This window comes from Thunnus albacares, chromosome 2 (genome assembly GCF_914725855.1).
Source record: "Thunnus albacares chromosome 2, fThuAlb1.1, whole genome shotgun sequence".
Taxonomy (NCBI): Eukaryota; Metazoa; Chordata; class Actinopteri; order Scombriformes; family Scombridae; genus Thunnus; species Thunnus albacares.
The window spans coordinates 16,063,369-16,125,779 of record NC_058107.1 but is presented as its reverse complement, the minus strand read 5'-3'; the positions used below and the strand labels follow the sequence as shown (position 1 = coordinate 16,125,779).

Genomic DNA, 62,411 nt, shown 5'->3' with positions numbered 1-62,411 from the left:
TCCAGAATGTTAAACCCTGACAACTTTCTCACCTCCGCACAGCTGGCCAATCACTGCATGAAGTGGATGTTGGATTGACAGTTTTTGGAAACTTAAAGAAAAGGCCCTACACAGAACCTCCTAATCCGACGTCAGAAAGGTGTAGGGAGAGGGGTTTCCGTAGCTATTCAACCATCCAACAAGCACGTCTGATGGCGTATGCCGGCCCCTTGGAGTGTTAGCATGCTAACATTTTCTAATTAGCAGGTATTTGGACAAATTTAAATTTTGACCTGATGATGGCATCAGATGAAACGTGAGGGGATCTCTAAAGTTATTACAATTCATCTTGAGGGGAACATCAATGTGTGTACCAAATGTCACTCTATAGGTGATGTGACTTTTCACTAAAAACTGGTGGTGTGAGAGGAAAGTCAGGGGGATCGGCATAATCATTGTCTGGGGACCATGAATGTCTGTGTCAAAATTTGTTCCAATGTGAGATATTTCATTGAATAAGTGAACATTGTTGGTGGCACTAAATAAAAAGTCAGGGGATCACCAAATTCACCTTTCATCTTCTGGGCACGAGGAATATCTGTACAATTTCATAATCCATCCGATGGTTGTTGGGATACTTCAGTCTGGACAAAAGACCAAAGACCGACCGAGGGGTTTTTAGACTTCTTCCAACATGCAGAACTTAATGTTCTGGAAGGAAATGAAGCACATACAGTCATAATTAGTGAATCGTGGGACTTCATTGTTTAGAGTTTTTTCATCTTTCAGCTGGACGTACCATGTCCAGCAGACATGCTTGATCAGGAAGTTAAAACCATGAGTCCGGTTGGTTTGGCACATGTTCACAACATCTTTCAATCTTTTCGGTAGACCTGTTTTGGAAAGTTTTCACCCAGTTTACTCCTTACTGTCCACAATCATTAGATTTAGAAGAAAGTAGACAAGAAAGTCTTGCTAAAGGTATTTTCTTGCGTGGCTGGTGTATATGTGTGAGTCAAAAGGAAGTAAATGAGTGCGAGTTTTTATGACTCCTTTTCTGTAGCACTTTGGTCCTGTGGGTTTATGTAACTTTGCAATATAAACCACATCGAACACTCACAGTGAGTGGGACGAAGAACGAAAACAAGAGGGGTCCTTGTAACCTTTCATGTGAGCATTCTTGGCAAATCCATGTTCACTTCCCTGAGACATTTTAAATTTAAGCTGCCCAGTTGGAGAGCTCTTGAAAGGGCTGGAGCAATGATGCATTAATTGGCACTCATATAGCTCAGAAGTAACTTTAGAGTACTCCAACAGTCATAATCATAGATTTGGGAGTGTTATGTGAGTCTGGGCTAGGAATAGACAAGTGTGTCCTTTCTGTGCTCCAACATACCAAGCGGCCAAAAAGGATTTGATGAGTTGGTTTAATCTCATAGTGAAATTGATGATCTTAACTCTGACCAAACTCTGAGTGCGTTGAAAGCCTTGGTTAATTATTAGAGCTCAACAGACTCCACCAGCAATGTTCACAGCCTTCTCTCCTGGTATTTGTTAGTGAGTGTGTTTGCATTCCTGTCTAGGATGACAGATAAACCAGCTTTGCTTGCATGGAAAGCAGAATTGAAGAATGGCTTTGTGCACGGGGGGGAATGCGTAAACCACAGTGTCTGCAAATGTCCTCAGTGGACCCTGGTGAGGTCTTTCGGGTCCCTGCTGTTTCAAGATGTAATGGTTTACATACACAGCTGGCGGCACGGTGGGCCATCATTCATAGTTATATTAGATTTGAAGCAAGTGGATTTTCTTCATGTTATTTATGTATGGCTTTTTATGTGCTTGGTTGGAGGCTTTGGTTATTATGGTATAATGATAATAATCCCCTGACTTTTCTTTCAAACTTTTGAAAAACCACAAATGGTTTATACTGTAGTAACACATCAAATATCATGATGGTTAAACATTCGTACTTTCACCCTGCAGCTGATGTGATGCAGACCAAACAGGCAATTGCAACATTTTGTAATTAACTCAAATTATTTTTAGAAATTAACTTTTTAAAAGATTTTAATTGTAGACTAGCACGCAGAGCTGCAGGTGGAACAGTGGCGCAAAGTTTGACCAGACTCTCATATTTCTACTTCTCTTTAAATATAATTTGTGCTGGTGAAAAGTAAGATTCACTGCTTTTCTCCATTTCATACCACTGTAAACTGAATACCTCTGGGTTTTAAACTGTTAGTCAGACAAAACAGGACTTTTGACATCACTCTGGTGTCAGTGAAATTGAAGTGGGAAGTTTTCCTTTTTTTCTGACATTTTAATGACGAAAATTTATCAGTTGAGAAAATAATTGGTGTTAATGCAAACAGATTTACCACAGAGCAGATGCCACAAATAAGATTCCTTACTCTCAGTATATAATGCTTGAATATGCATATAAAATGCTTGACTATGTAACAAAATCTTCCTTGCATATTTACTGGCAGCATGGATTTGAAAGCAAATGCTATAAATTTAGCTGATGTCTCATAATCTGATGAGAAAACAAAACCCAAGACCGACAGTGTTTGAAGATAATATTCATCCTTGTCTATTTTGTTCCATCTCTTTTGAAATGCTGCATTGTATCACAGTGAAAAATGACCTTGTAGACGCTAATGTGAAAGTATTTAATTCAAATAGCATATAATAAGCTTTTGATTGGTAGCCCAGGCAAATTAGTGGTATAGTTGTTTCAGCTTGGCCTTCTCTTTAGTGGTTGCAACTCTGTTGAGTTCAGGAAAAGTAAAGGAAAAGAGAATTTGAACTTCAGTAAATTACACTGCTGATGTGTAACCACTGGTAAAACTTTTAATAATACTGTTGTTTAAAAAAACACTCCTTATACAAGTCATGAAAAGGCTTGTCTATTTGAGTCAAACCGCATAAAACAGGTATAAAATGAAGTCATGCAACATCAGAAGTTGTGTGATATTTGTTTTTTTTGTGAATTTAAAAAGATCCCTTGGTTATTTTTCTTCTTCACTTCTTCCTTTCACATCTGTACCTCCCCAAGTGCAACGACTGGGGAGGAGACATGATAATTCAAAGGAGGTTTAACTGAAAACTTAACTTAACTGCACAATTTAGAGACAGCGGTTTTATGTGGAAAAGGAGAGGTGTACTCTTAGTAACGCATCCAACAACACTGGCGGTGGCTTTGTTGGGGGCGAATATTTTCCATTAAGAAATTCATGAGCTTGTAAACAACTCAGGTCCTGGGAAGCATAGTTACATCTGGGATGATAACCAGCTTGTTTGGAGAAATACTACTCATTTTGTTTTCATTGACGTACCCTTCTCTGTTTTTCCTGCACAAGAACAGCTCCCGGCTCACTTGCAATAAGCCTGACATGAATCTTGTAGGAAACTCTGTAGAGCCAAACACTTAATCAAACTTTTTTTTTCAAACTTTTACAGTAGATTATAGCTGAAGTGTGTGTTGGTGAGTTTGTGCATACTCATGTCGGCCTTTCTCTTACTGCTTAGCAATCCTTTGCATACGTGTGAGCCGGTATGAGCATGCAGGTGCACACGGAGCCGTGTGCTGGTGAAGATGAGTCAGTACCAAGTCACTTAGCAGCTTTATAGAGGATGTTTGTAAACTTTAAAGGGCCACCTGTGAGCGGGCCATAAAGCTGCCATTGTGCACAACCGTATGTGAGCTGAGTCACATCATTTTGCCATGCTGCGCTCGTGTTTCTCAAGTCTTTGGCTTGAGCTTTTTGAGGTGACACAGCTTACTGTGACTGATGCATCGCAGTGAAAATATCCCCTCTTCTGTGGATGACGTCTTTAGCAGCTCGCACGCAATAGATTTTACATTCGAAACATAAAATAAGACCATCAGAATTTAGAGTCAGGTACAGAATAATTACCAGGGTCACTCAGTGCTAATGTAAAATACAACTAAGGTATAAAATAAAGAGAATTAACAAAAAAATAGTAGTCCATTAAATAGCTTAAATAGGTCTAACCACAGTCGTAATGCTTACAGTCTGTACTGAAGAGAAATAAATTTGTAGGTCCATTAGAATATAGCTGTACAAGGCATGATAACGCAATGTCTTACTCTGGATCCAAAACAAGTCTGCATTGCAGAGTAATTACTTATTCTTGTGGATATTTTTATACTATATTTTATTCCTTTTTTTATACCTTTAATTGGGTGCAAAAGTCTGGCATTCATTTTCTGTTCCCTCATCGCCATGTGTGGTGCCAGAGGTTTTTAAGTTAACCTTCCTGGTTATTTTGCTTAATATGAGGCCTGCTGTTATTCACTTTAGTGCGTCGTCTCATGCACTTAATTCGTGTTCTCTGGAAAGTCTGAGTTTTATGATCGAAAATAAAGATGAGTCTTGCAAAAAAAAGCCAAATAGCAGAAGAAGGGGCAGTCATAGCAAACTTGTAGGTGAGAAAATAAAGAAGTGGCAGCAAAACACTTACGAAACAGTCAACATGTCATCTCAATGACAAAGTATCACATTGTTATGTTTGAGAGCATTACTGACAAATGTGTACAAATACCAAGAAAATCGAGCTGTGAACAACTGCCCTCTCCAGCACTCTGAATCATTAACACCAATTATTCACAACTTGAACAGGAAGCTGGGCAGCTTCCTGTTCACTTGACTTCATTTCCTCCTGTTGCTGTTACTGTATTGTTTATCCTGTGTTTCTTCCTTTACGCACTCTGTTCACACGTAGATTCATACAAGCATCAGAGATGCCTTTCCAGGATAGAGTCTATCCATCATGAACACTTCAAACAACTTTCCCCTCTGTCTGAACTAAATAGTCTTTCCCTTTCACACTTAAGTTGGTTCCCATGTGTTAGGGAAGCAGCTCAATCCTCACTTGCTCATATGAGGACTCATCAGCATCCCAGAGTCTCTCTCTTCGGTCTTCCCAGGATGCACAGCTGCTTTTCTGTGCTCCGCTTGTTGGAAACACTATCTTTGTGCAGATAATATTAGCTACATCCCCTGTTTACTCAATGCTGAAGTGAACCATTGTATGTGGAGCAGTCAGGGTCCCTGGTGGCTCAGAGTCAGGCTACACACAGTGTAAAGGGCGCAGGATTCCCTCAAAGATGAAGGATAACACAGTGTTACATGCACAGTTACTAAAGGGCTGGAGAGTGACTGCAGTGAAGGACTGAGATCCATGAGAAATACATAAGAAGACAATGTGCCTCACTTTTTGTCAAAATCAAGTAGTTTATTGACTGGCTCACCGACTGAGCATACAACTGGTTCCAGCTCAATGAATCAGTTGTGTAAATGAACAAGACTTACAAAATTAATGTAAGGATTGGTATTAGTGACTCAACATACTGGTGGACTTTGAAGAAAGAAAAGTCCTATCATTAAATACCATTAGCACAACCTCTCAGGTCCAATATCCACACAGCAAACTTGTTTTTAAAGTGGTCCACCAGATTCATTAGATTGTATTACATTTAGCTTCAAATAGCACTTTGAAAAGGCTGCATGATTTTAAAGTTGTGGGTTTTTTTTTTGAGATTTAGAGTGAAATTTGTGAACTTTTTATAGCTAGTATCTCATAAAAATCAAAATGTTGTATCTAAATTCCTAAACCTAAATTGAAATGCTACATTCTAAATCTCATTTAATATTAATTTGTTTAGGAACAAGTATGTAGCATGAACTAATGCCACATACCATAGCATTTGCAGCCTAAGCTAGTTTACAATTCCTGTCCCTACGTCATATCTAAATCTTAGCTCCATCCTTGCAACAGTGTGTTTGCATTCTCGAAATTATAGTTTAGGAAAGTATCAAAGCTCTCTGTCAAGATGTTTGTGATGTGCTTGTTCCAGCTATTCCAGTTATTGATGCTGGCAACAGAGAGATTTTTTTGCGATTAGACTCCATCGATGTGAAGCATCTTCATAAAGCGTAGGCCCATATGAAGATAGGAGATAGGACAGGATCCCAGTCTAAATGCTGGTGGTGGTGGTGGTGGTTGATATAAACCTTTGCACAAGTCTCTCTGGATATCATAAACGACTTGGCTTGATGAGCACAGGCAGAAAGACCTTTGGTCAGGTATTGTGACGTCAGAATTGGAAAGGATTTTGACAGCGTGGGAAAGCGGAAGTGAGTGGAAGAAATAGAACAGGAGGAAATGGCATGACATTTACCCGTAGTGGAATAAAGGCGAGGGAAGAGGTCTTCCTTCTTGAACTTTTGCCAAAGCTTCATTACAGGCACCGTCTCAACTTTTCAACAGCAACAAACCTCACTCCTGCAACATTTTATTGATCAGTTAAGTTATGTCTTCATCATAATCATGATTTTGTAGGCTTTCAAGGTGGATTAATGTGTCAGAGGCTAACGTGTCCTTTAACTACAAGAGGGAAATCCTGGCTGCTTTTGTTAAATTGTTTGGCAGGGAAGCAACATGGAGCTGTTAATTTGTGCATTCACCACTTTACAATTTCAGCCTGATATGAAAGTGTAGAAGCAATGCAATTGAGAGCTTACTTTATCTTGGTCAAACATTGCTTCCAAGAAAACCACAATGAGTTATTTGTGGGAAATATCCTTCCCTGTTGCTGCTTTGTGACTCAACATGAATGAGGTGGAAGTAGTACAAGGCAACAGGGAACGGTGCTTTCCTCTGAGTGCAAAAGTTTGGTGTGTGTTCTTGTTGAGTCACAGATCCTTTTCCAAACCAAACTGGACTGGGGCCACATTACATCTTTAAACTGCTGTACAAATGAGATTCAGAGCCCTGCGAAAATCTTTGTATACACTCCGGCCCACCTTGCAGCTCTGTATCACCTCAATGTTGGAATAAACTCTGGAGCAATGCTTCCATTTTAAGGAAGCAGAAACCTTTGACATTACATGGAGAATGTTGCTCTACCACCTTCCGTACGCTCAAGCTCAACAACATCCTTTGTGATAGCCGAGGAACTGAATGCTTTGCTTGGCATCATGTCATACACAGGGAGATATTTTTAGGCTCTCCTGTATGAATTAGGCAGTGTTCAGTGTTCTCTCTGTGGGGCAGTTCAGATCTACCTGATGCTAGGGTTGCTATTAGCCCTTCTAATAAAGGCCAGATTGTGGGAAAACTGGTAGTTAATGTGACCCGGCTGTGGCTTGCTGACAGACGTTCCCACCAGCGGTGTAGGACAGAGGCTGCTCCATTTTCCTATCCACAGGAAAAATGCTATCAGCTCCCTCAGTGCTGCAGACGCTTTTACTTGCATTATTTTCCCTTGAGAGGTTTAATAGCCTTCTATCTTACTCTTGACATCAGCTGCAGGATTCAATGACTTCATTTTCAATATGAGTCCATTCACTGGGTCTGTGGCAGAATGGCAAGAGCAAATGCAACTCTTCAGACATGGACACAAAAAGACATATGTCATATGTTTAGATACCACTGAAAGTTCTTTATCGTGCAGATTATCTACAAGGTCTCAGGTTTTTAGAGACCCTATACACTCTTGGTTAGCATCAAAGTTTGCAGCATTTACTTTAACTGTGACTAAAGAACCCACAGCTCACTTGAATGGGGCTGGGTTGATATTGATGTCGGTATAATCTTATAATTTGATTGTCTGGAGGTGGAGTTCAAAGTGTTCAAAGTGACAAACAGGGTCCATCATCTCCACCCCAGATGTCCTTGTTTGTACATGTTGGTGCTTGCTTGAGCAGTATATACTGTACCTGGACTGGCTCCAGACCGGGTCTGGGTGTTATCTCACACATGATGTTCTCACGGCTCACATTAGGCAGAAAAATACTATGGAGAAAATTATCCTCAATATGAGAAGAAGGTAGGGGATGTCCACTTTTTAGGGCTTTGTGGGCTGCTTGGATTTCTTCTTTAATCATGTTAAATACATACAGATAGAAGGCCACATTTAGGAGCTCAAGCATTGGCAGAGAAACTTTCATATCTGACCCGATTTTAGGTTAGGTTGCAGATTGTACAGGCAACATTTTTATCGGTACTTGACTACGCAGATGTAATTCACATGCATGCTGCTGCCCATAACCTCAAACCCCTTGATGCTGTATATCACAGTTCTCTTACATTTATTACAGGTGACAGTTTTAGAACCCATCATATCCTCTATGAGGAGACGGACATCACTTACCACTCGAAGGGAACAACTTTGTCTTTTTTTCTTTATAAAGCCATGCTAAATAAGCTACCACTTTATTTATCATCGCTCTTAACACTTAGATATATGGGATTACATTTTCATTCACAAGGATGCATTAACTTAGATGTCCCATATATGAATACAGAACTGGGAAAAACTGCATTCACCTGGTGGAATAAGCTTCAGGACTCCCTTCAACTAGATACATTTTTATCCTTGGAACATTTTAAGATTTGATTGAATGATATTTTATATAACAGCCTTTGTTTTTCTTGATGTGACTGTTTTGTTCCCGTGTAATGTATTTTTCCTGTATATTTTTTTTTTGCATTTTGTAAGTCATTTGTCTTGTGTTTGTGTTGTATTTATGTTTTGGACAGGATTGTTGGTTGAACAATTTTACACTTTTGTTATATGGTTGTTTTGGTTGTGTATTTGCAGGGCACCATTGGGAATGAGAGCTTTGCTCTTAATTGGTTTCCCCTGTTTAAATAAAGGCTATCTATCTATCTAATCAATAGTTTTTATATTGACAATGGAACAAATGATGTGTGTAGTGTGAAAGGGGTCACTTATAGTGATGAAAGCATTAATTACAGTCTGACTCTGCAGTTTCCCTCAGGTCTACAGTGTTTTGGGGTTTTTTAACTTTACTATTTTTAATTACTTCCCCGCTCTCATCTGTGGAGACAGCTGTTTTCAGGGAAAAAAGCTCTGATGAAGCCACTGTATGCTACCTGCAGCGACAGTCTCGTAAACAGAGTGGAGCATTTAGCGGCTAAAGAGCTAGATATTTTTCTCAGGATTTCATAGAAAACAAAATAAGGCTAAAAGGAGAGTGAATCAGGTGACCAGAAACACAACTCTAAATGTTGCTAATGTTGCTCCTCAATTAATGAATGTGTAAAATTGACAACAGTTAGCAAGCACATTCGCCACAAAAACTTTATGAGGCGATCATACGTCAGTTTTATCTTTAGTGTTTGTTATACCAGCCCCAAGTGGCCAAAATACTCACATACTGCTCTAAATATTTCAAGAAATGAGATTGTTTGAGCTAAAACAGCTCAACTTAATTTAAAGAGTGAAGTAGCAATATGATTTGAATATGAATATCTTATCAACCTATCAGTCCCTCTTCAATTCAGTAATGCTATCCAAATAATCACCACTTTTGTATTATCAACTTGTTCCTCTGCCCCCTAGAGGCAAAAAACAAACAAAAAAACCCAAAACAAAAGAACTATCACTGCTACTTTTTAAACTCTGCTGCGCACATTATATTATAATATTTTTTTAGAAATGGCCACAACAATCAAAAAGACCAGAGTCAGTGAAATGTATGTGTAGTGCTAACATCCAGTGGGTGAAACATGGGTGGTACAAGCTTGGTTATTTGATGGACTCAATAAACCAGAACACAATGCAGCCACAAGACATACTTGTTAAATGCAACATGTTTACATAAACTCTCTGTGGTAAATAAAGTCAATGTGAAAGTTGTCAAAGAAAGTTGGGCTTATGTGAATACAGTGAAGGAAACATACTGCATATCATCATCACAAAAAAAGCTAAATAGCCTATAAATTACTTTTTTCTTGTGACCAGTTCCATACTTTGCACTACTTTTGACAGATTTTATGCCACTCTATGCAGACTCCCACACTCTCTCTCAAACATCAGATCGTTTCCACTTAAATCACATTACAAAGCCTCTAATTGGCATCCAGCTTTGTACCCTAAAACTTCAGACACGACAGGAACATGGTGGAACATGCCTGTCCTCTGTTAAGTGAACAAGCTTGTCTGCATGAGACCATTTAATTCAAGCTGCTGCGTGATAATTTCTTCTGAGTCTGCTTGGTGCCAGGCCAGCAGGTGAGGACTACACAGCCAGAGCATCCTGCCCCATTATCCAGAGGACCTCGACTCTGGTTCCCACAACTTTAATTTGTCACAATTCACCTCTAATATACAGGTATGGACTTCTTTTCATTTTTCGTCCACTTTTCTATTGAAAAGAAAACATGCAGCCACAAAGTCTATTTGAATCTCAGTGATTTTATGGTGTCCCATGTGCTTCATAGAAATTCAGCATGAAGCCTGGGAATGTTTTCTTATGGGCTTTCTGACCGATGCTGTCTAATCTGAAAGAGAGAAAATGGCAAGAAATTTATAACATAATAGGCAATGCACTGGGGGGCTAATAAACACAAATTAAAATGGATGTTCATGCTTTTGAAATGATTTTCATTTAAACAAAAGGCTGACAGCAGTAACAACTGTGTGTTTAATTTATGTATTGTTTTGTATAACACTCTTAAATCATCTTACTTTTTAAAGGACGGAGAGAGGAATAAAGATGTGGCAAATGCTGTCAGCAGGGAACAAACTCACCACACCACTTGTACATTATGCAGGATGTGCTGAGCTAGGAGGGAGACAAAAAGTCACCGAACCTCATAAACATTACTCAGCGTACTGCCACAGTGCTGATACTCTTTAGTGGAGCTGAGGCACAGGCATCCCTCACAGTGGGACAATGTGCTTGAGGATAATCAGCTCAATAAAAGTACATCTGCCTTTTATACTGCTGTATACTGGGGGTGCACAGGGACACAATGTCCTGTTGTTTTTTTTATGTTTCGCTCCTCTTGTCAAATTATTTCACACTGGAGGATGAACATTAATCTATCCCTCTGTACATGAGGATTTTCTCCTCCTCGAAACAACAAATTATTGTTTATTGCCTGCTTTATTAAATCAAAATGTCAACTTTCTAAGTTTTGGAAGTTATGTCATGTTCCCAGACAGCTCTGTCTCTGTTAGAGAACTAAAGTTCTGCAATGATGAACCTTAAATATGTGTGGAAATATAGAAGAGGAACTCATAAGGGATACTGACAAGATACTGTTACTGTATCCATCTTCAAGGCAAAGCATTTTTAGCAGCAGATGTTATTAGAAGTAGTCAATGTGCTTTGCATTAAATGCAACAAAAGTAACATGAACAGAAAAATAGAGCAAATGGAATACGAGAAAACGAGAAAGAACATAAGGAGATTTGACAAAAGCTTCTTAGCACAAGGTTCATGTACTAGAACAGTTGCAGAGCTTTCAGATGCATCTTGTGGCCTTCATCACAATCACCCTCCATGTGTTTTCATGTCACTGAAATTACATATGTAGGTCACATGATGACAACTAAACTCCATAGAACAACTGCATCCGCTGATAAAGGCCACAAGATGCAGCTAAGAGCTCTGAAAAATTTCCACTTATCAAACTGTCATTTCCAAGGTCAAAAATGAACCTTCAAGCTTAAAATGATAGTTGCAAAATTGCAAAACTGCCAAAGATCTGACAACACTATCAATGTAAAAAAACAAAAAAAGAAAAAAAAACTGGGCAGATAACTTTTACATTGTCATTGGAGTGTCTTCAGGCTACACAACATCATCCATTCATGAGTGTTCCTAGCTTGAAAATTTCCAAATTCTTTTTAAGTTTGACTCAATGGAAGATTTGGGTGTTTCAAACAGGTCACAGTGCAATGTGGAGTTATTACAGTCTGTTCAGGGTAATTACGTTTTATAGACATCTCTTGCTTAGAGACTGGTGTTGAAAAGTGAGGATTTACTCCCTGTCTGTCTGTCTGTCTGTGTGTGTGTGTGTGTGTGTGTGTGTGTGTGTGTCATGATCCTGAGTCTCCCTGACCTGCTGCTGCTCACAGAGTGGCTCTCCTTCTGTGTGTGTGTGTGTGTGTGTGTGTGTGTGTGTGTGTGTGTGTGTGTGTGTGTGTGTGTGTGTGTGTGTGTGTAAGTGAAAGTGTGTGAGTGGAGACAGGTGTGCTGGAGTCAGAGCAGAAACACACCAGCTGCACCTCATCTCAATAATCAAGACATCTACAAACACCCAGTGCTGCCACTTCCACTCTGCCAGATTGTAGCTCCTGCACCAGTCAGTCTATACTCTGAGCTGTTTTTATATATTTCCAGTTATCTTGTCATTACCTGTTTTCTCTCCTTACCTAACTCTGACTCTTGTTTCACCACAGTCTCATCTGCTCTGTCCCTGTTTCCAGTCCCTCATCTCATCTTGTCTCAGCTAGGTAGGCCTGCTTCCCTGCCCTGGACCACCGCTCTTCCCAGCTTCCAGCCTGAGCAGTGTTGCCAGATATCGTATTTGTACAATAATTTTTTCCCTCTGTGCAATGTATGATCAGTAATGCCAAAAGTCCCATAATGTACGATAATTTGACCATTTTGTGACACTTGATAGTACAGATCAACCTGTACATGCCCATAAGCAGACCGTGCAGCAGACCGTGTTTTCTGATATTACACATTTATGCCTATTTGTTTTTAGTTATGACTTGCATACGATAATTTTTTCCTCAAAACAGGATAATTTCAAGCCTGTGATACAATACTTTAACATTTCCCATCTGGCAACACTGAGCCCAGGTTCCCAGCTTCCAGCCCCAGTTTCCCAGTTACAAGTCCAAGCTTCCCCAAGCCTGCATTCCCTTTCCCCAGCCTTCTAAATAAACACCTTGTTGCTATTATATCCCTGTTTCTTCGCCTTAAGTGTCTGCACTTTGGTTCACCTGCTCCGCCCCACATAACAGCATGTGTGTGTGCTGTCTCTGTTTTGTCAAAAAACACTTTTCACTCTCATGTCTGCTGCTGATCTCAATACACGTCTCTGAATAAGGAAAGGAAAAAATGCCAAACTCTGTAATTTGTCAACTAATTTTTACAATCAAACCTATTTAAAGTTATTGAATTAGCTCTGGCCAGACACACTGTCTTGACACAGAAGAGAATCATTTTACTGAATTATTTTTGGAAAAAGGTTTCGTTTTGTGGAGAGCTATAACCATCAGCATGCAATGCTGCAGACGAAGGGAGGAAGAATGAAACGCCACAGTCCAGAGTTACTGACATACGAATGAGTAAGAATGAAAATAAATGTGTAAAAACGTCCCAAGTCTGCCAAGGTGCCACTTGCACACCAATTTATTTTAGTAAAAAAGAAAAGTTGCCTGACTGCCTGACTGGTCATTGGTCCAGTTAGGCAGAGTTTGTTGGATCTCTGGAGTTCTAAAGCATTTTTTCTATCAGACTTGCCCACTTTGTTCACTGTGGTCCTATGTGTCAGCTATATAATGGTTAATATAAATATCTGAGCACAAAGGCTCTCTCAGAGTATTTAAAACAACCCCAGATATTTGATTATACAGCAGCAGACCAGATTATATAATTACACAACAGAAATGAGAAAGAACTTTTCACTCGACTACTGTATATTTGCACTCCTCAGTAGTAATCCAGATGACACCACATATGAGGTTCCCAGACCTGGAACAATATTTTTGGGGTTTCCTGATTTTTGCAATGAAAAATATTTTAGTTCTCAGAAACTTATTTTGTTCATGAAAACACTGAACAAGTTCATTTGGCAAGCATCTATTTATTTTGGGGGGCTCCAACATGTTGCTTGCAAGCTACCAGTAGCTCGCTACACGTTTCTGAGTGGCTCACTAAAGGTTCAAAGAATATGTACCAGTACATAAATTTGATAACATAAAGTCATTTGGTGAACCTGTTTAAATTTCTGTCCAATCAAATTCACAGACATCCCACCCCCTTTGGAAACAAAATGATTATTTACCAATCAGCTGTCAATTAAACGAGTTACGCTGATGTCAAGGTTGGTTACATCAATTATTATGTCTGCTATTGCCGATGTACAACTTGGTGCTAATACTGTGGCAAGGAGAGTATCTGTGCTGTCTGCGGATGCAGTGGAGCAGCTAGAATGGGACACTAACAGGTGCAAATGGTTTTCCATCCGGTGTGATGAGTCGGTTGACTCCAGCAATACAGCCCAACTGGCTGTCTTTGTTTGGATGGCGTTTGATTACTTTTCCACAAAAGAAGAATTTTTGAAATTACTTCCACTGAAAACTAAAAGGAGAGGAGTTGATATTTACAATGCTGTGAAGAACTACTTTATGGAAATAAAGATCCCTAATGAAAAGCTGGTGTCTGTAATAACCAACGGAGCGCTGGCTATGACAGAACGTCACTCAGGATTTATTGCCCATTGCAAAGCAGATCCAGACTTTCCTAAATTTCTGCACTATCGTTGTATCATTCATCAACAAGCTATATGCGCGAATGTTATTGGATTTGATCATGTCATAACAGCTGTTGTTAAGATCATCAACTCATCAACATTCAAGCAAAAGCCAAGCAACACAGGAGCTTCAAGTTGTTCCTGGAGAAATGTTCTGCTGAAAATGGGGATCTCCTTCTCCACACTGAAATCAAGTGGCTAAGCAGGCGCAAGATACTACAACACTTTCTTTCCTTGCTACTGAGTGAAATCAAGGCTTTCATGGAAACAAGGGAGGAGGATATCACCTTGTTGTTTTATTCTGAGTGGCTACTTGATCTTGCATTCCTGATGGATGTAGTTGAGAAACTGAACCACTTGAACCTAAGATTACAAGGTAAAGATAAAAACATATGTGATAAGATCAGTGCTGTTAAGGCGTTCAGTGCAAAACTGTAATTTTACATTCAGCAATTGAAAAACAAAAGAGCTTCCCCTCAGTCTCAAAGATGTTGGAAAATTATGCAAGGGCATCCAACATTTTGAATGTACGTATTGTGACCTACTGTCCAAGCTCAGACAGACAAATTCAGTTACTTTAAGAAACTTGAGCCCTGTGTGACATTTAATGCCAACTCCTTCATGACATAGGTGAGATTCAGGGTAGATGGGAGAACTGTGCTGTATCAATCCTGTGGAGATGGAGGTGCGTATAGACCTCCAAAACGATGTCCGGCTAAAATCACAACAGCATTCATAGCATTTCTGGAACCTACCAGAGCCAGAAAATTGTAAGAACCTTCACCAAGCAGCTCTAAAAATGTCTGCTTTGTTTGGGTCTACATACCTTTGCGAATCAGCTTTTTCCGATATGAATGTCATGAAATCTAAGTTCGGAATAAGACTGACAGAAGAACATTTAGATGACCCCATAAGAGTGAACTTAAGTGGTACACCTCTCTTGTTGATTCCATGCAGTACCAGTCTATAGAAAACACTGAATGCATGTGAACTACAGATGATGAAGGGAGTGTGAAGACAAGTGATGTGATGCAGTGATATGCGGACAAATAAAGTAAAATAGTAAAATAAGTAATAACATTGTTTTGTTTTCTATTACATTAATATGATGTGAATTTATTAGTGTGAGCTTGACACATTGGAAATGTAAAGAAATGCATACAGAAAAAAACATGCACATGCTGATGAATTTAACATGTTTTGATACAAAATGTGAGTGTTGGATATCAACATATTGTACATGTTCACCCAAAAGAAGCTTATTCAGCTGGTTTGGGTGGAGATCAGCTATGTGAATAAATGTTACTAATAATATAAAACATGAGTAGCTCTCGGCCACTTTCATTTTGTCAAATTAGCTCTCAGAGGAAAAAAGGTTGGAGACCCCTGATTTATATGTTTTGCATTAAGCCCACTGCGGAAACTAACAATATTGGCTTCCCCAATTTTGTAAATTACATGGCAGAAAGTACAAGGTCTTAAATCTAAATTTGGTTGTTTTTGGCTTGGGTGAACATGTTTTGGCAGAACAAATTGTAATAGTTTGTTTTATGAATACAGTTTTTCAGGACACAGTGCCTTGGGAGCAGAGAGGAGCAAGTAAGCTCACGCTGTGTGGGCGGCGAAGGGCCGACCTCAGGATGGGGCAGAAGGTCTGAATGTGCTCTTACATTAACCACTTTTCAGTCTATATGAACTGATACTGTATATATATTAGGGATGCACGATATTGGATTTCTATCCAATATGACAATATTTTCCTACTCATTTTGGCTGATTGCCGATGCCAGTACCGATATATGCGCATATTTTTTCCATCTAATTGCTGAGAACATCAAGTCTCTCCTGTAGTGGAATTAACATATTATTATACCTACTCTTATCATGATGGCCCACTGGCAGATGCAGACATAAAATACAATACTTTTCAAAATGTACACATTCACTGGGCAAAATAAGAAAACTACTTAAACTTTTTACCTCTAAAACATTCATTTTTATGTAACATTTTCAAACAAAATTGTAAGATTCATCCTACTTTAACAAGCTTGGATGATGCTCTCCCTTAGACAATCCTGACAATAGCCACAACCAGGGAAAATTTGACCTATTTCACAAGCTGCAAAACAAGTAAATAAATGTAATCTCTGTCCACAGGGATCATGTGAAAGTAAGTACATTGTACAACTGTACAGAAATTAAAGCCAACTGAAAGAACATAAATAGACATAATGTACTCGTAGATGACAGCTTGCAAGGCCACAACGAAAAAATACCTATAACTGGGCATCGTACAGCGTGGCTCAGTGTAGTCCAGAAAATCCAACATCTTCAATGAATGAAAACAGCTACTTGTCCAGAGCGATACACTCCATGAGTTTCTGAGTGATGCCTTTGGCTCTGGGGTGATAGTAGTTATATTTTTTGGCTTTATTAAAGGACAGGAGAAGAGGCTGCTGACAGTTTTTTTTTCGCTGGTGCCTGTTTCTCTTTGTTGTTCACAAAATCATCATAATGATCAGGATGACAGCTCTTAAGATGGGCAATTTGTAGTGTTGAAGGAATGCAATTTTGCTCCTCCTCACATGACCAACACTGAGCAATTGTTACAAATACTTTGCTACCTATTTCGGACACTTTAAAAAACCTCCATGCTGCAAACATACTTGTTGTGCCCTCTTTCACACTTGACGCAAAAGACATGATGACATGATGTCATTCTTGCACCAGGGACACAGCATCAAGCACTTAGTCAGCAGTTTGTGTCGATTGCGCATAAGTAAAGCATCATCTTATTGGCTTGTCATGGCTGATGCGGGTATTTAATTTTAAAGCCTTTATCGGCCAATATCGATGACGTGCTGATATCATTGTGCAATCCTAATATATATATATCGACTGTGGTGTTCATCAACCAATATTTCTTTTTAATTTGTTGTAAATGTAACCAGGTGCTAAAATAATAATGTCTACAGGAAATAAAGTTCATGTGGATGAAGTTCTCCGTTGCTGCGATCCGACTGGGGATGCTTACTTTGGACAGCAGGGGGTGTGGATTTGCTGGAAAAATACAGGACGTATAACTTTTTTTTTTAATTAATAATTTCAATTTACAAACTCAAGAAGGGAACAATAGATTGCATACAAACAGTAAATACAAGCCAGAAAATATAGATAGATACATATACATACTGTATACTCCCAGTTATGAATATAGTTAGTGTAAATATACATACTCACTTATGCATTTTATAACATGAACAGTAAAAGAAAAGAGAGAATGAAATTTAATTAATTTAAAAACATTTAAACATTTGGGGAGAATATAACAAAATGTAAACTTAAAGAATTTGAGCAACAAGGAGGAAGTACAACATAACACGCTACTTTTCGTTGGTCATGGCCACTGGTTCAAATGGTGAGAGCATTTATCAAGTATCTTATATTGTTTTGAGATGATTTTGCACAATACTGTAAAATAGTGGTTTAGTGTTGTTTGATGCACTTATAAAAAGTCACATTTTGTGTGATTGTTTTGGTAGGATTGCAGATGGTTGTGGATGAAAACCTTACACATGCAGAGCACAGATTGCTATCCGTGAATTTGGTATGAAACAGTTTGATGATTATTTATGTTTTGCTGTTTCGTATTTTTGTTTGTAAAATGTATAAAGCAGAACTAATTTTGCTTTCTTTGTGAAGTGAAATTGCTGCTTAATTTGATATATTTAGCACCGATACTTTATTTTAGAATTTACAGGCAGTGTGGTGAATATGTTTCTGTTCTTCCGTTTATAGAGGTGCCATTGCTGTATTTGTGTTGTATTTGTGCCATATTTGTGCCAATTTGTTACCATTTCTGTGACGTGTTATCTGTACTGGAATAGTACTGAGTTTCTTTTTCTTTAATTATTTTTTGCTAAATGTTTCTTTTGTAAATTTGAAAGCCTGGCTTTCAGTGGAAGCCAAGATTTCTTATAAGCTACTCTCCATAATTGGGGAAAACTAAAGATCCCATAAACTAACAGAAAAGAAAATAAAGTAACCACGAAACAGCATTTGAAGTTGTGTGTTCAATTTATCCCGGCTTCAAATCTTGGTACCAGGAATGGGGTTTATTTTTCTTTTCTACCAACTCTAAATTTGGAGGGCAACAGTGTGTACAGTACAGTAAAATAAATACAGCAGTGGTGAAGAGTGGCCTAGTGGCAGATCCCGGGGGACAGAGATAGCCGTGTCTAACGGTGCAAAGGAGATTTCCAGAGGGTGCTGGTGTGTTGGACCTGCGGAGACAGACCAGACAAGGAGGGGCCGGGGCTTGTGGCTGGAGAGGACGTGGACCAAAGCTTACCAGACGGAGAGGGACATCACCCAGGAACGTCGGTTGAACTGCAACAAACTTATCCTTTGCCTGTGTAATAAAGACTGAACTTGAAAGACTGCATTGTGGAAAATAGGCCTGGAAATTGTCAACCCAAGGTGAAGACAGTGCAGTTGACTATGGACAGGGGATGGGAGGTAACCAGGACAGTGGGTCTAAGGATGAAGTAGAGCAAGTTGAAGTACAACAGCAGATCAGCGAGTTAGATAAAAAACAAGAAAAAGTCGGCACTGCCATATCCTCATTGAACACTGTGCCTACAAGGTCATATATGTATGTACCTAGAGAGCGACATATTGCACCATTTAGTGGGGATATTGATATAGATGGACGGTTGGTAGATGAATTCATTGAAGAGGTAGAACGACTTCTGTCTGCCAGAAACCAGTCCCCATCTGAGCAGTTTGATTTTGTGATGTCAGTCTCGTGACGTTCAGCTTTAGAGGAGGTGTGTTTAAACAAAGATCGGGAAACTGACCAGATAAGTAACTTGGTTTGCTATCTCAAGGGAGCTTTTGGTGATAAATGCAGTGCTTCTCAGCTGCTACAGAACTTTTATAGCTGCAGACAAAAAGAAGGAGAGGACATGACATGACTTTTCACATGCCTTATCACGCACTAAGCTCAGTATTGAAACACCATCCCCGCTCGGTTGCTAATGAGAAAGTGGCATTAAGGGATCAGTTTGTAAAGGGGGTAGAAGATCCTTCATTGAGACAAGAGCTTTGTAAATATGTCAGAGCTCACCCTGAGTCATCTTTGATAGATGCCTACTTGTGGGTGAAAGCCCGCAGGCATATGACAACAGATGCGTACGGTACAGCTGTTACTGCTAATGAGAAAAAGTGTATCCTGAGGATGTCATGAAGGTTCTTGCAGAGCAAAGGAAAGTTAGCACTACCAAGTGAGAAGTCTGTTTCACTTGATGATGTTATGATAGTTCTTGGAGAACAGGGAAAGTAATCACTGAGCTGACAGTAGCAGATAAGGACTACTCAGAACCAAAGCCCTAGCACTACAGCAGCTAGTAAGCCAAAAACTCTGTCAAACTTCATAGCTGACAGTAAACCAATATACTTAAGATGTCATACTGAAGGACATGTTGCTAAGCATTGCCCACAGAAGAGGCGATGCTGAGAGCTCTCCTGTTTCAAGTCAGCAAGGAAATGAGAGCCCCTGGTTGTAGTGAGTCGGGCAATGCATGGGCAGATATTAGACTCCTCCAAACCTGAATTTACATGAGAGCAGGTGACTGAGTGTGCCAAAGGCCAATGTCCAGTCTTGCATGCATTGGCGTCTGTGTGTACCCACCAGAAACTCTGTCAGACATTGACTTTTTTTACAGTTTTAACCACTTTTTTATGATTTTAACTATATCTTTTAACGGGATAAAGGATTTTAGTCATAAGATGTGAATTTTAGGTTGTTTTTAAGAACTGTTATCTACTAAGGATCTGCCAGAGGTTCTGTCACAAATTCACATTTTATCCAGCCATAATTTTATAATACGCTTTTTAGATCACTGTTTTTACCTACATGTTTTAACCGGGTAAAAGATTTTTGCCATTGGATGTTTTGATCTGGAGTAAATCGAGTGATTGAAAGACTTCTATGCCCACCTGATACCATTACTAAACTTGCTGGATTCTCATTCATTTCAGTGGGCCCAGTATTTGGGCCCATACCATTAAGTTCCCCTCCTTGGAGGACCTAAACCTGCTCCTATCTCTACAATCAGTAGCTAAACCTATAGAAGCTGGGCTTCAACACACACTACACCTTTGCTGCTGTATCCATTTTCTCTGTTTCCCCAGCTATTGTCTGACTCCAGTATGCCATCACTCACCTCTCCATCTGGATTTGAATGCTGCCTTCATCTGACCCAAACCATCGCCAAGCTGGAAGGACGTGTCTCTGGCGACCCAACAATGAAGAACTTTTCCTTGAGTCCCTGGTTGCAGTGGGTGCCGCTCCTATCACATCAGCTGAAGCTGAGCTGGACTCCACTATCCTGGCTGCCCAACCCTACACTGAGGACGTCTGGCTACAGCAGGTAGCTAAACCAAAGAAATTGGCTAAGGCTGCATTCATGTCAAATCTGAAAATCCATAACTCCACTCCCAACCAGGAGCCTTGGTCTATAGTACATAGGAATAACAAGGGAAAGAAGTCACCCCACTGTCCTTCTCCTCCCTTTGAACTTCAGCTCGCCAACCAGTACCGAAACTGGTTGTCACTCCCTCAGAGCTAGGACATGTCGCTCTCCAGGCTGTGACCACATCTTCTCGCCGCAAGCCCCTTCTGCACACTCCTACATCTCCGATCATCTGGGATTCCATTGTAAGACATATAAAATCAAAAACTGCAGTGACCCATTGCCTACCTGGTGCTAAAATTGTGAATGTTATGCAGCAGATCCCATCTCTGCTCAGCAAACACCCATATGTTGACAATGTTATTATTCATGTCGGTATGAACGACACCACCAAGCAGCTTTAACAAGCAGTTATTAATTAGCAAGCAGTTTTAACTTTTTAACGAACTCAAAAAACTGTGGAAAGTCTGTTTTGGTCTCAGGCCCTCTCCCCTTGTTGGGCCGGGGTATCCAATGTTTTAGTCAACTGCTCTTTCTGCACACATGGCTGCAGTCAGTCTGTCCATCACACAATTTGTCTTTTATTGACAATTTTAATATTTCTTGGGAACGAGTTTCCTTTTTCAGCAGAGATGGTATCCACCCCAGCTTCCATGGCACATGTGCACTTTCAGCAAACATTTTCCATGAAGTTACTACAGGCTCACATCACTGACAAACCGCTTTTCACTCCACAACAGGTCTGAACTACACACCAGTCAGATTACTCTGCTTTGAACCCAGTGACCTCTTCACCTCCTGCTTGTACCACAAGCTCCTCCTACAGCCCATGGGTCCTGAGTCCAACCCATTCTTATGACACTCCCCTTGGTTTTAATATTCCAGTAGTAATGAGTGATAGCCAGCTTGACTATTGCTGGACTAATTACAGGAGTGTTGATTTTAATACCTTGATCATGATTCAGACTGTTTGCTTGCAACAGAGAGGAAGCAAATCAAAGGGTCGTGAACCCGAATTCAAAACAAAACCTGTTGCTATGTTCTCGCTTGTAAACAGCGCCACTTGCAGTTCTGGAGGTCATGGCTCTAATTCGGAGGAAACTCTGAATGTTGATTTCAGCATGCAAAGCTTTTTGCATCATAAGGGCATGGGAATTGTTCATATAAACATCTGTTGTATTATGTCCAAAATTAGCTATATTAATGTCTGGGTTCAACAAACTGACTCTGACATAATGCTGATATTTGTCTTGACAACTATAGTGTTTTTCTATGTGATCGGCTTACAAAGGGAGGAGGTGTTGCCATTTTTGTGAAAAGTTGTTTATCTGTCTCTGTCGTTACCTCTGTAACTAAGCCGAAATGTTTTGAACTATTGGGGAAAAATAATTCTGGAAATGTACTAGTTATTGGGTTTTATTGTTCACCCTCTGCACCTGCAGGTGTGATAGATGTTTTAATTGATTTGATATCCAGCTATGAAAATTCAAAACTTCATATTCTGGGTGATATGAACATTAACTGGATAACTAAAGCTTCTGATAATCTAAAAAACGTCTGCAATGAATTCAGTCTCACACAGTTTATTTCTTCCCTTACTCGGCCAGATCCAAAAAATGCAGAAAAGGCCACACTACTAGATATTATTTTAACCAATAGACCTCAACATTATAAATCTAGTGGTGTTTTTCCTCTCGACTTCAGTGACCACTGCCCAACAGCATGCATCCGTGACACAAAATTACAAAGATCCAAACCACATATTATTGTCAAAAGGAATTTTAAATACTTTTCTGAACAAGCATTTTTGTTTGATTTGTGTTATTGGGTTTACCATGGTAATTCCAGATCCACACTTTGCCTTAGATTATTTTACTAAAACATTTAATTCCATTGCAGACAAGTATGTGCCTTTTAAGAAATTCAGAGTCAAAAACTAGCAATCCTTGGCTTTGTTCGGAAATTGCTTAAATGTTACATGAAAGGGATGCTGCTTGGCGCAAAGCGCGAACAACTAAATAATCTTCTGATTGGCAATATTTTCGTCATACATAATAATAGGTGTCTCACTGTTATTCGAAATGACAAATCATCATTTTATGTGTCTGCACTATCTGAAAGTAAAGGAAACCCAACAAATTTTTGGAAAAATAGTTAAATCATTATCACATAATCCTACTTCATCCTTACCCAATGAAATTGTTCAAGATTCTGCCATTATTTCAGTTGGAAAGAAAATATGTGATGTATTCAACGAGCACTTTATTTTGCAGTGTTCAGTGTTTTGAACTTATTAACCATATCAATGATTCAATAAACAACAAACACTGTGGATTTCTTACCATGGAGCCAGTTATTTTGGTTCAGTAAAGTTCGGCTGTCAGTCAGCCTGGTGAAAGCAGTTTGGCCGGCCGATGTCCTCTCAGCTCCCCAGGAGCTGCAGCTGACAGACGGCTGCTTCTGTGGACAGACAGACAGTTACACAGGTCAAATGAGAAGTGAGGAGGCCGCAGAGAGGCAGAGAGTGTGGATAGACTGTTGCGCTCACATGAGAAGAACATTTTTTTCCGCTCGTGATAAAGTGTGAGAGGAACAAAAGTGATTCTACAGCTGACACATCGCTCTGGATTCCGTCATATTTCTCTTTTGGCTGTTGCCTTGGCAATGCGCGTCCATGAATTTGGGGGATGGAGCTTTTGAAGGAGTACAAAGGGAGGGAGGGGTGTATTTGACTGGGTGTTTGGTTCAAATATCAACAATCTTTCTCCAAAATGACTGACTCTACCTTTAAATCTCTTTTGACTGACATAGAGCAGTGTGAATGCACATGTTTTTGAATTGATGTTGTCCCTTGTTGTTGTCTTTAGCCTGTTTGTTGTATTGATATTGATATATATCTATTGATAGTGTAATTTTTGTGTGCTTTTATTGTTTTTATATTGACTTTCATTGTACTATTATATGTATTTTTGTGTGCTTTTATTGTTTTTTATGTAATTTTATTGTTTGTAGTGTTCTTATATATGATTTGTTGTTGATGTATACTGTAATTTTCGTTTGCTCTCAATGGTCCTCCCTGTTTAGATAAAGGAAATAGTCAACCTTAAGCTGAACAGTGCACTAGTTCGCTATTTGCTGGATACCGGTAGTCAAGTTATTACCATCACAGATGAGTTTTTTCGAAAGCATTTGTTTGGGGCATGAGGCCATACTTGGCTCAAGATTATAGCAGTGAATGGACCTGAAATCCCCCATCAAGGTTATGTGGAACTGGAACTTGAGACCATGGGCTTGAAAATCCCAAACTGTGTATTCTTGGTTCTAAAAGATAGATAGTTCAGCCATAGCAGAGCTACATCATTGGTATAAATGTCATGTTAGTGTATCTAGACAATATTCTGGTGAACTCACCCTCTTTCCAGTCCCACCTAGAAAGGCTTGACAACCATCAAAGGCTTGACATAGTGTTCAAATATCTCAAGCATACTGGACTCAAGCATAAGTGGGGAAAATGTCCTTTCCTTCAGAGAGAAGTCAAGTTTCTAGGGCACCAGATATCTGCAGATGGTATTGCGACAGATCCCTCAAAGGTGGCAGCTGTTAAGGAATAGCCTGTGCCGTTCACAGCGAAAGAGCTGCAGTCCTCTTAAGCCTATCTAGTTACTACAGACGATATGTTGAAGGGTTCTCAAAGATCACTGCTCCATTGCTTGATGTGGTGAATCGGTGTCACAGTGCTTGCAATTCAGCTAAGGCTCAGTGCATTGTGGGACACAGAGTATCACCAGGCCTTCAACATATTAAAGGAAAGACTCATTACTGCACCAGCTGTAGGGTTTGCAGATTTCACTCACCCTTTCATTTTAGAAACTGATGCAAGTGGTCAGGGTCTAGGAGCTATCCTATATCAGCAGCAGGGTGAGAAGAAAAAGGTGATTGGGTACATAAGCAGATGGTTAAGAAACACAGAGAGAAATGAGAAAAACTATAGCAGCATGAGGTTGGAGCTGTTGGCACTTAAATGGGCCATAGTAGAGAAATTTCGGCATTACTTGCTGGGCTCAAAGTTCACGGTCATAACTGACAATAATCCTATGTCATCTCAAAAATGCAAAACCTGTAGCCATTGCTATATGCTAGTATATAGTATTGCCCAGGACGATGCAACCCAGCAGCAGATGCTCTCTCACGGCACCCTTTAGCAGCGGAGCCAGAAGCTGACAGAGATGATGTAGAGTTTGACGACTGCATCACTATTTGTTACATGATATGTAGGGGAACGTCCCTTGAGCCAGAGTTGGTCACTGCTGGAGTGAGATTCTGCCAGATCAATCAGCTCAGGGCTTTAGAGGCAGGTACATATATGCCAGTCTGGTGTTAGGGAAGCCACATAAACTCTTCTGGGCTATTCCAAGGAAGAATTACAGACATTTCAAGGTCAGGATTCAGTGCTCAGTGGTTTCCACAAATTTTGAGATCAAAAGTGTAAGCCATATCCACAGGAAAGAAAAAGTCTTCCCAGATCTGTGAAGTCACTGTTCAAGCAGTGGAAACATATCGCAGAGATGTAGAGATGGACTGTTGTATCGGGTGGTTGAGGATGTATGTCAGGGAGAATGTTTTCAGTTGCATGTTCCTAACTTCCCGCAGAAACAGATACTGGAGAGTGTGTATGACTCTATGGGGCATCAAGGTATTGAGAGGACCCTACACTTGCTGAGACAGAGAGCATTTTGGGTAAGCATGCACAGAGATGTTGAACAGATGTTGAACCGATCAGGGCCGTAACTTTGAAAGTGAAGTGATTGCTGAGCTCTGTAAACTGTATGGGGTGAAAAAAACACGCACAACCCCTCATCATCCGACTGGCAGTGCCCAATGCGAACGCTTTAACCGCACATTACATGACTTGCTGTGCACATTTTCCACTGACAAAAAGAGACGCTGGCCTGAGCATTTACCAGAACTAGAACTGGTGTATGCCTATAATGTGACCCCACATTCGACATCAGGCTATTCCCCATATTATTTACTTTATGGGGTAGAACCACATCGTCCAGTTGATGCACTTTTTGCAAATGAACATCCTGGGGACAAGAAACTTGACTGGTTTGCAGTTCATCAGCAAAGATTGAAAGAGGAACATGTCAGGGCTAAGGAATATGCAGAGCAAAAAGCGGCAGAATGCATTTCCCTGCAAAGTGACAAAGTGTACTGTCCGTCATTAGGCGTAGGCCAACGTGTGTATCTATGACACATAGGCCTGCAGGTCAGAAAAATACAGGATGCATGGGGTGCAACTGTATACCAAGTTGTAGACATACTAGAAGCCACTTTACTGGGAACCATAGTACAGCCCTGCAATGGTACCTCATATTGTTGTGAGTTTAGGAACTGTGTCTTTTAGACCAGCGCTTAACGAGGTTAAAAAGTTACTCTGTCACTGAGAACATTGACAGTTAAGCAAGGGAGAATGTAACCAGGTGGTAAAATAATAATGTCTACAGGAAATAAAGTCCATGTGGATGAAGTTCTCCGTTGTTGTGATCCGTCTGGGGATGCTTACTTTGGGCAGCAGGGGGCGTGGCTTCACCATTTCATGGAGCAGTATGCCTGCTGAGTTGTCAGGAAATGCTGGGAAAATAGAGGAAGTACAACATAGTGCGCTACTTTTCGTTGGTCATGGCCACTGGTTCCAACGGTGAGAGCATTTATCAAGTATATTATACTGTTTTGAGATTATTTTGGACAAAGCTGTAAAATAGTGGTTTAATGTCGTTTAATGCGCTTATAAAAAGTCACATTTTGTGTGATTGTTCTGGTGGGATTGCAGATGGTTGTGAATGAAAACCTCACACATGCAGAGCAGATTGCTATCCGTGAATTTGGTATGAAACAGTTTGATGATTATTTATGTTTTGCTGTTTTGTATTTTTGCTTGTAAAATGTATAAAGGAGAACAAATTTGTTTTCTTTGTGAAGTGAAATTGCTGCTAAATTTGATATATTTAGCACCGATACTTGAGAGACTTTACAGGCAGTGTGGTGAATACGTTTCTGTGTTCTTCCGTTTATAGGGGTGCCACTGTTGTATTTGTGCCACATTTGTGCCAATTTGTCACCATTTCTGTGATGTGGTATTTGTACTGGAATAGAACTGAGTTTCTTTTTTGTTTATTATTTTTTGCTAAATGTTTCTTTTGTAAATTTGAAAGCCAGGTTTTCAGTGGAGGCCAAGATTTGTTATAAGCTACTCTCCATAATTGGGGAAAACTAAAGATCCCATAAACTAACAGAAAAGAAAATAACCACGAAACAGCATTTGAAGTTGTGTGTTCAGTTTATCCTGGCTTCATAAGAAATTGTCTCAACACAATTAACAAATTGTGTAGTGATGTTAGTTTCCAAGACAACATCATATCTATCAAATTTTCAAATACTTTGTAGTCATCTAGAAAAAACTCATGACGCATGTTACTTACTTACTTTACTTAAGCCTTTTGCTCCTCCAGAGAGCATAGGCTATTGACAAATGTCCTCCACCTCACTCAGATGTTGGCGGTTCTTTCGAGATCTCCCCAGTTGAGCCCACTCCCATACATTTTGCATGACGCATGTAATGTAATAAAAATCTTAATAATCTTAATCTCAAAAGTGCAACAAAGCAGCAACAATAGCATAGGTAATTGACTAAGTAGGGAATAAAATAAACAAGTCTGTAAAAAACATCAGCTTGATGTGACGTTAAAAAGGAGATACATACTCAGCCAGCATCTGACTCTCCATTCAAATGCTTCCAAGTCTCCATTTTAGTTCAGCCAACCAGAATCTGGCCAAGGACACCAGACAACAATCGTTCTCGGAGTGTTAAACATGACTTACAGCTTCTTGGTGCCTGTAAAGCGATCGTACTTTAATGTACTGTATGAAAATGATGTCTGTAGACAGATATGTAGACAGACAAAGTAGAGAGACAAAGACAGATAAAATTTCGGCAAAGCACGATTTCTGGGAGGCTATGACAATCTGTTGACAGTGTCTGTTTGCCCCACTATTCAACCTGAAAGCTAGAGCAGGTAAGTGAATATTGCTGCCTGTCATAGAGTAGTACTACAGATTTATGAGGACACATAAAAGTTTTGTTACTCATTTGCATGGCAGCATTGTCATTCTCTGAAAAGAGATGGCAAAACAGGATCATGTTGAGTGTTCTGACTAATCTGAAAACATTCTTTATCTGAGAGTAACAGCACAAAACTACATATTTCTTCTTATATATGGTAAAACAGTGCAGGGCCTCATGTCCATGGTCTCCCTAGGCCTGTAAGTTGCACCTGACCGCTCCTCCCATCTGCCTGACCCCATCTGTCTCCAGCTTGTCCCCTGGTCAGCGCAGCCCACCCTCTGCCTGCCTCAGCTCTGCATGCGAACAAGTCCAGATCTCGCCTGGGAGGAAGTTGAATGTTTTTACTGGGAAGTTTGGGATTAGACGACCATTGCAGGATTTTCATTCCATCTCTCGGTAGCTGCACTCCAAAGGAAGCCCCTTTTTTTTTCTTACATAAGTAAGCCATGGCCAGTGTGGATTAATGAGCTTTATCCCATACAGAAAAAGCAAACTAGACTGTACGTCCAAAAACTGTAGAACAGAGTGTCCATGGGTCTGACTCTTTTTTGGGAAAAAGAAAAACTCTTCTCTCTGCTGCTCTGTGATTAACTGCTATTAAAAAAATTTTGTAGTACACTTATCTTTTCACTGCTTGGAACCATTTATTAACCAGTGGAATCTGATCCATCAATGTCCATCTTGGTAACCTTGTTTCATTTTTGTTACAGATTTGGCTTGTCACTCAACCTCTGGTAAATGTTTTCGGGTCTATGTTGGTGTTGATGTGAACATCCCAGTGCAGATATCATCTCCAGTTCCTGAGGTTACTGGTATTATCTTCAAACTGTGGAATCTACCCCTGGGTTCATTCACGACCTCCTTATCATGCAACGTGTCTATTTGTAGCATGAGATACATGTGAGTGTGTGCACATATGAGAAAAATGAGAGATGGACATTTCTTTTCCATGTAGGAGACACCCCGGGGAAGTTCCTGTATTTTTGTAACCCGGATGAGAAGCTGTTGATAACATGAGTGTGTGGGCGCCAGCAGGGAAGGTGACATTAGCGACAACTCAGAGGAAGAGGAAGTCAATCAGCAGAGTGAGAGGAGGGAGGACAATAGCTATGTGGCATGAGAGGAAAGCCAAGTGGGGAAAGTGGGAGTATCTGTCTGCAGGTCAGACGCAGGGCTGATGGCAGGGAATTCGGTCCTGTGCCTGCACGTGCATGCTTGTGTGTTCATTTGGGCATGGCGTGTGTCTGTGCATTTAAGTGCATGTGCATTTGCATGCGTGTGTGTCTGTGTGCGCGCACGAGTGGGAGTGTGTGTGTGGGATCGCACAATTGTCTGTTTCGCACCTGGCTGGGCCAGTAGTGAGTCAGCAGTGGTGAGAGGTTGAGCTGTATTCCCCGTCACACAGCGCAAAGTTGTGTTAACCTTTAAGACAAAAGGCTTTGACGTGTGTGGGCTTCTGCTAATCCTGTGAGGAAAGCCATCTGAATGTCATGTATTCTTCTAGCTGCCGTCAAAATCTGATTTAAAATGTGTTTGGTTGAGGTCTCTTGGGAAACCATTCAGCAATTCTGACTGAGTTGTAAGGGCATTTTGGTCACCGAGAGTCTTCCTGTAAAGTGCTGCTCTATTAACTCTCAAGCTCATTCTCATTTTTACTGGCACCTTTCACTCACAGTTCAATTAGAGGGACCCACAGCACAGAGGAATGTGTTCAGTCAAGGCTAGTGCTTCCGAAATGTTCTGCTGCTCTTTGTCTCATATGAAATCAGGATACAGGATATACAAAGACAAAAAAATACTCAGAGCAAACCTTACAACAACAAATAACAAGCACACTTATGAGTCATACTCATCTGTACTTTTAACATCTCTCCTAACTTCTTTTTAACTTCTTAGTTCATTATTTCCCACACCGTGTAGACTTTAAGGAAGATAAGAGTGACAGTGTAAAAAATCTGGATGTCCTCACATTGATAATGTTTTAAAATATCTATTGAACTTAAATTCACTGTCTGGCCAACAGCAACTGCAAAGCATGAAGACGATGAAAGCATGAAGCAGATCACTTGGTTAACAGTTTGTTTCCTTTTTGGTCATTAACCTTGTCAAAGCATATTTCACAGTATATATGAAAGAGAAAAACAAAAGGGTTTTTTTCATGGTCTATTGTATTAAGTGCATTTATTTGAAAGAGGCCCAATCTGTCCTCCAAACATTAGTGAAATGGGATGAGTTCAATAAGCTGACTGCTCTGATGGTCACTGCAGTATGAATGTCTTGTAGGACAATATTTCAGTCCTGCATAGTTTTTGAACACAGAAAAAGATTGCCAAGAGCCATTTCAAGGCAAAAAGGAGCACAAAAAACAAAAGCATGACTTTCTCAGAAGGAAGAAAATGTTCATTTACTTTTTCAAATTCATTATAATTGATTTCAGGCTTAACATTGTAACTCACAGTATCCATCAGATGCAAAGCTGGGAGAATCTCTGCACTGCACAACACAAAAAGATGCAGTATCAAGTATTTCCCCTGGAAGAAGAAGAATGAGTGTCTTCCTGTCAAGTCAGTGAAGTCATCTGGGCTAGTTCATCAACACTTGAAACAACAGTAATTCTACACCTGTAGAAGCGGCCTCTCAAGCTGGCTGTAATGGCATGACAGCTTTCTTTCTTTTTTCATGTGGGCATGCCGTTTCAGTCGAGTCATCCGGAGAGGAAGTGATAAAGTTGCCGTAAGATGACTACATCAAAAGCCTTTAACTTGCTCTAACAGACCGCACAAGTGATGCACAAAGAGAAAAAAAATGATTGAAAGTTTAGGCGAAAGACAAGCCTGATGTCTTGTGTGACGGTGACTAGTACAAAGAAAAGTGACGTCTGATATCCTGCAACATGGACAGTGTTTCGAAAGGCCTCTATGAAAACCTGCATAATGGAGGTACTATACTAAATAGGAGGGATAATTCACACCAGTCTGGAGGTGATCAAGGCATTAGGAGAGTTGTTAGGAACACTACTGTGTAGCTGAAGCCCCTGGGGTAAACTTCTATGTTCAATGCCTTTACTCAGACAACTAAATGGATATTGTGTAGGAGTAGGGATCAGGGGACTGACTATTAAGGCCTTCAAACTAATGTATGATTTTATAGAAATATATAGAAAGAGAAACAAGAGGGCAATCCAGATTTAATTTCAGATTAAAGCATAAATTAGTTAGTCAAATAAAGTAAAAATATCTTCCACAGCTACTGTCTTTTTAGTAAAAAAAGCCCTTTGTGTCTGGACTGACAGTGTTTTCCTGTTCAGCTAAAGTGGAAGAATTGTACCAAAAAGAGGGAATCTGACACTAAAAAGACAATAACTTTGACTTTGACTTAATTTGGATGGCTGAAGCCTCATAGTAGCCTACACTTTTAAATATATCTTTGTACAGATGGAGGAATGTGGATTTTGTCCCGCATCACTTACACTGAAAGTGCATTATGAAGTGATCTCTTAATGGCCAGTATGAACAGGAGGAATGATTACAGTAAGATGTGTAAATATTCATTTGGGCACCTGACTAATGTTTTAAGACAGACTTGAAAAATTGTGAACATATCCTTTTTAATATTTATAGAGCTTAGATTTAACACAATCTAAGTGAGGGTGTGTCCAAACTGATCGGGAAAATTAATCCTGAAGATGTGTCTGACCTGTGGGTGTGTAGTCATAGATGTTTGACAGAGACAGTGATGTCAAGATGAGAAGAAAGTGGAAAGACGCCCAGAGTCACCTACTGCATTGTACACACAGCCCATAATTCCCAGCTACGCCCGTGATGTGCACGCCAAAGACAATCAATCCCTAGCTGCTGCCATCGAGGCTCCTCATTCACAGGGTGAGAAAAGGTCCTGGCTTTGCTTGGCTTGAGGTAAGCAGCATCATAAATTCAATTTTGCAATAACAGAATCCAGGATATCCTGTGGTTAACCACCAAGGCACAGATATCCGATTGTCTAACCAAAAGGAGAACCCACGCCTGTAATCCTGTCGCTCTGATAGATGGAATATGGATGTTTGAGGAGTTTTCAAGAAAACAAGAGTGACTCCAGATGCCCTTTGCCGTGAGGAAAATCACTTATTTAGCTTGCTGACTTGATTCTTGATACCCTTTGCTTGGCAAGTTTGCACTCAAGTACTGCAGGACGTTTATGATTGATTCCTTTGGAACATTTAAGCTAAAATATTCCTATCCAAAATTAAAAATTGACATCTTATACACATGTATCTTTAATACAGCTCACACCATCATCAGTACAAAACAAATGATTCACTTTGAAAAACTTGACGTGTGCTAGCGGGTGTGTGCCTGCATCTGTGTGTGTGTCATGTCCTGCATTGAAACCAACCACCGCTGTGAGCTGAGGTGAAATTTCAGCAGCCGTGTAGGCCCAGCCCCGACTACACAATGAAGACATCCTTAGAGATGGCCTGTGTTTACCGCCGGGTTGTCAGGGAGTCCTCCACAGTCAGGCAATAAGGAAGGGGATTATTTGCTTTGGCTTTGGAAGAAGGCTCTAATCAGATCACTGTGACATGTGAACACACTGTTTGTCCTCCTCGCCACCCAACTCTCTCCATCCCATCCCTGCGTAGTTTCTGTTCACCTTTCACCTTCTCACCTCGGGTCTTCCCGTCATGTTCTACGGTTTCTCGAGTTTTGTAACATGTCCGAGTGAGTGGTGTATGGCAGCCCAATGTGAAAAGCAACAATGAGTGTCACAGATAGATATATATATGTGCTTTTAATGTATTTACGGTACATCAATTAGGAGAACAAAAGCATTTAACAAACATCTCATACTGAAATCCTCCATGTGTAATTGTTTCCTCTCTCCCTCTGTCTCCTATTTGCTGTCCTATTGTCTTCCCTGCTACCCAAGAGGACAAGATAAAGTAGATCGCCCAGGTTGGGGGAATTGTCATGTCTAATTGCCACAACGTCTGCTTTATCTGATCTTACACGGCTGTTATTGTAATGAAACACCAGTGGAGACAAGCCAGGAAAGGTGAAGATTACACAGCATGAGCCATTCATGGCACAATCCATCCCTTCATTGCTCTGGGTTTTCCACACTCTCAGTCCAGGAAGTATAGTGGGGCATGTGAGGGCTGGATGTGGGCTGGAGGATAGCAGGAGTGCTGAGGTAACCACTCTGATAAGTGATGCATCTCTGCGCTGCATTGTGCATTGTGCTTTCGACATGACAACCCCATTGTGAAGATGAATAAAGGCTGATTATTTTGTGAGATGGAAAGCTCAGGTTCCAGCCTGTCGATATTTTTAGAGTGTGATGACTTCAGGATAACTACTAATGTGGATTTCAACACATCTTTAAATGACTACAAGTGATGATGAACATATTATTTCATCACGTCAGTTTTGTTTGACGAAAAGATACAAATCAGTGGCCTTGGTGCACACAGGTATTGCCCACTGCTTTAGCTTTTTAAAGGCAAACCCAGTGAAATTTTCCCTCTGTCTCAGTTATGACGCTGCCCTTTAGTGCCCTCCCATGGTGTCATTGGGTATTGCAGTATTTAGTAATTTTGTGACAGCTGGAAACTTCTCTGAATTACTTTTATGTAACAAAAAAGTCTGGTGAAATTGCTACATGAGGCTAATCAGTAACCTGGTAAAAGATAAATGCTGATACATTTTCAAGTTAAAGACAAACCTTTGCTGTTGCTAAATTACAATTTAACTGATAATTTTCCAAAAAGTAAAGGGGGTTTAGTAAGTGGTTTGTGGTAGTTTAGTGGTTGAATGTAATGGAAAGTAAAAGCGATGGTTTGAATTTTGGTTTGGACCGACTGATGGGTAACACTGATGACTATGAGACTGAGGTTTGTTTACAGACACAACAAAGCTAGACAAGACAAGCATCAGAGGCCTCTCACTTTCATTTTGCTAAAAGGCATCCTTTAAATGACATATAAAATGGTGTGCTAAGTAATCAGATGTGATTTACTGCTTGTTTTATGTGATGATGTATCTGAGTCTCCGCTATATATCCTTGGTGATGACAGTTCACATCAGCTGTGGTGCTTCATTTCTTTGCTTGTCTCAGTCAGGAAGGTTTCTCTTGTTTGGTCCCTCACAGTCTTTAGGAAGGTCATGATGCCTGAACCACCAGTGCCCCTCTCCTCTAGTGCTGTGGGTGCTCTGCTGATCATCTCCCCCTCTGAGTCCTGGCTCTGCTTACGGAGTTGTCGGGCTCGAGCAGCAGGAACTGTGATGAAGCGGCTGACGACATTGATGTGATAGCTGCGCAAAGCCAACAGTCTTGTGACACACAGCTCAAACGCCTGGCTTAACCGCTTGCTGGCCTGCTGCTGGACAAAACTCCTCAGGGAGGGTTGCAGTGAGATAGCCTGGATCAGTTGCTTGTGAGCAGGTGGCATGTAGTCCCTCATGCGGGTTAGAAAGGCACCTACACAAGAGCAGTATCATCACAATGAGTCTTTCTCATTTCTCATTTCTTGCACTGTTATAATCTATTAAAGGGGAAAAAATACCCATCTTACCACTTTTTGTTTCATGATTGACTCCCAGAAGTTCATCAAAGCAGTGCAGAAGGCTGCTCTGTGCAGCACTCCCTCCTGAATACTCCATTGGTTCTATCTGGACCCCCTCGTAAACCAGCCCCCTTGGCATACAGGGGTTGTCTTTCCACCTATGCATGTGTATATAGGCACAAACACATACACACACATTACAAAAGCATGCTCTACTGCCCAAATGTCATGTAACACTATTTGAAACAAAAGATTTCTGTACCCAGACAGGTAGATCCTCATGATGCCATAGAAGACTGACGGCTCCACGTACACTTTAAAAAACATTAATATGCTGGTTAATAGGATGAATTTTAATACATTAGACTTTCACATTTGACTGTATGTTTGAGCCACTACCATGCATCAGTTTGAGTGCCTCTGTCATGTCCTGTATAGACTGGCTGATGTCCTCCAGAGCTTTGGCCACAGCGTCAGTATCACCACACCTGACACCATCGATCACAATGGGAATACTCTGCAACACAGGTTCAATTGCTATGATTTTCTTTGAATTGTCCCATTTAGTTAAAGTTTGACTTTTCTGAAACACATTAGAATACATCGAACTCATTGTCACCCTAAGTGCAGGAACTGCTGCCAGCTCCACCAGCAGAGTGACCATGAAGAAACCCCGGACACTGTCCCCACCTGGGAGGGTGACCAGCAGCTCCAGGTTCCTGCATGACGCAAATAAACCTTTTAGTTGATCTTTCACATGACAGATTGAAGCATACATTGGAATGCTGTAGTTAATTATGTGTGGATGAAAATGAAAACGGACTTACTCCATGTCAAAAGGCCTGGCACAGGAGATATAAAGATGGACATGAAAAAGAAACAGGACACATTTACTGTTTGTGATGGATGCAACCAAACCGCATGCAACTTTCTGGCCTTACCCTTCTGGATCTTTCTTCCTCCAGTTAGCCAATACAGCATCTGCATGGGTGAGAATTGGGGGAAGGCCTAAGCGCTGTGACACCTCCCAGTATGGAACAGCCAGAGTATGCGGCAGCATCTTGGAGGAAGATTTTTAAAAATTAGAAAATCTGTCATTATGCTACTTAGGTGAAGACCAAAGATGACTGCAACCCAACTATGGAGCTGTGAATAAAGTAGAGGCCTGTATTTTAATCCAGATGTTTCTGTTTAGATGTTTCTGGAGTGTGAAAATAAAAACTGAAGATGCAATGTCTGGGATCCATTACACATTTGGAAAAGTATTTGCAAAACAGTCAAAATGCACTGCTCTGGGGTGAGAGGACAGGATCTCAAAGGAGTATATCTCTTGGTCACCCATTTGTGATTCATCCACTGAAAATTGGCTTCAAGAATCTCTAAGACTGAGACAGTCCACCAAACATTCATGACCAAAGAAAGTACATGACCTCAAACACTGAGCAATTCAGTCTTTCTCCAAACTTTTAACCACAGTGTATGCAAAATATGTTATGTTTACTGAAAAATGTGTTTGGTGGGCTCAGTGAATGAGGGAAGGATAGAGTAAATATAACAAAAAGAAAAAGTAGAGATACCTCAACTGTGTCATTCTCTCCCTCCTGCCAGACGTAGCCCATGGTCATAACACTGAGGGCCAGGTGGGCCAGCCGTAACTCTCGGTGTCTCTGCAGAAACTGGCTGCTCAGCAGTGGCATCTGGACAGGGGGGAGTAACAACACTGAACCATGGCTCCATAAACATAGTGAACTGTCCTTGTCAGTTTATTGTCCCCACTTACCTTGTTAATAAGGGGGCGCAACTTGTGTGAGTGCACAAGCTCTGGGACTCGCATGGCAATTTCCATCCATGGTTGGTAGTAAGGTGGAAGCTCTTCCTTTGAATGTGAAGAATCATCATCATTAGAACTGTGTGTAAATGCTGATAGTCGTTTTGTTAGTCTAATTGACTTGGCAAAATGTGATTTTGTAAACACATGCTGTCTGCAGGAATAAAGTTCAATACAAAGCAAACATGTGCAATGCCAAATTTCAACTTCTCTCAGTCAATTTGTCTCAATCAATACCACCAGGCAGGTTTTATAACTGCTAAACTATGAACACAATTTTTAGTTTTCAGAATGAGAATATCACCCAGACACTGTTTCCTGACAATCAGATATTTCATTATGACTACCTGAGCATAGTATAAAAATGTAAAAACTGTAAAAAAAAAAAAATAAAATAAAAAAAAGAGAGAAGAGAACTCATCCATTGGGCTTTATAACCTACCAGAGGCTCAGGAAGGATGAAGCCAAGCTCCTCAGAGACATGGTACAAGGCCAGAGAGAAAGGAGTTTTGGAGTCTGTGGAAGCAGCAGCCATAGAGAAATAACAAAAACTCACAGACAGCAACGCTTCTCTGAATATCTGAATGCTTCAAGAGACCCTAACCTGTGTGGACTCCGGCACAGAGTTCACTTTAAAGCTGTTGTCAACAATGGTCATTGCTTACACAACATTTATCCCTCACTTCTGCTATTGCACAAGTGTAGCAAACCAGTGCTGTGCCTGCGCTTCACTTTGTGAATCATTAAGTAGAAGACTGTTATAACGCTGTCATATTTTAAACACTTCCACAAGCATTCAAAATGAGAAATTGGTTTACCTCGTTCCTATTATTATACCTGACCAACCACTGCTGTATTATAGTGCTGTGCAAAGGATTGCTACTTTTCTCTTTACTTCCCAAAAGCATTTCAATTATCATTTATGTGCTTGTGGAAAAAGCTATTATGGTAGATGATGTGCTTTGCATGTTTTGTGTGTGAAATACTGCGTTGTCATTCCACTACTTTTTCAATTTATCAGGCAGGTACAGTATGTAAAGAATAAGGACTGTCAAACAAAGATATATTTATAAAGCCAGATTTAAAATAACTTAGAGAACTTTATCAATCTTAAATTGTTTTTGTGAAACTGCAGGGGAAAAGTTCCCTGTTTCTTCACTTAAACAGCACTGTGGACTCTCTGTGGCCTCAATGAAAAGAGGCATCATGACCAAACAATAAAAAAAATTGAATCATGAAAACATGAGTAAAAGGGAAACACTAAAGGTTATCACTTCCCTGTCTTCCTCTTTTGTCACAAACTAACACCACTGTTGAGGTTTGTCTCTCTCATATTTATTTATTATTATTGTACAATGTTTTACTCGCTAATACTTGTGTTTCATATTTTTATTGATATTTTAAAGATTCTGCTCATGCAAGCAGCCAACTTACAGTTGCAAAGCTTTAACATATTATAGCTTTTTCTTTTTTCCCATTGTATGGTTGATTTACTGCTTTAAGGTTATTAGAAGACTATTGCTTACAGCACAATTGCTATGACAACATATTATGGTATTACAGTATTATATATTATGTGTTTTTGTACAATGAAATACTTCTGATCAATTTCTATTTTGTTTTAAATGAGATTCTTCTACTTCTTGCACTGCTTCATATGAATGAATATTAGAGAAGCATAAGGAAATTTAGACTGTCAGCCTCACCTGGTGGTGCAGACTGGACATTACAGGAGTTAAGTCAAGACTGTACAGCTTGGATCATTATCATTCAGGCCTCCAGGAGAGAACAAAAAGTGCATTTTCCTGTGTGAACTGGTTGGTGACATTTGAGAAAGCTGACGTGCATCCACACAGACGACATCAAACAGATATACGTGAGATAGAAATCTGTCAAAGTATCTTCATAGACTCATGCTCGTGTAAATCAACATAACAAGTCGAGGCATTTCTTACACAACAACTGCATTGCAGCTTTGGCATTAATGTGTTCTAAAATCCCAAAGTATAAAGGTCAGCTGTAATTTGATCCCCCCGGTCTCAAAGTTAAGATGTACAAACACTGGAGTGCATTGTTAGACTGTGTGAATGACATAGTTCAGAGCAGTGCAGAGTCACGGAGGTAAAAGATAAACATGCAGCCAACCAACTCTTGAGAATAACTCTTGTGGTTTATTGCGGATTTAGCTGTACCTGAACTGCATGCAGTGAGGCTGTGAGGACAGAGGAGTGAGAACAAACTTCACCGACAGTAAAAACTCTTTCTCAGTAGGCCTCACACCATCTGTGCACCATGGCTATCAGTATCTGTGAGTGGTAAGTGGCCTTTTATTTGTTACAGATCAGTCATGGTCGAGAATTGCATCTTTGGAGGTTAATTTATCACTCTAGTGATTTCACTGCTACCAGCTGCTAAACATGAACTAATCTGCCAATAATTGCCAGTGCTGTGTGTGCCAGCAATATATGTGCCATTCTCCTAATCATTAACATCACACCTGTAATCTTGTAACAGCTAATGTTTGATGACCAAGATTAATGTGAATCTAAATGCACACCAACTAGATTGAACTCAGTAACCTGTACAATAGTTGTAATGTTGCATTCATTGATTTTTGTTTAGGTTTACTTTTATTGGAGCCAAATACATTAACATTGTTTTTGTTTCACATATAGAGTAAAAAGCTGCAAACACAGCAGCATCATTGGCCAAAACAATGATGAGATTTTGACAATATGCAAGAAATATCATTTGTAGATGAAATACAACAATGGGTCTGTGTATCACCCTTGTGATACTCTAGTGTTGTGAGGAAAAGGATACGTTTACTGACTGCATGTTGATTGCAATATCTCCATTGGTTTGAAGTAATATGTTTGAATCTTTTGTACAATTATTATACATTTACTGTACAAATCATTAAAGGTAACTCCACCAATCTTACACTAAAAGGTAAGTTAACGTACCACAGGGAGTGCAACACAGCCTGTTAAAAAAGTAACCCTTGATGATGTCATCAGGGTTATCTCAGTGTGGGGTACAGAGACAACATACTTATGACAGTACAGGTTGAAAAGAAAAGAAATTTGTGTTTAACAGGCAGGTAGGATTTAACAAAATGATGTTGCTGGCTGCATTATAGGAGTTGTAGGATACAGCATATCTCAGCTGCCTTGATTTTGGTCCCCCAACTTCAAGGACATTAAATACTAAATAGCTGGTGTAAAAAAGTGACAAAAATACACACCTCAAAAAAAGCACCTAAACTTCTAGTTCATCATATCTACATGGAATAGACACATCTACGTGCACAATGCTGACTATTACAAATCAAGCAATTATTTTCCATATGACCCTAGATTTATTTATTGACTACTTTTCTCCAAATCCAGTCAATTAATTAAAAAATAAAGAGTCTGACTTTCTCAATAGTGACACATTGAGGAAAGGAAGTAATAAAGAGTCAAAATGAACAGTTTATTATCCTAAAATACCTTTTAATCACTTAAACAGTGATTTAATTTGGTATCAGAGAACATATGATTATTTCTATAAAGTCCATTATGACTCATGCATTTCTGTTTTTACAGTGCTGTTGGATAATACAATCACACAGCCAGGAGTGAAATCATCAAAAACAATTTTGTTACTAATTGTGTCCGTGCCATCTTTTTTATCCTCATATATCTGCCATTAATGCAACATATGTGTGTATTTAGGTTCCTGTGTGCACACATGCACAGGTTAATTACTAGTTCCTCCCAGCAGGATCTGAGCCCCACCTGTCATACGGTCAAATAATAGACCCACTGGATGCAACACTATCAATTATCTCTGTAGGGAGCTGATCATTCATGCTGAAGTCTGTATAAGTGCAATACTGTGCACACCTTATGCATGAGGACTTCACTGCATTTTAGCACACTCACAACATAAACATCATGTGGAAAGTTAAATCCAGATTATTTTAAGAAACAGGTTTTTTTAAAAAGCATGTGCTGGACTAGAGGCAGGTCTATCTGAGCTGCTTAGAAGCTGTGGAATGAGATTTATGCGACTTTAAAGTGGATCAGTGTTTTGTAATGAATGGGTTTTTTTCGTCGGTGCCTATTATTAGCTACGGAGGCCTTACAGTAAGTGGAGGTGGTTCCATGACGGGCAGGACTGCAGCTCTGCACCGCACCGACAGGCTTCAGATCAGCCTTCGTATTTTTGGCAAATGCAAACGGACTTATCGCGGGGATCCAGAGGACTTTTCCTAAAACATCTGCGGTCGGCCGCCAATTTTCAAGCCTCGTTCACCTTGCACTGAAGATGAAGTTAAATACGAGCTGCCGTCAGGTGCAAGCCGCATCCGATGGAGCCCTGCTTTTTATCTCGTTCATCGACCAACCCGATGCAGCACTTCCTTATGTTGCGGTAAGGGGGGGGGGTTGGGGAGTGGGGGAGGAATGACACATTTCCTGCAAGGGAGTCAAACTGGTTTTTATTGCCTTAACGCCGATTTTTGCGATGAACACGGACCCAGATAAACAGACTCAAGAGTCAGTGACGGGGTGTTACATAACGTGTAATGCAGCAGAGCCTCATGAATAGTGTCTCGGTGGTGGAGGGACTGTTCGGTCCTTCTGGTAGGATATGCACAATTTCATCATCTTTGTTGTGGATGATAAGTGAGGCTGCAAGGTTATATATATCGGTGGTTTACTGGGAGGATAGTCTGACGGCGTTGTATGGATTATATATGCCTATAATATCTGATATATCAAATGATTAATTAATTCGGGAGTTGCGCAGTGTAGACTGTAACAGGAAAGGGCATATGAATGAGCAACATTAGATGCGGTGTGTCTCTATAGTGTCATACAGGCCCAGCCTAAGGTCAGACTGTCAGATATTTTTGTGTATATGTCTTAATATAGATGAGACCTAGCCTATAGGGATGCCGATTGTGCAGTCAATGAAAGGCTGATTTTATGAATGGCAACAAACTGCAAGTGATTGTTAGGAAAAAAATCATAGTAACCCGTCATACTAATTTCTACAGCATAGTATACAAGAAATCAATCCAAATGCAATAGGCCTATTGGAGACAAATAATGTTTTCTGATTGTGAGACCTTTTGTTGAACAGTTGACCTAATGTTTGGTTTAGTGAAAGGTGGATAAACGGAGGCACCCATGGGTCCTTAGGGAGGAGGGGTGGGGGGTCCAGTCAGGTATATGAAGTCCAGGAGTAGCTGACCTAATTCAGAAGAAGTTGAGAGTCTAAAAATAAATTACTTTTCTAAATTAAGGTGTCACCCACTCCTCTGTTTCCCAATAGACAAAAAACTCTTTCAGAGGGAAAAGATGCTGGGGCAAAACTCAGATGGTGGTCTGGTCATTGAACACAGTTTGATGTCCTGTGTGTTGAGCTGGCAAGCGTAACAATGGGCTACAATGACTCACACTAGCCTCCCATAGTGTAGTAATTATCATGGTCATTTTTATGTGCTATTGTTTGTTGAATAATAATAATAAAAAAAACCTTAATGGTTTAATAGATGGATGATTGTCTGATATAGGCTGTAACACACGGAGACACAGGCTACAGTTCCCTTGGAAACCAGGCCGGGTGCCTAAATCATGAGCCACCATTTTCAACAGACAGAAATAGTCTATTTACCTATTCCCTCCATTTCATTTAATGTGTGGTTCATTTGTGAATGTCAGATTTCTAGTACTTGATGTTTTGATGTTATATATTACAGCTATGATGTTTAAAGGCAAGCTTTAAGGTGGGATTGTTTGGATTAAAATAGAGGAACAGTAAACAATGAAAGGTATTTTTGGCTTGCAGATGGTTGATGGGATTATAGACATATCTGGGTGGGATAGTATCAGCCTCTATATCTATTCATAACAGATTAACAAAACAGTGCATATTTTAAAAAGGACTCTTATCTTTCCCCTTTAAGAAAGTAATTATAATTGTGCAGAAATATGATTCTGCAGCTCTGGGTTTATGGTCCCTTTTTGCCTGCTTGTCCCTTTAAATTTTTTTTTCTATATCAGGAACAAGGACGGGGAACTTGTGAATGGGCACAGGGAAGTCACAAGACCATCCATTGATAGCTCTGCAGGCAGAACGAGCAGTGCAGATGAGGAGAAGTCACAGTGTCTAATATCCACATTGATCCATGTTCCTGCGCTGTTCAGGACGATAGCTTAGGATTTCAGGTGCTGATGCAGCTTCCTGTGCTTCTTTGTGTTTCGACAGGTCCCAGTTGACGGATTCTGATATGGACTATGAGAGGCCAAACGTTGAAACTATCAAGTGTGTGGTGGTGGGAGACAATGCTGTTGGAAAGACCCGCCTTATCTGCGCTCGGGCCTGCAATGCCACACTGACTCAGTACCAGTTACTTGCTACACATGTGCCCACAGTCTGGGCAATCGACCAGTACAGAGTCTGCCAGGAGGTGAGTATGCAAGTCCATGACTTATTGAAGATGCCTGCATGCTTTCAAAATGTGAAAAGATGTTTTTGAGGTTTTTAAACTCAACTAAACTAAATCTGTCCATGAATAAATCAATACATTGTCATCATGTTTACTTTTAGCTTTGTATTAATTAACTAGTGATGGTTAAATATTCATGCATGTGTTATCTCTTATTAGGTATTAGAGCGCTCCAGAGATGTGGTGGATGATGTTAGTGTGTCCCTTCGCCTCTGGGATACTTTTGGAGACCATCATAAGGACAGGCGTTTCGCATACGGCAGGTAAGATATTGTATAATTCTGTGTTAGTCTACTAACATTTTGTCCAGTGCAATCTAATATTAAGGGAATTTGATCTTTCATTTAGGTCTGATGTGGTGGTACTGTGCTTCTCAATCGCCAACCCCAACTCTCTATACCATGTGAAGACCATGTGGTACCCTGAGATCAAGCACTTCTGCCCCCGTGCTCCTGTCATCCTGGTGGGCTGTCAGCTGGACCTGCGCTACGCGGACCTGGAGGCAGTGAACAGAGCACGGAGGCCTTTAGCGAGGTACGCGGATTTGATAGGTTTATGTGGAAATGAAAGGTTTGTTACCTACTCCAATAATAATGCCAGGAATATCTTTGATACATTTTGCTCTTTTTCAGACCTATTAAATCCAATGAGATTCTTCCTCCAGAGAGAGGCCGGGAGGTGGCCAAAGAATTGGGAGTGCCATATTATGAAACCAGTGTTGTGGCTCAATTTGGAGTCAAGGACGTCTTTGATAATGCTATCCGAGCCGCGCTCATCTCACGCCGCCACCTGCAGTTTTGGAAATCTCACCTCAGAAATGTACAGCGGCCTCTCCTTCAGGCGCCCTTCCTGCCCCCGAAACCTCCCCCGCCTATAATCACTGTGCCTCCTCCCCCAACTACCACGGAGGAGCATCCAGTCGGTCTTCTGGAGGACCCACACTGTGCTGACGTCATCCTGGTCCTGCAGGAGCGACAGAAAATCTTTGCACACAAGATATACTTGGCAACATCCTCTTCAAAGTTTTATGACCTCTTTATTATGGACACACAAAGTGAGGAGACTGAAAGGCCCCCTCGTGGTCCTCTCTCTGGTCGAGAGCTGCTGATGCGTGCTGCTAGCTTTGATGTTTGTGAGAGCAGCGATGACGGAGACAGGGCCAACCTGAGAGCCTGCACTAGTGACGGCACATTGAAAGACTCTGAGGGGGGCCGACGGGGCAGATTGCTTTCCTCGTGGAGTCGAGCTTTTGTCAGCATCCAGGAGGAGCTGGTGGATGATCCAGTAACATACAGCCCCAGGCCAATGACAGTAGTGCACATGGACCAGTCCATGCAGCTGGGTCCTTTTCGAGCAGTACTTCGCTACCTTTACACAGGTCAGCTGGACGAGAATGAGAAAGAGCTAATGCACATTGCACACATTGCTGAGCTGCTGGAGGTCTTTGACCTGCGGATGATGGTGGCAAACATACTTAACAATGAAGCCTTCATGAACCAAGAAATCACCAAAGCCTTCCATGTACGCCGCACAAACAGAGTCAAAGAATGCTTGGCCAAAGGCACCTTTTCTGGTACATGAAAATCTGTTTGTTCATTGTGTTGGTCTGCTTGAAGTAGAGGAGATGCAGATGTACATTAATAATTATCAATGCACAAAATCCAAAGAACTTTAAATAAGTGTCTCACCTCTGTATTACAGATGTAGTATTCAAGCTAGATGATGGGACGATCATGGCCCACAAACCTTTACTCATCTCTAGTTGTGACTGGATGGCAGCTATGTTTGGCGGGCCTTTTGTGGAGAGCTGCACCAAAGAGGTGAGTCAACCTGCATCACAGGTTTGTTGTGCTGTGAAATAAGACTCATAAGAGCTTGTGTACAGACAAAATGCAGTACATTTATTCCACAATGTTCATCATTTCGAGTGGCATTCTTATTACCGGTCGATTTATAAAACAGCAGCATTTAAAATTTAATCATTGTATAATTACACAATGCACACCAGTGCAGCAAAGATCAATACACACACTGACCCAAGTGGAGCAGTGAAGTATGTGGTCTGTGTGCAAAGTATAATTTAATTAGAGGATTGTAAACCTGTGGTAATACAATTACTCTGGCTTCTGTGATCCTAACATACTGTGGTTCGTGAGCTTAGTTGCTGTTTTCCTGCCTCACCAGATTGGAATACTACTGGAAAATAATACATGTAATACTTTTATAGCTTCTTAGTAAAAAAGAGACTGTTGAATGTCAAATGACCAAAAATCCTACGGCTTTCCAAAACTATTTTTAGTTTGTGGTTGCTAATTGATAACTGAATTTGAAAATGTAAAAGATATCTTTTTATTTTATTTTCATGACCTTGTAAGTGAAAAGGAGATCTCACCTTGCCTTTTTTATTAAAACAACAAAAGCCTTGTGCCCTTAGGTCATGACTGTGTCACGTGTCTGTTTCTAAGGTGCTGTTTCCCAACACAACTCGCAGCTGTATGAGGGCTGTGCTAGAATATCTCTATACGGGGCGGTTTTGTTCTCGGTCTGACCTGGATGCAATGGAGCTTATTGTTCTTGCCAATCGTCTTTGCCTCCCCCACCTGGTTGCACTTACAGGTATTACATTTATCATAGTTATTACCCGCTTCTGTGGATAAATCACAGGATTGTGTTACATAAGGCCTTTGTTTGTGTTTGCAAGTTAATGCCTAGAGTAACTAGCTTTAATGTTTCTTTCAGAACTCTACACAGTAACAGTATTGACGGAGGCGGCGATGATGGGGGCTGACATTGATGGAGATGTTCTGGTGTATTTGGATATGGCCCAGGTACTGTGACCTGTCAATCATTTCAAAACAGGACTGGCAAAAGCACTTATATAATGCTTTGGCAAATTGGATTTTTATTTATGAGGGCATCTCTCAGGGAGAACTGCTCTGGTAGCAGAAATAATCTTCACACCTAGACAGTGGAGCCAAAGAAAGAGTTTGTCAGAGTGCAAGTCAGCTAATTGGCAAAATGAATGGCAAAAGATCTCTGTTGCTGAAGGCATTTAGGACATCTCAGCACTTTAGGCTATATCATCCTTCAGACTCAGATGCGCTTCTGGTTCAGCTGCATTTTACGTCATTAGCAAAGTTGGTGGTATTTTGCTGTAGTGTTCACCACTAAAGCACAAAAATGAAATGTGAACAAAATGGTAGGGGCCTGAAGGTGGCTCCTGTATTTTTTAACTAATCTTGAGGCCCTCTCTTGTGAAGGGGCCCGGTGTCCAGGGCCCACTAGCATGTTAATCTGGCCCTGGTCATATGCAGCTACTTTGTCAATCTCAACTATACTTTGTCAGCTTTAACTGTGCTTCATCTGTTGCCATACTAATATTAGCATAGCATGCTAACATTAAGGTCAACAATAGCTGATGAGCAACAGCAGAAAAATAATGAACTAATTCATTGTAGCTGTTAAAGTACGGCTGATATTTACAGTGAGCACCACATTGATAAATTACTGCAATCCCACAACAGCAGTGCTTGTCAAGTACAAAAAAAATTTTCACAAATGCAAAAATGAATATATATTGTATCTTGACAGTTCCACGGTGCTCAGCAGCTGACTGGCTGGTGCCTTCACCACATCTGCACCAACTACAACAGTGTGTGCCGCAAGTTCCCCCGAGACATGAAGGCCAAATCTACAGGTAACACACATGTGATCTGGCAGCAAACCAGCACAAACAACAGAATGGTGACCTTCAGTACCCTCTCACGTATAGTCAACACCTGCCAGACATACGGTATGGAAACAAAGCTACTTGAGTGCTACAGTACAGTTCATGAAGCCCTGGATTTGTGTGTATTGTGTGGCCCTTTGGGCACAGCATGACACAAAAACATCTTTAATAGGCTTTAAAGAAAGTTGGCCAATTTAAATTAAATCGGCAAAAGCAGATTAAGTTCACTAGACCTATTCTGCCTCAGTAAGACTCATATTTAGTTTTAAGGTCGTCATAAACAAAAATAATTATTTCATTAAATAGTCAAGGGCTATTGAAGTTGATGGTTACTGCCTACAGTGTTTTACTTAAAATAATTTGATTTCACTGTCTTTCCTGTGTCCATATTTAATCTTTTTAATGGATGGAAAACATTGGATTAATAATCTAAAATGATTTTTGTATTATCTGAAAACATTGGATTAATAATCTAAAAAGATATTTGTATTATCTGGTTCTTATATTGCTCTCTTTTCTAAAAGAAAAAAAACAGCAACCAAAAAACAACTATGTATTGCTTCACTAGACTATAGACCCAATCTATAGGATTTATAGTGTTATAAAATCAGTAATGAGGAGGAAGGCAATTCCATAAAATGGCTCCTCAACACACTTCCGTGTACGCACATCTTTATGAATGTTGTTAATTTTATACAAGGAATTGATGTTTTTCTTTTACATTAAAATATAATTTTAATGGAATAGTTTGATAATGTTGGAAGCTTGTTTATTTCCTGGTGGAGAGTTACTGTACATGAGAAGATTAATACCACTGTCATGTCTGTACAGTCTGTAATATTAAGCCAAAGGTAACAAAATCCGCCTACCAGCACCTTTAAAGCTAATGAGTTAACTCATTATATCTCTCTTTTTTTTTTTAAAACGATACAACAACCAAAGTGTAAAAATGACACACTGTGGTTTTCGTATTATTTCTTGTCGGGGCTGAGTTACTTTATGGAGTCTCGCTCCTGGTTGCCTTGCAACCTCTCTGTGATGACAAGACTCCAGGAAGTCAGTGTGCCCGGCCAAAAAGAATTTGTAACCCCTGGACAGAACCAGGCTAGCTGTTTCCCCTGTTTCTATTCTTTGTGCTAAGCTAAGCTAACCAACTACTGGGAGTAGCTTCATATTTACTGTGCAAACATGACAGAGGTATCAATCTTCTCATCCAACTCTAGGCAAGAAAGTGAACAAGTGTATTTCCCAAAACTATTCTGTTTCAAGGATTTATGTATAAGATTTCTTTCATAATGTATTGCTGGGACAGAAAATACTATAGGGTAAGAAAGTAAATATCACTAAAGTCAATCTCATTAACTGATATGTGCTGGAATTTCCAACCAGTTTAGTGTTCAGAACACTGAAAGCAGTTCATATTCAGTGCACAGGACAGCTCTGGGCTATGTGGCTGCGACTCTTTTTTCAAATTCCATAAATGTGTTTTTTCTGACGCAGAGAACCAAGAATACTTTGAGAAACATCGCTGGCCACCAGTGTGGTACCTGAAGGAGGATGACCACTACCAAAGAGCACGTAAAGAGCGTGACAAGGAGGACTACTTGTACCAGAGACGGCAATGTAAACGCAAGTGGCTCTTCTGGAACCTTCCTTCTTCCCCAAACTCGAACTCTCCCTCTTCTGGTTCATCTGCGGTCATCTGAGCAAAGTGGTAAGGCCAAGTCCACTCTGGAGATCAGTGTGGGTGCGAGTTGTAAAAGATACAATAGACGAAGTACACCCCAACTATTCAGGCACACAGTTTCTCCTCTTGTTTGTTTGCCTCTGCAGTCAAACGGCACTCCTCCAGGTTTGCAAGGTCAGCTCAATCTGGCAGTGAAAGTAATACGTTTTGTTCCTTAGATTTTTAGGCTGGTGTACATGAGACTCAAACCTCAGTGATATGAACCTCACTAACAAATGGCACAGTGTAACTGGCGCAAATAACAACTCATATTGATTGTTATATATTCCACCATCTGAGTTAAGTTTTTAAAATAGGACTCTGCTGGCACAGAACTTTCCACCTATGATCATAATTCTCATCATTTAACCTGAACTGATAACCAAGTGCTGCTTATCAGCTGCAACCAGCAAATCAACACAGAACTCAAGTCTCAGAGATATAACACTTTGCCCTTAAGTGTTTGTACAATCTACCAAACTATGTGTACAGTATGAGCTCATCAACAGGATGTAACAATGGTATAGCATGCCAGGAATCAATTGTTGAAGTCATTTACACTAACCATGCTGATTATGATTGCGTCTCCAAAAATGAAACTACTGGCAAGTTCAGCTCCTGTTTATTTTTGTACAGTCATTCTGTTTTTGAACGTCTGTGTACAGCTTGCACGGCTAAGAGTGATGTGAGTCAGGATACACTCCGCATTTACATATTGTGATCTTGTGATTTGTGGCCTCTTGTCACAAAAGGGCTTTAGCTTACATGAATGCATTCAGTGTCCCGAGACACAAGAGATCCCAAGTCAAGGAAAATATCTGTGTTTTCTGTAAAATGCCAGCAAAAACAGATCACTATTATTGCTTATGTTTTGCTTAATGAGGCACACATCCGGAGTCCTTCAATTTGACTTTGAGTGGTTTTATCAGCTTGATCACTGTCACCCTGGAAAGCAACACATAATCACACATCAGATGTATCCCATTACCAATAGCAACATTTCTGGAGCTGAAATGACCACATGTACACTACCATTCCTCTTGTGACCTGTCACTGGTGGTGATTTGGCCTTTAGAGATTTATCTTAGTTGATCAGAGGACACCCCCTGACTGTCTGCAGTTGGCTATGTAAGACTTGTACATGCAGGAGGCTTCCTCATGCCTGGGTGAAGTCATCCATATTCTTCTACACACCTCCAGCACTTTCTGGACTCTTCTCCACAGAGACACACAAGAACCTCCAGTAGCAGCATCCTTGCGCACGGCACTAAAGACACTATAGTGTCATGACACGCTGCGGCAAATTTTAAAGGAACTGGGGAGGAAACAAAAACGTACTTAAAAATGTTTCAAAAGAGTTGTGAAGAGGTTTAGATCAAATCATTTTTCTTGATTTGTTTTGCACACCTCACAGTATATGTTCAAGATTGTCATCTGCTGTTGTTGTTGTTGTACTTGATTGTAGGATGGACTGCAGCATTATATGGATTTGTAAGCCTGGTGCTCAGTGAAGATTGGTAGTATTGTAAATTGTACAATATATCAGATGAACTGCAAGTAACTTGCATTACTCTAATGTGCAGTTACCCAATATTGTGCACTGCAGGCAGTGAGCAGAATAGTACAGTATTACTGAGTAATACATATACTGAACATAGACTTGACTAATCTGACTTGCATTTAGTTACTGTGCAGCTACACACTGTTGTTGAAAAAACCTGAATATTCATTGTGCTGGCCTCCAGTTACACCTATTATATACTGTAGTATACATGCAAATTACAGGCAGTTCAAATGAACAGTTGATTAATAGTAAAATAGGATTACAGTTCAAAGTAAAGTAGACACATTTATATAAATGACATTACAAAGATTTATGGTACAGCCATAAAACATCTCACTATCAAAACAGTAAAATATGATTGCTTTGCTTGCATTTGCTTTTGCAGCATATGTTAAAGAGATGCTTGCTTTAATCCTGCATATGATTGGTTATTCTTTTCCATACGGTTTTATTACGGATATTTAGAGCCCAACAAAGAGCTAAAAACGATTAAGTGGTATGAATCAGTTCAGTGACGAAACCAATTTCTTGCTTGTATTAACTTCTGACCTAATAACCACACTGCATGAACAGGGCTCGCCAAAATAGATGAAGTTTATTCATCGTCATTTAAAGTGTAAGATATAGATAAGTGGTGGTGCTGGTGCTCTAAGCAGTAGCTTTAAATTATTCTCAATTACATTAACCTTTGTCTAGTGCTAATTAAACATAGGAGCTGTCATTTTGAATATCTTATTTGTTCCAAACTTTTGGCATACATGGTCAGACATTAGGGCCTCCAGGAGCATTGTTCTCTTTGGTAACCTTCAGAGCATGTTTCTGAATGTTTTCATTTATCGGACTATCTGACTAATAAGTAATAATGTCCAGCTGTGACTCCACATAGTCTATCATAGTAATAGTTTAACAGCAGGAGTGTCTATATTGTTATAATTTGCCTTGGTGGTGTGATTGATGAACATAGACATACATTTCATTCCTCAGTGCATTGCATTTCTCAATGAATCTTCTGCTGATGTTTTACATCAACAACACCTCATGCCTTAATGTACAGTGTAGTGTATGGTATCGAATGTAAAGTAGTGTTACTGTGGTTACTAGTTTGTTTGCTATATGTTAAGTTACCATGGTGCTCTCAAGGCTGTGCGTGTATTTGTAAATATATTCCATAATTTGGATGTAAAGCAATCGGCGTGCGTTTTGAGGAGTCCAATGAGTGTGCTTTAGTTTGAACACTGTGTAGGGTTTATGTCCTTATAAAGCTGTAAAAGTGAAACTAATTAAAGACTCTGACCATCAAAGCCACAGTAGAGTAGACTAACTTAATGACAAATCATCAATTTGTGACATTAACCATCAAATGAATGCAGGGATTTCAAATTTGTTTCATTCTTTTAAAGTTGCTTTTTGCTAATTAGCTCCAATTTTGGAGTCTGTATAATTACAAAACGTTGAGATAGTGTGGCCATAGGAAGTTAGAACTCAAAATTGTAAATATAAATTGTGTGATGACTTGCAATTCAAACTAGCAATTGATATGAGCTACTGCATAGTTTAACGTAGATACTGTTTTTTGTACTATGCATACTGAAATGTCTGACTTTGAAACTACAAACTTGCACTGCTTTGTAGCACCAGGTTCTATTCAAATTGCATTAGAGGGTTATATCAACATCATTAGATAAGTAGACAACATCAGGTAAAAAAAAATTTAAAAAAATAAATAAAAGATTAGATCATAAATTACAAAGAAGTTGTCACTGGGGCCCTTTTCCATATGTTTGGGTGCTAATATCACCGCTGCAGAGAAGCACAAACCAAAGGGAGCTTTAGCAGCACCAGGATATATATGCTGCACAATCACTACTGCATAGTTTAAGAGGCCTTGTTCAGAAATGGTTGAAAATTAAATTTAAAAAAAAAGAAAAAAAACTTGAATGTTTTCTCAGTGTTACAAGCCTAGATGACATTTTCCTTAGTCATCAGGTATTTTTGTTCTCAAGAGCTGTTTTTATTGTTTAGGAGCTGTAAATATGAAATTCTGTAGCATGTGTTCTTGAAAATGTGTAAATAATATTTACTAAATAAAAAAGGAGCAACATGTGCAGTTTGTGTATCGCGCCGGTGTCTTTTTTAAAGCCTTTTTAGTTGTCATATGAAACTCTTGCAGCCTTCATGCGTCAGTAGGATCCTGCAGTGCGCAGAGGCGGCAGCAGCTGAACCAGAAAGAGAAACCTGCAGCAAAACACAACACAAGTACACAACTTCAGAGCCATGGTAATGTATGAAAAATGAATGTAGCTACCCTCATGTCAATGTAGAAGACTGCAGTCCGTATGCAGTTTAATATTATGTCAGCTGTCCGTCTGCACGAACACTTGGTAAGTTGTTACCGTGTCGACATGTGAAATAAATAAACTGCATAAATAAAAACAAGCTAAAACCAGCGAAGGAAACTTAAGCTAATGTTTACTTAATAAATATCCTTCACGAGTCAAGAGAGAACTGTGTCATTTTAAAATATAGTTTGTTAACAGGAGATACATATTTGAGACAATGTGTATTGCACTGTCTCACTAAGTGTAGGCTACCTATTAGCTATTAAGGAAATATAATGACGCATTAGCAACAAGCGAGACCTTTTTTCAGTGTAGCGCGTGCCTCTTCCTGTTGAGTCCGAATTAACGCGCGTGACACAAATTTAAAAAGAAAAATAATAATTATTAATATTAATAAATAATTATAATAATAATAATTTAACAGCGACATTGGCTGTAACAAGAAATAGACTAATTAAGATGAATATTTAAAAGCAAACTTGGATTTTCATTATGCTGATGTGTCACCAGTAGTATAACAAGTGTGGGCGGGGTCAGGTGTCATTATAAACTGACTGGCAGTTGGAATAGATACATACGTTTCAACTCGTCATAGCAGCACAATATATATAAAGTCTGAAGTAAGAGTACCTCAAAGCTGTGGTTAAGTACAGCTCTTCAACTGCTGGAAAACATATTTCATATGTAATGTTCGTGAGCTTTACACAGAAACACAGAAAAAGGTTTTCCTCACTGTAATCATTCTTCCTGTTCATAGTTGCTATTAAAAGACCCCCTTCAAATGTGCTTTCAATGTAAGTGATGGGAGACAAAGTCAACAGTCCTCTGCCTGTGCAAAAATGTACTTAAAAGTTTTGTCTAAAGCTAATATGAAGCGTCAGCTGTCCAAATGAGTCAAATCAAGTAGATATCTTTCAACATTAGAATCTTTTTAGTGCCAAAGTCTGGTCTGATTTTGCTTAGAAAAAGAACAATAATATTTTTTTTAAAAATTAAACATTTCCTGAACACAATGTAAATGCAGCCTAAATATCTATTGAAAAGAAGTACACCTTGCCTCTAACCCAACACTGCTGTTCTGCAGGCTGTGCTGGCACCATTTCTGGTGTTATGTGCCTGTGTTTTGGGGTTTTACCGTGTGGAAGCAGCACCAGACACCATGAGCTCTCTGGATTCCTCTTTTTGCCAGTAAGTAACCCATAATGCCTCAGATAGGTACTAATGTACAAGGAAAATCATACACAAAAATAAACATGGCAAAGACAGTCACTAAAGCTCACTCAATATTGTACTTAATCACTTCATGCTCATGACTTAGAACCCTTTAAAAGGGGCACTCCACCAATTTATACGTGAAGTTCAGTTTATTCATCATGAAGAGTACCACCCAACCTGTAAAAACATGTTGTATAATGTCTTCTATGTCTGTTGTGTTTTTGGAGCTTGACCCATAAAAGAGAGTTGAAGTCAGGATCTTTCTACCTCTACTGGTGGAGGTTTTTACCATTCTTTTAATCATCATCATCATTATTATTATTATTATTATTATTATTATTATTACATATTTTAATTACAATACAATACAATTACAATAATCACTGGAGTGCCCCTTTCAATAAGCTGGCTGTAACCTCAAATCTTGGTCTCAGGGTTTTAGCTTGTTGACTTTGCCTTCAACACAGAATTCAATACAGAATTGAATAGACTGAGTCTCATCTTTTACTCCTCTTCAATTAAGTGGCGGTCTAGAGGTGATCTATCCGGGGCTGGACATCGACAAATGCCTCATAATTCCAAAGGACGGGAAACTCAGAGAGATGATCAGCACAGTTTGGAAAGCCCCACAGATTTACTTCTCTGCAGCACATAAGGTAAGAGGTGTGTGTGTGTGTGTGTGTGTGTGTGTGTGTGTGTGCGTGCGTGTGTACGTGCATGTGTGTGGATATCACAGTAATCATAAACAGTTCTGTTAAACCTCTATTTTCTGTGTACAAGTGTGCAGGGATCATATTCTGTGCTACTTTGGGTTATTAAAGGGGAAAATATTAACAATTTTAACTCGATCAATACTGTCACAGAACATATATTTACATAAAGTTGATATCCATTGGTACATGTGTCTGCATTTTGTTCCTTCTCTCTTATTAAACAGAAGCATATTTGTCATACCTCTGACAAAGACATCTGAATTATGTTTAAAAGCTTTTTTGGGACGTGTCTGTCATTGTACTGTCAAACATGCACATCTTTATTTTCAACACTAGAGTGCAGTAATGGATAAAATAAGTCACATCTCCATCTCAACAGAACACAAGTTATTGTTGCAAAAAAACTAGATGTTCAAAACATTTTGCAAAATTGAAGAGCATGATAAAATATTTCAGTATTATTTTAAATATCAATTCTCTAGTTTTGAGCATCTGTGTTACTTTCTTTTATCAGCATTTACCAGCACTGAGACACAGTAATAATCTCTGTCACCAGAGAGTGGTGCTAGCACTTCATATTTGAAAGCCCTTCAATGAACAATTGTGTTAAACCAAGGTACATTAATGTCGTATCTGCACTTGTAGTTTATACTGTTCAGAATGTCAGATAACATAAATTGTAAAGCAGGTAATACTGTCACTGATGTTCTGAAATCATTGACTGATTTTGTCTGGTAAATACTCAAATCTGTATTTCATACTAGTGACGCTTCAGACTGTAAATCTCCATCCTCAGTTAGATGTCATTGCAAATATTAGACTTAATTGCAGCAGACAGCACACAAAGCAGTATATACTTTAAAGTGTATGAACCCATATCTGTAATGATAACTAAAGTTTTAAGTAACATTACTTATTTATGTAACATTCTTAAGCGTAACCCTAAAACAAAGCAGGATACAATGAATATATTATTAATTATCAGTCTTTTATCTAAAGGTCTAGTCTGGAATCTAAAGTAACTGCTGTTGGAAGTTTGAGTGTAGTTTTAAAATGTTAGCTTCATTTATAGTAGGCTAGTGTAAATTTGATTTAAAAGATAAAGAATATCAGTGTCACAATGATATTTGCCAAGGATAAAACAAAGGAAATGATTATAGAAGAAGATGGCATTAACACTTTAGCCCTGTTAATACCTTTTATACCTCATAAACTGAAAAGGTAAAGAAGTTTTGAAAATGGGTTGACATTACATGAAGTGCACTTGAATGTCATGTAGTATAATAAAATACTTACTCTTGCTATGTGTAAAATTATCACAGAGATTCATTCAGATGATCTGTGTATTGTTCATTTATTGGATCTTTGTCTGTGTAGTTTTCTTTTGTTGACATTGAGAGAGATGCAGCTCCCAAGCCACAGAACCCCTGCTGAAGTTGACAATGAAATTACATCAAGTGTACACCAAATCCTATATCTGTAAATTGAAAACTTAAATTGAAAGCCACCTCGATTTAGGAGGTAGTTTATAAATTCCACAGCTAAGCAGTCTAGCTTGAACATGATCTATTGCCCTTCTCTTGCCCAAACTCCATTTGATCTATGGCCGTATTATCTATAATGCTGTCTTACATGATTCTCTTTTATTGCCAGAATCAGTGTCAGACAGCAAAACAGATTACATGTTAGATTAAATCAATACAAACTTTATTTACTGGGCTTTGAAATGTAATTCTCCATTTCTCCTGACACTTAAGCAAATACGCTCTATTGAAGGCTCAGATTGTTGCCTGTGGTTCTGTGGTTGGTCTGCCAGTCCACCACGCTTTCTGTCACTGTGCCATGCTTCCAGCGCTGCTGCTATTCTCTGCCACTCAGCCCTTGTACCCAGTAGCAGGAATACAGAATAGTGGCCTCTCAGGCTTGAATCCACCCACTGTAACACCCACTTCATTACTGGGATGGGATGCATGCCTGCTGAGTAATTGTAATGGAGCGCAATGGGCAGTGGTCCCATAAACCTGCCTCTAAATAGGTACTCATGACCAAAAACAAAAGCAAAGGGCCACAGAAACTGTAGATTTCTGTGTCCAAACTTCAGTGCAACTATTCATCACTTGAACGTACGTGTTACCAAAACATGTGGGCATTTTTAGAAATCCTTATGACACTCAGAAGTCCCAAAAGCATCTACAGTTTAATGTACTGGCTAATGAACTAAATTAGGACAACATGACTTGGTAACAGTTGGTCTCATAATCAAAATTAGTACAAAGAGTTAATCACAGTTGGTAGTGGACCAGACCTGACCAAATCCTTTCATGGGGAACATGTTTAGAAATCATCGTAATAAATTGGTATGCATGCATGCACGTTTAAAAGCAAGTCCACTGTCCTAAATTTACTTCTGAAACTGTGAAACTGTTGCATTATTTCCTGTAGAAGAGGATTTTGAAATCAAATATCATGACTGTACGATATAGATCAAGAAAGTAGTAGAAAGAAAGTTTTGCACTCAAGAATAAAGCTAATGTTTAGAGGAGGGTGTGTAACACAATTCTGGTTTGAATTCTGGCTAAATATTAGGCACCAGTCAATTCTCTGAAACACCAAAGTAAACGATGCCTTTATACCAGGGTAGAGCAGCAAATAATCTTCATCATATGTTAAAATGAGACATATACCTATTTAAAATGTAGTGTCTTTATGGAGAATGTCATATATAGCTACTGAAATCAAAAGCGTTGCTTCTATTTTGCACCATCATACTGATGGACACCTGGATACTGTGGTATGTAAACACCTTATTCAGTTTTCTGATCATTCTCTGGCATATTTGCAAGTTTGTCCTTAACTGAAGTTATGTAGCATTCATTAAAGCAATCATATGATGATAAATAATGGTCTACATGCTGAAATAAATGTGAAAGTCTGACAGTGGTAATGCAGATGACAAACGTTATTAACGCTCTTGACTTCCATTACTGAAGAAATTCCAGCAAAGCAGTAAACGTGTCCAGGCAGTTAGAAACCAAACTGAATTCATCCTCAACTGTTGATGTAACTCAGTTGGCTTAGAAATGACAGATCTGATGAATGTGAATGAGTCAAAAACAAACCTGCACCAATGCAAACACTCAGACAACTGGATAATATTACAACCAAGTTAGCAGGGATTCGTATAAACAGGTTTCTCATGTTTACATGTACACATCATACCCCAAATATGATCAAATATACAAAGACACTGGTGTCCATATTCACAGAATCATCTGTTAACTTCACTGCAATCAAAAATAGGTGTCAAAACAATCACAATGATTCATAGAAGACACTAATAAATGTAAATTCAAAAGTGACAGCATTTATTTGTTTTGACCTGCCTGTTGTCATATTTGACATGCACACTGTAGAAACGACTCTTCATGCCTGTGTGACAGCACGATAATAATGATCCCAATTAGTTTGTTTTTCCAAGCCAACTCCTAGTTTTGATCGGCAGTGACAGCTTTTAGTGAGTATCTTTGATGACAAATCTAGACAAAGAGATTTTCTCATGTTTTACATGGGCACAGGATAGAGTTGAGGAGCCAAAGCTGTAATTGGATCTAAATTCATAAGATAAATAATAATTAAGCAGAAGTCACCTATAAAAATCACATTCATAAACGTATTACATGGAACATCCTGCTACCTGAAGATCTTGTACATTAGACTGTATTGATATTATTGTTGATTATTATTATTAAATATAATATTAAATAGAAGTGCAGATGAATCATGTTATTTATGATGAAAAAAGTTTCTAAATATCGAATGGCAGTATCACACCTTGTCCTGTTAAAAATCTCTCTTGGTGTTCCAGTTCAACATCAATATTTACTGCAAATCCTAAAATGCTTTTAGGAAATTGTGTTTCACAGAGAAGAAGAGCTGCACGGGTTCCTGACGTTCACAGAAGCTCTTTGGAGAAACAGCAAACTTGGCTGGAAGACAAAAAATCTGTCAGATAAAGCTTTGCCTGCAGAGAATAATACAAGAATAGTGACAATTTTGAAGTCTCCAAAAATAAAATAACCAAAACACTGAGTTGAAAAAGATGAAAAGAAGCTTGTGTATATTTGGCTTTGTGGCTCATCCAGATGTGCTTTTGGCACAACCAGAAAAATGTGTTTTCATGTTCCTAAACCTTCATAAAGTGTGTGTTTAAGTGAGCTTTAAATGCACTTTACAAACAGCCTGATTACAATTATTTTAGTTTGAACATATATTTTCAGACAGCTTCATCTAATGATGCTAATAGTGTGACTTTGCCAGACAGCAGTTTTGAGATATTTAGATATTTTACCTGGACCTCAGTGCAACATTTAGCAAAATTAAGGCACCTCTATGAAAAGTGAGTTCTGTAGTCTTTTCTTTAATTAAAAAACTGATTGCCTTATTTATTTTAGAGGTGAAAGTAGGGTCTCAAACCCATCCATAGGAGCATGCTTACGTTTAACTTCCCAGTTAAGATCACTGACATTAACATAGTCTTCATATTCATTTATGTGCCTTTATTTTAATACAAGCTTGCTCATCTTTCCTTGATGTAGTTGGTGTAAACAGCACAGGCCACAGGAGCTATCTTTACCTTATAGTTACTCCAAAAGTGGAGACAGTTTTGGTATTGTTATTTTCTTTTCTTTTTTTTGTCTTTCAGTAAGGACCATAGCCACAGGGCACATTCTTAGACATGGGGGATTTCAAAGCCTTGTTTTTGGGTAGACATTTCTTGCATCTGGTGGATGGAATGAGGGTTTAAACCATTACTGCGATTAGAGCTGCCTCACTATGATCTCTTGAGCTTGCTTACTGCTGCTAATAGCTGTTTCCTCTCTATTTCCCTCTATCTTTTTCTTTTTCGCTTTCTCTCTCTCTGTGAATGATTTTTATGCTTTGCTAAAACATGTGGGGGCGTTGAGAGAGGATTTAAATGCAACGATCCCCCTCCTCTTTTTTTGGTGAATCTCAGCGTTCTTTTCTGCAAGCCTCTGATGACGACAGGGCAGCTTTAAGCCTGGCAGTGCCCACGGCAGGCTGCCGTCTCAGCGCTGCCCACTCTCCTCTGTGTTGGCATGCTGGAGAAAGCGAGGGTGGGGTTCCTCTCTAGCAGACCCTGTCATTCCTAGGAAAGCCTACATGTCCACCCATGCAGGATTCCTGATAGGTCTTCATGTTGGGGATTTGAGAGCACAAAGATAGGGATTTTATTTTCAGTAGGCGATGGTCTTCGTTGTATGTATATTGTGTATATTTAGATCAACAGACAAGGTGCTTTCTTGGGTCTTTATACTGTATGACAGCGAGGGTCAACAAGTGAAGCATGTACTGTAATATCCATCGAATTGCATATTCTGTGTCATCAGGTGGGTGTTTTTGGCTCTACTGGATTAAATCAGTGTGTTTGGCCGAGATTCAAGGAGTTTATTTCCTTAGCTAATGTTCCCCTTTGTCATTATAACACCCCGTTAAGCTGACCCGTGTCCCGCTCCATTCAGTCATTGCCCATTACTACACAACATACAGTATATGATTAATGCTATCTTCTGAAGAGGAAAGAATTACAACCCTCTGCTACCCGGAGCGCTGGATTGATTATGCATATTCAGTAGAATGAAGAGAAGCAATAAACCACCTAAGCCACCTTTCCACACAGAAGAATAATTTGCATCTTGTGTTGCATGTCTGTGACGTGCGGATCACTACAGGTGCAAGAAAAGGTATTCATGGAGGCTGTTTTGCCTCGAGGTGTCAGAGGCCAGAACTGAGGTCAAAGGGATATGTACTAATGTATCTTGTGCATAAGTGAGCTTGCACATGACACATTTATGTCCCACAACTAGTATTTTTTATTTTTTCCTATTTCTCAGCTTCTCCATTTCCTTTCTTCTTCATCTTCTAAATCATCTGTTTCCTCCCATCACATTCATTTATATACTGACACAGTGTGTTATATTTTTTGAAGCTGCCCTTTTATACCCCATTGTTCAAGATGTATGTAACATTTGGTCTCAGAGCGTAGGCAGCAATACTTTTACTCTATGGCTGTGAGTAAAATATGATTTCAATTACCATGAAAATGTATTGTATTATCAATGGGAGGATAAGAACAGATTAAGGAAGCTCTGGGATGCTCTTACAGATGACAATGGTCAGGTTTTTATGCAAGCATGGTATTGGAGAAAATTCACAGTCTGACAAAAGCTCTGAGAAAAGGAGATGGTTCCACATGTAAAGCCAACCCAATAGATGATGTGTGTACAATTTTTATTGGTCATTTGTTTTTATACATAGTAACTTTTTCAGTATTGAATAGACATTATATCCAGATGTCAACTTTTTTTTTACATAGCAGTATAACTATCGAATAATAACTGGATAATCCTGATGTGTTAGCTAACTGCAACCATCCATTCTTGGAAAAAAAAAATAATATGCAAAGGTTAGTTTCCACATGTTGGAATCATGTGCAAATTCCCAACGTGAGACCACATATGACAATTATGAAATTCATTAATTAGATTCAAATTTGCAAACAGAAGGTTCAGTACAGAGGCAATAGCAAAGACTTAGAGTAGCAGTGGGTCTTTAATAAAAATACCACCTGAACCTGTGCCTCCTGATTATTATTCAGTATTCACACAGAAATTCTATCTTGTCAGTTCATATACATTGACGGTGAGATCTGTTCAAACAGAGATTCATAATCTGCATGGGAAGTGCATCTGCTGCTGTGGATACTTAGACAAACATACAAGATTAAATTTCTATTTATATGAGCTACAGAAACCTAACATTTGCCAGGGAATCATTGTAAGATCTGGAGACGACTAGGTCGCACTTTTGCACAGTAAGAAACTTGTACATTTTCTTAATGTGATCTGTCCAGCGGGAAGATGTATGTGTCCTCATGACACCCAAAAATATCACCTTAAAAAAATATAAAGTTTCTCTGTGCAGATTTCATTTTGTCTTCTGATCTTTCTATTTTGTATGAAATCTCTGGGCTTCTCTTTTGTACATGTTAGACCTTTTTGTGAGGAAGTTTCTTGACTTCCATTTTGACTGTTGTAGAATAAATTTATCTTTTGTAACTTTAGACACTCTTCATAGCTTTGCGGACAAGATTACTTTGGTACTTATGCTTAAAACTGAGGTAATTGACTTTCTTTACTTTGACAGCCTCTTTTCTTTTAGAAGTAATCACAAAGTTAAAAGTGATGATGTGAAGTTTACTTAAGACCCAGATGCTTGGCTTAGTGGCATTTTGCCCAAAATGTTTTGTGCTTCTCATTTGTGGTCCGGCACAGGGTTTAGTTACAGTTATGTCCCAATCCTCTGATTCACCTTCTTTAAGAACAGCTTCAGGGCTGCTCATAATGCTTAACTCTCCATAATGCCATCCCCTTCATCTCCCCAGTGGTCTTATTGTCTTAACTCTGGAAGAGTTGAGAGAAAGTGTAAGAAAAAAACAGGTTAATACACATTTGGCACAGTAAAAGTAAAGTATCATTTCAAAGATACACTGTATTCAAGGTTTTCTTTGGGAAATGATTCCTGTATCTCCCAACTTGTTCAGTTACCTTTTGACTGATATTTTTGTTTGTAGAGTTTTTTCTGTTTTTCAAGATGTATTAGCCATGATTCACTTTGCTTTTGACATTAAAAGACTGTCATTAATGGTAGCAGCAATCAGGTCCATTGATACATTGATTGATCTGAGAACAGGAGACGATAAAACTGTCTTCGTCGTCATTTTCCTGATCCTGTAGTTTGGAAGCAGAGAAAATGTTATGCAAATGATTTGTTAATCCCTTTACATTATTTGTTCCATTTCTCCCTTTCGTTTTCACACTCAATTTCTAGCACAGTGAGCTGACAGGCGGACACCCTCAGATTGCTAATTCTTAAGATAAAAAAAAGTCAACCATCCATCTTGCATTTAGAATATACCTGCTTCAATTAATTAATTTGACTGAAAGATTTACCTGAAAAATGTACAAGAAGCCCAAAGCCCTTCAAGTACCTTACTTCAGGGACCTTAAACTTTAACCTCCTTCTCTTCCTCTTTGTGTATTTTCTTACATGCTTTCACCAGCAGATTAGCAGTCTCTCAAGAAAAACATTGACCTGCACAATTAAGGCTATAATATAAGTATAAGCAGGATAAGACAGCTGAGTCTAAGCCGAGAGAGCAGTGGCACATGAAACTGTGACCAGTATTTTTTTCCATAGTTTTGTTGTCCCAAAGGTTGGTGTTAAAAATAATAAGAAA

General features: G+C 39.5%; 2 protein-coding genes and 1 long non-coding RNA gene across 7 annotated transcripts; 2 read left to right on the top strand and 1 right to left on the bottom strand.

Moving 5' to 3' along the window:
• The first annotated feature begins 26,412 nt into the window (after positions 1-26,412).
• On the top strand, positions 26,413-35,530 carry LOC122994155. Its single transcript, XR_006406523.1, has 4 exons — positions 26,413-26,490; positions 34,916-35,005; positions 35,103-35,192; positions 35,443-35,530. It is a non-coding gene; the product is annotated as an uncharacterized LOC122994155 (long non-coding RNA).
• On the bottom strand, positions 32,691-40,692 carry ido1 (indoleamine 2,3-dioxygenase 1). The gene is made up of 11 exons (XM_044368691.1): positions 40,608-40,692; positions 36,748-36,821; positions 36,258-36,353; positions 36,055-36,174; positions 35,419-35,537; positions 35,305-35,319; positions 35,097-35,196; positions 34,877-34,994; positions 34,740-34,791; positions 34,487-34,635; positions 32,691-34,392 (listed from the first exon to the last, which is right to left on the bottom strand). Exons 1-11 carry the CDS (start codon positions 40,657-40,659, stop codon positions 33,995-33,997), a joined length of 1,293 nt encoding a protein of 430 aa, XP_044224626.1. The 5' UTR covers positions 40,660-40,692; the 3' UTR covers positions 32,691-33,994.
• Positions 38,180-54,037, top strand: LOC122994127 (rho-related BTB domain-containing protein 2-like). 5 transcript variants are annotated; one of them, XM_044368655.1, is made up of 12 exons: positions 38,180-38,620; positions 42,567-42,768; positions 42,967-43,070; positions 43,156-43,341; positions 43,440-44,380; positions 44,509-44,627; positions 45,273-45,423; positions 45,547-45,635; positions 46,399-46,504; positions 48,038-52,208; positions 53,251-53,354; positions 53,905-54,037. In XM_044368655.1, exons 1-10 carry the CDS (start codon positions 38,598-38,600, stop codon positions 48,241-48,243), a joined length of 2,127 nt encoding a protein of 708 aa, XP_044224590.1. In that variant the 5' UTR covers positions 38,180-38,597; the 3' UTR covers positions 48,244-52,208; positions 53,251-53,354; positions 53,905-54,037. The 5 variants fall into 5 exon arrangements, with proteins under 5 accessions (XP_044224590.1, XP_044224581.1, XP_044224600.1 ...); XM_044368646.1 differs by lacking the exon at positions 38,180-38,620 and adding an exon at positions 39,749-40,724; XM_044368665.1 differs by lacking the exon at positions 38,180-38,620 and adding an exon at positions 39,749-40,724 and having other exon boundaries at positions 42,362-42,768.
• Positions 54,038-62,411: the final 8,374 nt, after the last annotated feature.

Coding starts and splice junctions, on each gene's coding strand:
- LOC122994127 (XM_044368646.1), top strand. CDS start 40,663: ATGGAGCCCTGCTTTTTATCTCGTTCATCGACCAACCCGATGCAGCAC. Junction 44,381..44,508: donor GGCCAAAGGCACCTTTTCTG/GTACATGAAAAT, acceptor TCTGTATTACAG/ATGTAGTATTCAAGCTAGAT. Junction 46,505..48,037: donor CATGAAGGCCAAATCTACAG/GTAACACACATG, acceptor TTTCTGACGCAG/AGAACCAAGAATACTTTGAG.
- ido1 (XM_044368691.1), bottom strand. CDS start 40,659: ATGCGGCTTGCACCTGACGGCAGCTCGTATTTAACTTCATCTTCAGTG. Junction 36,175..36,257: donor TGCGCCCCCTTATTAACAAG/GTAAGTGGGGAC, acceptor CCCCCTGTCCAG/ATGCCACTGCTGAGCAGCCA. Junction 34,995..35,096: donor CAGCAGTTCCTGCACTTAGG/GTGACAATGAGT, acceptor CCTGTGTTGCAG/AGTATTCCCATTGTGATCGA.